We start from the raw sequence: 72,089 nt of genomic DNA, 5'->3' as shown, positions 1-72,089 counted from the left end.
CTGTTAGGAAACGTGACGGAGCTGCCAAGTTTATCGATGTTTATCGTGACTGAAAAAACGCACAGTTCTTTAGCAGAGTAGCAGACGTGAACGGTACAATCGTGACTAAGTAAGAAGAAGGATGTATTCTGGACGAGTTGTGGAAATCGAATGACGACACCTGCGTTTGGCGAGACATAAAGTCAGGTGAAAACTGGTGATTAGTCAGGACTCAAGTGTAATGAATGAGTGACGTAGCATCCTGGTAGAACAGCTACCACTTTTATTGTGTGTTGTGTTCTATATAATTCCTTTTCCCATAATAGTGATTATCATGGATTCATGGTGAACGTGATGAACTCATCCTCATCCTCTCCATGGCGGTCTACATCGTGGCTGCAATCCTCTGGCCACTATGCTCTCCGGAACAACCCTCACTCAGAACAACATGTGGTTGTCAGTGCCGGTGGAGCTTCTATTTTTTTGTCACATTTATGACGTCTTTTTGTTGAAAATCATATTTAATTTATATATCCAAAGAGTAGGCTACATATTTGTAGATCATTAATTAATCTCATGCCTACATTTTGGCCTATTAACAGACCATTTGGTGTATGATTTCACTGATTGCATAAGATAAAGGCAATAAAACACAAATTGCCTTTGTGTTTTGGTATTCTTTTACTTTGTAGTCCTAGGGGCCTACTACTGTTGTATAAAACAATTGAACAATTAAGTCTGAGCGTCATGTATGTTGTCTCTAGTGTGTAATAGTTATTCATATAGTATTGGATGCTAAAAGCGAATAACATGTAAATTAATGTCCATGAATAGTTGCAGGAAAAGGATGACATAATGATATAAGGAAATGTGGATCCTAATATGATTTCCTACACAATTGTGACACTTTGATGTGACTGACATCACGGTTCTCTACGAGGTGTCCCATATACTGCAAAGTAACATGCAGTGGAACTGGGTCCATATTCCAATTTAGTCATTGCTCATTCATAAAGTTCAACACCTTACATCTTAATGGTCCGTGTAACGCTTTGCAGTGCTATGTTCTATTTGCAGAATTCACATGAAAAAATATAAAAATAGGCTTAAAAATCCGTTATCCATTCTTTAGGACGACACAGTAAATGGGTTATTGTTGCATATTTTGATTTTCAATTGAGCACAGTTACGGTTTTCTGTTCAGAAGTTAAAAATTTAAATGATGCGTCAATTTTCTAATTTTCCTTTTTTGAGCTTTTGGTTGGACTGAACCACGAGCACCGGGGGGAGAACACCATCTAGATGGGCCAGGCTAGATGGTGGAAGAGAGCGCCGCCTGAAGTGCGTGATTTTGACTCATTAGCCTACTTTAGAGATTAATAACTAAAACTTCGCCGATTTTTGGGAGATGGCACGTTAAACATAATTTTCAGCCTATGTTGAACATATCTACAGTATATTTGAATACCATGGCCATGCCATACCATAGCAAATAATTCCCCAAAGCAGAATGCTTTGCCATCGACGTCAGTCTAGGCTATACAGGCTACCCCAAGCACTGTTTGACATGGGACATTTTTGCTTATTTTAACACTTTACGCTAGACTATAGGTTTCATTAGGCTAAACGAAGACACAACAGTGAGTATGCTTAATTTATCAGTTTATCCATTTATTAATTTCAACAGCAAATAGCCTACATTGCTATAGGCTACTACGGCTCAAGTCCATTGGATCATGTAGGTCTCCAAAGCCTCCCAGAACATGAACATTCTACACACGTACTTGTGTCAGGATCAGGCTTGGAATTTCACCATTCTGGGGGCAAGGCCACTTGGCTTTCAGTTGGGCATATTTGGTGGGGGGCACAAAGGCCACATGTCAGGGCACCAAGGACAAAGTTAATACAGTAGTAGGCTATAAAAATTATCAAAGTTGTATTCACTGCCGTAGACCTGCATCACTGTATGAAACATTACAAAAACATGAAACATGACATATTACATATAACTGTAAATCATCTGATCATCTAATATCTGCAGATATCTAGGCTATATTTAACATTTATTTCATATTTGGCCTGTTATGAAATCATGTATTGAACAATTTAAGCACAGCTCAGCTTTAAGAAACTCAAATAGCCTAGATGCAAGCTTAGCATTTTGTAATCATAAGGCTACTTTCACAAACTCTTAGTCAGCTGTCCTCTGATTTACCGACATCTAGGCGACATTTGTACTATTTATTTTGTATTTGGCCCGTTATGAAATAATGTGGAACAATTTAAACACAGTGTAAAACTTAAATCCCAAATTATATGTTGAAATTTACTGCAAATTCAAAACGGGATTACTCTTGAACGGCTCACTGTACAGGGGACTGCTTTACACCTTTCTGTTCGGTAAGGTCTGCTGTTTATTCTGATATATGGTTTGTCATATGTTAAACGAAGGGTTCGTGAAGTATTCCATCGAGATGAATGGGTAGGGAGATGGACGCAAAACCTTCAGTAGAATTTATGATTAAATGGATATTATTCACTTTTCTCGCGAACCGTTCACCACAGCAATTAGCGGCTAACATCGTTTAAAAGCTGAGAAAATGCTCTTTCATGTGATACTTGTTATGTCTGTGTGATGAGTAGGCTACTTTGCGAGTAGTTCAACTGAGAAGAATGGGTGAATTTGGACGCACTTTCTTTCTTGCACTGTCACTTTCTCCACTGCGTAATTTGCGCTGTGAATGAGATTGTTTTGACAGGCCATAGGCTAAATATATATCGCTATTAGTAGGACGCAAAGCAGAATATTTAAAGAAGGGGGCACCAAGGCCACCGTGGCCTGTAAACCTCTGATTTTCAAAGGGGCGTCACGGCCAACGCAAGGGGCTACGACGGCCATGGCCATCGTGGCCGCCGTGAAATTCCTACCCTGGTCAGGATGCATCTGAAGTTCTGCTCTCGAGCTGACATTATCAATCGCTTAGCACCTTGATGCAAGCTGAACTGTGTTTGATAGCCCTCCATCTCTACATCCGCTGATAAAATGTGATCACCAACACCACGCGCCAGGTCATCCCCTACGCCTGTGGTCACCCCCCTACGCTTGTGGTTCACCCCAACAAAAACGGTAAAAAATGCAAAAATCCAATATTAACTGAATTTTACTTTTGTTTCCAATCCAGTTTCTGTTTTTTTTCTTTATCTTGCGTGACTAATGACACATTTAGAAAATAACAGCAATTATCTATTTGCTGACCAGTTAAAAAATTTGAAAATTGGATTATTGAACACATTTTTTATTTGGATCAGATGGATAAAGCAAATAGAACAAAGCACTGCAAAGCGTTACACGGACCCTTAATATTCAACACCTTACAAAGATTCCTGACAAATATTAAAAACAGTGTATAATGCTTATGGGGCGCCAAATGTAACATGCCTTATTTCGTGGACAGAATGACTTTCGTGTGACGAAATACATATATTCATTACGAAACCATGTTACATCATAACGCCTTTTGTCCATGGAATGCACAAATTGGTTTGCATTGTGTCCACGAAACACTGAAGAGAGCACATCATTTCGTGGACGAAATTGACTGGTGGCCTTTTCCTTTCGTGGACATAATGCTGAATGCAGTATTCACTGTCGTAGACGAAATGTTTGGTCAAAAGTAATTCTGTCCACGTAAATACGGAATGCACCTACACGCATCATTCTGTGCATCCTATTTCAATTCGTCCACAGAAGTATTGTGTTGTGTTACAGAAGGCATTCCGTCCACGCAATAGTAACTTAACAACTTACGAAATGCATTCAGTGACATATGCTTTCATTCTGTGGACGAAATGCATAATAGAATCACGTACAATACATTTCGTGAGTCAGCAGTTTACGAAATGACTTATGTGTCACGATAATTTCATTACGTGGACGAAATGCATAACAGAATCACGAAATCAGTTTTGTGACCTGATGCAATACATTTCGTGAGTCAGCAGTTTACGGAATGAATTATGTGTCAGGATAATTTCATTACGTGGACGAAATGCATAACAGAATCACGAAATCAGTTTAGTGACCTGCTACAATACATTTCGTGAGTCAGCAGTTTACGAAATGAATTATGTGTCAGGATAATTTCATTACGTGGACGAAATGCATAAAAGAATCACGAAATCAGTTTTGTGACCTGCTACAATACATTTCGTGAGTCAGCAGTTTACGAAATGAATTATGTGTCAGGATAATTTCATTACGTGGACGAAATGCATAACAGAATCACGAAATCAGCTTTGTGACCTGCTACGATTCATTTCGTGAGTCAGCAGTTTACGGAATGAATTATGTGTCACGATAATTTTATTACGTGGACGAAATGCATAAGAGAATCACGAAATCAGTTTTGTAACCTGCTAAAATACATTTCGCGAGTCAGCAGTTTGCGGAATGAATTAGCCAGTGGGTCCCATTTAGAAGTGGCACTCGCGCCTCCCGTTCACAGAGCTGCGTGAAATGTAGGCTATTGCAACTTTTCGCCACATGGTGGCAGCTTAAGTCCGCTGTAGCATTGCCGGTAAACGGGACAGCTGGCTGCATTCAGAGGCTTTGCAACGGCAGTGTGATTGGCAATCCGCGAACCGGTGCCAGGCCAACGTATCCTCATGAAACAGTTCGTAGGATATCGTACTAAAAGTATGACCAAAAAATCCGTACGATATCCACTAAAATCTGGCAGACGAGCGATCAATGCACATGCGCAATATAGCAGTGTAGAACTCACTTCGTTGTTATCAGTGCGCCTGCGTTTAGACATCGGAGAGCTTCAGCCTCCTGAAAGGTAGGTGCAGTAACCTGGGCATTTAAAAATCTGATTAGCATTAAAAGCAGGCAATAATATAAATGCAGATGAAAGCAGCGGTCGTCTAATTTGATAGGTCAATGTAGTTTGCCAAAGTAGTTAACGTGATACAACATAGCCTGAAGACGGTGAGTTAAAGAATTGTTGCTAATTTATGCTAATAATAACTTAGCTAGAGAAGATGTAACTGTGTTTTAAATAGATATCATCCATTTCGTGGAATTACAGCACACCAAAAAAAAAAAAAACGCCAACATCGTTTGTTTCTTCAGGTCAGCAGGTCAGTTTGTTTCACGTAATAAGCTATTTGTTTCTTTGGGTCTGGGTAATTCATGTGACAAATACTGTTATAGGCTACTACCGTTTTTCTGAAAAACAAAGCAGTACAACAACATTTCTATATCCAAAATAGTGCATTTCTGCAGTGTTCTACGTAGTGCAATGCAGCTTTTAATGTCCAAAGTAGCCTATACAGTATTTTCCTGCATAAGAACTACAAATACTCCTCCAAAACTACAGTTTTGACACTTGAAGTGTAATTATATTTTAGTAGCCTGCTATTCTAGTATTTGAATAAATACCCACATCAGTTTTACCCTTGTCTCACCTATATACAATATATGTCTATGAATTGCAGTAGTGATAAAATGAAATAGGAAAGAAAGGTGTCCTGATGTGTTGTTTAGAGATGGTCCTGCAATGTTTTCTCGACATATCTTTATGTCTTTTTTTTCTCCCCTCTACTTATGTTTTCACAGATCCTTGCTTCTGATATCCGGATGTATGGGTTGCATTTGATTATATGACTCCAACAGAACACTCACAGAAAGGAGAGTGGTGTCAAACTACAAGACAGCCAGCATGTAAACAAGGCCTTGTTTGTCCTTGTTTGGCACTCATTTGTTTACTTCCTGAAGAGGCTGAAGCATGCTGGCCTTGACACCTCAGTCCTTGCTTTGTGTTATGAAGCACATCCTCACATCATGATCTACTGCAGCGGTGGATACAGAGTACAATTGGCAGGTATTTTACGTCACTTTTACATTACTTTTACTGCGATGGTAGATATGGTTGTTGCTGTGCTAAATATAGGCCCATCTATCTATAAAGCAAGAAGTGTCTGTGTCTGTGGCACGCATATCTCACTGACCGTTTGTCAGACTGATTTCAAACTTGGCAGGTGTCTTGCTACGGGCATGAGTAAGTGCAGTGCCAAATTTTTCGTTGTTTGAATAAGAAATGCAAAAGATATCGTTAAATATATTGGTAAAAGACGCACATTGGCTTTTGCTGCTAGCCACTCCCCCTCCCACACAGCACTGTACTGTAAGCTACCAGTGAGGATAGAAGCAGGGCTTTGGCAGAACTGGATCAGTGTAGGTTACACGGGTAAAAACTTAAGCGAGTGCAAGATAACTCCACAGATTTTGCAACAACACGCCAACACACACAGGTAGGCTATGCAGTGGCTCTTCAAAATAACGTAAAAAATAATGTGCAATAAGCGGACACTTTGAATAGCCCAGGCTACTTTGGACTGTCTTTAGACTTTAGAATAAGCAAACAACTATTCCAACTGAAAATTGAAACGAGCGATAATGGTCCCGAATTAAAGAACGTCTCAGAATGCCACACATGCAAAGCATAACCAGCAACAAGCAACGAGTGGCAGGCAGAGTGTGATGTCACTTAGGCCTATATGAATAGCCCAGGCTACTTTGGACTGTCTTTAGACTTTGAATAAGCAAACGACAATTCCAACTGCAAGGTCCTAAATTGAAACGAGCGATAATTGTCCCGAATTAAAGAACGTCTCAGAATGCCACACATGCAAAGCATAACCAGCGACAAGCAACGAGTGGCAGAAAGAGTGTGATGTCACTTATAGGCCACCAGAGACTGTTTTTGAGTCACACCATTGCAAATTCCATATGATGCATCATTCCACAAAATGGTTTGTTTTCTCTATCATCAAGTTATTCAATAGGCTAAGCATATAGACTTGACTCAAAACAGCTGTTAGGATTATGTCATTTTGATTTGTAAAAAATGTCACATGCAGCCATGCTTAAATTCTGCTCACTTCACATTTATTATATTATTATATTATCTGTAGGCCTATTCATTATTGAATGCTTACCTGGAATTATTTCCCTATCATCCTATTTTTAAAACAAGCCTACCTGCAGGCATGTAATTGGGCTACAGGAATAGCATGTTTGAATGGGCACTGCACTAGTCTATCTATAAAGCAAGAAGCGTCTGTGTGTGTGTCTGTGGCACGCATATCTCGCTTGCCGTTTGTCAGACTGACCTAAGATTTCATATGTGGCTCGCGCATGGCACAAAGATTTTGAAGATTTTTGAATGCATATTTCAAAACGTTTATCGCTGCACTGCAATGTTTCCAAGGGGGCCAGTTTTAGGGGAGCTCCACCCCATGGATCGTGTACTGACAGCAGCTAGGTCTCACTTTGATGATAGTGAGTCGCAATTTAAAAAACGGATAAGGCTACTCGGAAACCGCTTGTGGTTTAAGATGACAGATTATTATCATGCCTGACCTCACCAATAAAGACTCCCTGTATGCAGTTTGCTTGCATAAAATGATTACGCGGATTTTGCAACAACACGCCAACAAACCCGGAGATGTAGTGACCACTCAAAATAAAAATATGTGCAATAAACTGACGCTTAAAATAGCCCAGGCTACTTTGGACTTGAGACTTTGACTAAACAAACGACAATTCCGACTGCAAGGTCCCAAATTGAAACGAGCGATAGGCTAATGCCACATAGCTAACATTATTCAACAAGTTGCAGACTGAGCGACGTCACTTATCACGCCATCAAAAACGGGTAGGCTATGTAGTGACCACTCAAAATGAAAGTATGTTCAATAAACTGACGCTTCGAATATCATTAGGAAGTTATTCAGTAAGTTATACACACTTAACTCAAAACAGTTGTTAGGCTTATGTCATTCTGATTTGTAGAAATGTCACATGCAGCCATGCCTACATTTATTAGGCTACACATGTATTAGAGGCCACATTAATTATAGGCTAATACATTATAATATTCAGTATTCATTATTGAATGCTTAGCTGGAATGATGTTTCCCTATCATCCTATTTTTAAAGCAGGCATGCCTGTGGGCATGTAATTGAGCTACGGGTTTTCTTCAGGAATGGCATGTTTTATCGGGCACTGCACTAGTATTGTAAATTGTAGATTGTACAACTCATACATGTTGGCCTATACTATTAAGGGACAGCTGAATTGACCACCTAAACCATATATTTTCTAAAAGCCTATAGCCTCTAGATGCCAATTAATATACATTAAGACATGTCCCACCTTCCTGCTGACTTTGACATATCATATGGCGTACATAGGCCCATATTGTAGATTGAGAAACCGACTGTACAACTGGTACATGTTGGCCTATACTATAAAGGGACAGCTGATTTGACCACCTAAACCATATATTTTCTGACAGCCTATAGCCTCTAGATGTCAATTAATATATGTTATGAGATGTCCCACCTTCCTGCTGACTTTGACATATCATATGGCGTACATAGGCCCATATTGTAGATTGAGAAACCGACTGTACAACTGGTACATGTTGGCCTATACTATAAAGGGACAGCTGATTTGACCACCTAAACCATATATTTTCTGACAGCCTATAGCCTCTAGATGTCAATTAATATACATTAAGAGATGTCCCACCTTCCTGCTGACTTTGACATATCATAAGGCGTACATAGGCCCATATTGTAGATCGAGAAACCGACGGTACAACTGGTACATGTTGGCCTATACTATTAAGGGACAGCTGAATTGACCACCTAAACCATATATTTTCTAAAAGCCTATAGCCTCTAGATGCCAAATAATATACATTAAGACACGTCCCACCTTCCTGCTGACTTTGACATATCATATGGCGTACATAGGCCCACATTGTAGATCGAGAAACCGACTGTACAACTGATACATGTTGGCCTATACTATTAAGGGACAGCTGAATTGACCACCTAAACCATATATTTTCTAAAAGCCTATAGCCTCTAGATGCCAATTAATATACATTAAGACACGTCCCACCTTCCTGCTGACTTTGACATATCATATGGCGTACATAGGCCCACATTGTAGATCGAGAAACCGACTGTACAACTGATACATTTTGGCCTATACTATTAAGGGACAGCTGATTTGACCACCTAAACCATATATTTTCTAAAAGCCTATAGCCTCTAGATGCCAATTAATATACATTAAGACACGTCCCACCTCATGTCAAATAACATCAATTAAGACATGTCCCACTTTCCTACTTACTCTGGCATATCATAGGCCCATATTGTAGAGCGAGAAACAAATGGTTCAGCTCATACATTTTGGCCTACACTATTAAGGGACAGCTGATTCAACCACCTAAACCAAACCATTAACATTAATTAGGCCGTCTTTCACCTCCTGAAATACTTTGGCACACTATTTTAAAGGCATAGGCCTGGGTTGTATAGGTGAACTTTAGTCATCAGTCATCATTAACATGTCTTTCTATGTACACTTTTATTTCTAATTTCCAGGTTGTCAGCTGTTGTCAGGCTCATCACCAAAGCAGAAAGACACAGTGAGACCAGACATGCCAGGAAAGAGCAAGGCACAGGCCAGGAAGGAGCCAGGCAAAGCCCGGGAATTTTTTTCCAGCTGTTCCCGCCAGCTATAGAAGGACTGCTCCTGAGAATAGATGGGTGTCTACATCGTTTTGCAAAAAGGGTCTTCTACACATGATGTTTGTCAAGCACTGCTCATTGACTGGCCAGGGGTCCTCTGTATTGTGACCACTGGTCAAAGGCGGCACATGACTGTCTCAGAGTCCTCTACATCATTCCGGTGACAGGACTTTTGGCTTAGCCAGGCCCTGACAGGATGGGTCTTGTGTTACTGTGACCAGACGGCTCAACAATGCATCATTCTCATCCATGCCCTCATCACCTTGAGACTGGACTACTGCAACAGCATTTTCTATATGGTCTTGAAAATTATTGTCTTATTATTATTACAGGTCTCTCTGCACCCGAACCAGCAGGTTCAGAGGAAGTTCCTTTCCTGCGGCTGTCACCCTACTGGACTCTAGCTCTGCATCTCGGTGACAACCAATCAACTAAGCCCCCAGTAAACTAAGCCCCCAATACCCTATCCCACCCATAGTGTTTTTATTTATTTACAAATGCACATACTGTAATTACAGTTATACAAAGGCATATTCTACTGCTCTTTATATCCATCCTGCACATACACTTATTCTTACTACTTTTATAATGTTACTGTTCATACTGAATATCCATATTTATTCTGTTTTTCTCATATGTTCTTAATACACTGCATATCTATATTATTCTTACTACTAAAATATTGTTAATGTTACTACATTGCACATATCCGTACATGTTGTTCACACATTGTTCATATTACATAACCATATTTATTCTGCTCTTATAAGGTAACTGCTAATACACTGCACATATTTATATCTAATTTATATTACTCTAAACCACCTTCTGTAAACCAACTGCATATTATTGTCTACACTGCACTACATTTCCTGTCCTGGCTAATCACCATCTGTCTACTTTGTATATCACATTGCACTTTTGCTTTGTACAGGGTTCCTACGGGTCATGGAATTTCTGGAATATCATGGAATTTTAGAGTTCTATTCCAAGTCTATTCCAGACATGGGAAGTCAGGGAATTTTATCATTTTAGGGGCAAAGTCATAGAATATCAGGGAATTTTGTTGTAGTAGTTTAAAATCTACTAGCCAAAATACATTAATACAAACATATTTCCACACAGAATTAGTGTACAGTATATCTGGTTATTAGCTTTACAGCTTGCTTGAGTATCCCAACTGTTTATTCAATGCTTATTTATTCATCTCCCGCTCTAAAAAAGTAAAAGATTCTCTTGACTGCTATATGGGTGCTCTGAAATCATTTGGTATATTGTACTACTCGGTTATTATATAGTAAGTCATGGAAATTCAGTTTTTTTGTCAGGGAAAAGTCATAGAATTTTACATTTGACTTAGAGTGGGAACCCTGTTTGTACTATACTCTGCACAATGACAATAAAGTTGAATCTAATCTAATTATTATTTAATGCCTGTATTGATGCTTTGTATTTGCATACCTTTGCTGTATGTTTTATGTGTATTGGACAACCTGTTTAAAGCAATCACAAACACACATATTTTGATTGATCTTGATACACAGATGCGTGTTGTGCTGAAATAAACTGAATTTCACTGATTCATCTTTAGAAACTGCTGTTTAGAGAGCATATTTTTGATATATGTTGTTAAACAAAAGTTCTTAAACCATGCACAAACTGTTAAAACATCCATATTTTTATTGATTGTGATACACAGAGGTGTGCTGTGCTGAAATAAACCAAAGTTTACTGACCTTACCTGCCATGGCAAGTTTGATGCACAAGAGATCTTCAGAAATGGCGGTTCAGAGAGCATATTTTTGACAGATGTTGACTAACAAAAGTTCTTAAATCATACACAAACTGTTAAAACATCCATATTTTGATTGATTGTGATACACAGAGGTGTGCTGTGCTGAAATAAACCAAAGTTTACTGACCTTACCTGCCATGGCAAGTTTGATGCACAAGAGATCTTCAGAAATGGCGGTTCAGAGAGCATATTTTTGACAGATGTTGACCAACAAAAGTTCTTAAATCATACACAAACCCTTAAAATATCCATATTTTGATTGATTATGATACACAGAGGTGTGCTGTGCTGAAATAAACCCAATTTTACTGACCTTACCTGCCATGGCAAGTTTGATGCACAAGAAATCTTCAGAAATGGCTGTTCAGAGAGCATATTTTTGACAGATGTTGACCAACAAAAGTTCTTAAATCATACACAAACCCTTAAAATATCCATATTTTGATTGATTATGATACACAGAGGTGTGCTGTGCTGAAATAAACCCAATTTCATTGACCTTACCTGCCATGGTAAGTTTGATGCACAAGAAATCTTCAGAAATGGCTGTTCAGAGAGCATATTTTTGACAGATATGACCAACAAAAGTTCTTAAATCAAACACAAACCATTAAAACATCCATATTTTGATTGATTATGATACACAGAGGTGCGCTGTGCTGAAATAAACCAAATTTCACTGATCGTACCTGCCATGGCAAGTTTGATGCACCGGACATACCCAGAAACTACATTTGAGACACCCATATGGCCAGACAGGCCTAGGTAAGTGTCACACCCATTATTTTATGAAATGTCAACATGTGACACATATTTTGATACAGGGAATGATAACAAACTTGTTTCTCAAATTTGAGACCTCCAACTGCTTGTATGTTGTCAGGAGGCGGAGCCAAAGATTGGAAAATGTAGATTTCTAGGGGGCGCTATAGAGTCTGTGAATGTGTGAGGTGTGATTTTACTTATCTCGTATATTTTATGTCATAGATAGATGTCACATGCCAAATTTAGTCTGTTTATGAGGTATGCAAGTTAGAAATGCTAACCCTAGGTTTAGATGGCCATAATTTGCATAGGTCAGACAGGCCTTGATAGGATTACACCAGTTAATTCAAGATAGTACCAACATGTGGCACATATTTTGATACATGGGATGATAACAAACTAGTTTGTCAAATTTGGGACATCTAATGGCTTGTGTGTGTTGCCAGGAGGCGGAGCCAAATATAGGAAATATTGGATTTCTAGGGGGCGCTATAGAGTCTGTGAATATGTGAGATGCGATTTTACTACACACTTAAATTTTGTGTCATATACGGATGTCAATTGCAAAATGTAATCAGTCTAGGAGGTATGCAAGATACAAATGCTAACCCTAGGTTCAGATGTCCTTGATTTGCATAGTTTAGACAGGCCTTGATAGGGTTACACCAGTTATTACCAACTAATACCAACATGTGGCACATATATTGATAAGGGGGTAAAAACAAAATAGTTTGTGAAATTTGAGACCTCTAGCTGCTTGTGTGTTGCCAGGAGGCGGAGCCAAATATATTAAAAAAAAGGTGCTACAGAGTCTGTGAATGTGTGGGGGTTGATTCCATTTCACACATATATTTTGTGTCATCCAAGGATGTTACATGTCAAATTGAATCAGTCTATAATATATTCTAGTTAAAAATGCAAACCCAATATGTATGTCAATGAATTGCAAATGTCAGATAAGCTTACACCAGTAAATTTCAACTAATAATATGTGGCACAAATTGATAAAGGGGATAGAAATCAATTGGTTTGCCGTATTTGAGACCTGTAGCTGAGTGTGTGTTGCTGTAGCTTCCTGGATGTGTGAGGTCATTTCACTTTGAGGTTTCTGAATGTGTGAGGTAATTTCACTTCAATCCCATATAAGCGTAGGTTAATAGGTCATATGTCAGACAGGCCTTTGTAGGGTCACACCAATTACTTCACAACATTAGCACATATAATGCATGGGATGAAAACAGACTTATCTGAGGTTAATTTAAGTCTTGTCCTTGCTGATTATAATAAAAGTGCAGTCAGTCAGTGGTCAGAACATATAGAACCAGTACAGGTGAAAGACAATTGTATATTTTCAAGTAATTATTAACATGGAAAAAAATCAGTGAGACTCCTTTCCAATCAAAGATGCTTTAATGTACATTGTACATTGATACATGAAGGGGATAATGAAGTACTCAAGTCCCAAAGAAGGATGACAATAAAATAGTATGATAGTCAATTAACATACGGGTACAATTTCAAGCAAGATTTACAGAAATTCACTCTCAAAAACAATTGTAATTAGTAAGCGTTTTTAATGTGATTATGGATTTTTATAGTATAAGAGCAAAAATGGCAGTATTGCTTAAGCATATATGATGCACCAAAGTAAGTCGGAATGTGGGACATGTCTTAATTGATATTAATTGACATCTACAGGCTATAGTTATATTGGTTTCTCGATCTACAATATGGGCCTATGTACACTTTATGATATACCAAAGTAAGTAGGAAGGTGGGACATGTCTTAATTCATATTATTTGACCTACAAGAGGCGATGGTCTTTCAGAAAATATATAGCAACCATTATAACAACTGCTTTGCATAACCTCCACCATATCTACCCTAGCAACACCATGGCAACCTTCTCAGTTACCCTAGTAACAACCTAGCAACCACTACTATAGCAACCGCTATGTTTAGCATAGCTACCACCATATCGACCCTAGTAACCATCTCAATTATCCTAGCAACAACCTAGCAACCATTGTATATTATCAACCAACATCATTACCCTAGCAACCAGTATAGCAACTGCTTAATTTAGCATAATCCCTGTCATATCTACCCAATCAACACCATAGCAAACTTCTAAGTTACCCTAGCAACAACCTAGCAACCACCACCATAGCAACCGCTATGTTTAGCAGCAACCAACATAAGTACCATAGCAACAACCTAGCAACCATCTTAATTACCCTACCAACAACCTCACAACTATCACCATAATGTCAGCCTAGCAACCACCATTGCAACCAACATGATTAACCTTGCAACCAGCATAGCAACTGCTTTCTTTAGCATAACCACCACTATATCTACCCTAGCAACACCATAGCAAACTTCTCAGTTACCGTAGTAACAACCTAGCCACCACTACCATAGCAACCACTATGTTTATAATAGCAACCACCATATCGACCCTAGAAACCATCTCAATTACCCTAGCAATAATCTAGCAACCACTTTGATATTGTCAACCAACATGACTACCTTAGCAACCATATCAATTACCCTAGCAACCAGCATAGTAACCACTTTATTTAGCATAGCAACCACCATATCTACCCTAGCCACACCCTAACAACCTTCTCGGTTACCCTATCAACAACCTAGCAACCACTTTGATAGTCAACCAACATGACTACCCTAGCAACCATCTCAATTACCCTAGCAACCAGCATAGCATCCACTTAAGTTACCACAGCAACCACCATATCTACCCTAGCAACCTTCTCAATTACCCTATCAACAACCTAGCAACCACCACTACAATGCCAACCTAGAAACCACCATAGCAACCAACATGATTACCCTAGAAACCTGCATAGCAACCACCATATATCATGTAACAACACCATAGCAACCTTCTCAATTACCCTAGCAATAACCTAGCAACCACTACCATAGCAACCTCTATGTTTAGCAAAATACCTGTAGAAAGCCTCATATATTCCTACTAATGTAACGGTCATTGATAATTAGTAGATTGCTGCCAATTGTCCTCTGTACCGATATAGCCACCCGCTGCAGTAGACCATAGGATGTGAGAATGCGCTCCACAACACAGCTGTAAATGGAAGCAAGGACTGAGGTGTCCAGGCCAGTATGCTTCAGCCCCTTCAGGAAGTGGACAAACAAGGCCTTGTTTACATAGTGGCTGATCTCCTTTGTGTAGGTGTTCTGTTTGAGTCATATAATGAAAAAATCCATATATATATAATGCAACCCATACATCAGGATATCAGGAGCAAGGATCTGTGAAAACATAAGTAGATGGGAGAAATTTAAGATATGTTTAGAGAACATTGCAAGACCATCCCTAAATAAAATATCAGGACACCTTTACTTTTATCACTACTGCATTTCACAGATATGTATATTGGTGAGACAAGGGTAAAACTGTTCTGGGTAAATATTCAAATACTACAATACTATAAAATATAACTCCACAACTTCAGGTCTCCACACTGTAGTTTTGTAGGAATATCTGTTGTTCATATTCAGGAAAATACTGTACTTTGGACATTAAAAGCTGCATTGCACTACGTACTACTGCATCGCACACTGCAGAAATGCAATATTTTGGACACAGAAATGCGGTTGTATTCCTTGTTATTTCAGAAAAAGGGTAGTAGCCTATAACAGCATGTTTTGTCCCATTAGTTACCCAGACTCAAAGAAACAATAGCTTATAATGTGATTTTGGGCTTTCAGAAAATATATGGCCTTATGATATGTCAAAGTCAGTAGGAAGGTGGGACGTGTTATAGCACAATTTCTAAAACTATTGATTCTTATAGCAAAACCACTCACTGAGTTCGCAAAACTAAAAGCACAAACACTGCTTTGCACTCAGTTTGCAATTTTGTAACACACACTTTGCACAACTGTAGGCACAATTCACTGCACAGCACTCTTTTTGCGAAACTGTAAACACAACTCATGCTTTACACTCAATTTCCAAATGATCAACACACTCCTAGCAAATCTATACACATGTATGGCTATTATTTTCACTATTTTGCCAACTCTCTGGCACACTTTCTCATGTGAAAACTGTTTTAGATAATTAGTTCACTTTGCAATCAGCCTAAGCACTATAAATAAGCCACAGGTAATGTACAATGGGTAGGAGAGGATGACAAGGTCAAGGAGGTGAAGTTAAAGGAAGAGGACAAGGAGGAGCAAGAGGAGGACGAGGAGGGGGAAAAGGAAGGGTAAGAAGAGAAAGAAATAGCTATTTGTGTGTAGAGTTTTGCAAAAAAAAGCCATAGTTACAAAAAATGTGCTTAAGCAATCAGAAAAAACTGTAAGCACATTTTTTGTAACTATGGCTTTTTTTTGCAAAACTCTTCTCTTGCAAAAGCTAACACACCTTGCTTAACTCTTCACACCTTCATAAAAATGGTGTTTTCGTATCAAACAGTAAACACAAGCCATCACAATAATAAGCACACAATGTGCCAACTACACACTGATGGTCTGAATAAAAGGTAGACTACGTCAGTTTGAGGTCATACTTTTGTCATAGTTCTGTAAACATACAGGGATCCAAACTTCAAGTATTGGTGTTTATTTACACACATCAGAACAAACAAAAGTGTGTTTTTCCCAAGTCAAAACACAAAATAGCAATTTCACTGAGACAAAACAAATCAGTCTACATTGGGTCGTCTCTCTCAAAATTCCGTCTACATCACATGCAATGTGATGCACATGCAAAAATATATTCTGGAATGATGTATCCAGGCCTGACATGACAATATCCCCACATGTAGACTGTTGTTTTGTCTGAAAAAGGGCTATTTCTTTCTCTTCTAACTCTTCCTGCTCCCTTCATTGTACCCATTGTACATTACCTTTGGCTTATTTATAGTGCTTAGGCTGATTGCAAAGTGAACTAATTATCTCAAACAGTTTTCACATGAGAAAGTGTGCCAGAGAGTTGGCAAAATAGTGTAAATAATAGCCATACATGTGTATGATTTGCCAGGAGTGTGTTGATCATTTGGAAATTGAGTGTAAAACAGTGAGTTGTGTTTACAGTTCCGCAAAAAGAGTGCTGTGCAGTGAATTGTGCCTACAGTTGTGCAAAATTGCAAACTGAGTGCAAAGCAGTGTTTGTGCTTTTAGTTTTGCGAACTCAGTGAGTGGTTTTGCTATAAGTATTAATAGTTTTAGAAATTGTGCTATAAGAATCACAGTTGTGTTTAAGCATTCAGAAAAAAACTATAACACCTCTGTTTATCTGAAAGACTTCAATGATTCACTTTTATTAATTTTACAAGATAATTGTATAGGCTACATTAGGTACATTATAGGCTACGTTATCTTATATCATCTTATTTATGCTATGATGTGTTCTATGTGTCTATTTCACATAGACAGATCGTTAGATGTGCTATCAATATAGGCCTACCGTAAAAGTACGTAAGTACCTATGTAATAAAAATAGGAAGCTGATGTCAGGAACAATGCATTGCTAGACATAGCAATGTTAACGTTAACACACTGACTGCTTTATGGCCTAATATGACAGTGCTAAAAAGCGTGCTAACTCACAAAATGAGAGAAATAATTCATGCTAACTTCAAACATCAAAACTGCTCAGACAACAGAGATTTCATAAAAAGTATTTACTTATTTATTTAGTTTAAATGCCGGAATGGTTTACTTACTTTTCAATGATGAGGCAAGCGAAAGAAAGAAGTAGGCCTAATGTTGCATTTTCACTCGGAAGCGTAGTCCCGAATTAAACTCATCGGCTCCACCTTCTGACTTTTTGACGAAACATCATCTAGTAAAAAATGATGGGTTTTGCAAATAACAACAATCTTAATAATAACAACCCTACCACTAATAATAGGCCTAGGTTAAATCATTTGAACAGAATAATAGGCCTAGCAATAGGTCTAGCAAATAATCAAACATAAACAACAACAACAACAATAAACACAAACAGTGCAAGGAAGATATAGGCTGCTAACTATAGTTATGAACGAGTGCCCATTTAGACATGCCATTCCTGTAGAAATGCCATGGCCCAATTATACATGCCCGGGGGTATGCTTTAAAAGCAGGATTATCATCATCCCAGCTAAGCAGTAAATAATGAATACTAAATATTACATTGTAATAGGCCAGACAGGGCGAACCGGACCCCGACGCGCCCATACTGCCTATACTGCACATTAATTATGTAAGGGATAATGTAATAGAACGCGGTCCGGTTCGCCGGCCTATTTATTTTTCAACGCTTATAGGGCCTACGGCTACTTGCCAAAACGAGGAAATAAACTCCACGATATATCTCTTTACATTTATATGTTACCGTTGCGTTGTGGCTTTTGCTGAGAAACAAATAGTTCGCAACACACGCAGAACTTGAATCAAACACAGCTGATCAACCGTCTGCCTTCACTTTTGAATGAAAATCGCGCCTATTGCCTAATGCACATTAATTATGTAAGGGATATAGGCCTAATGTATAGAACGCCGGTCATTCCGACAGGCCGAACCACGCCTAATGCACATTAAAAGGGATAATGTATATTATCATTTTATTAACAAATAGTTCGCAACACACGCTGAACTTGAATCAAACACAACCGTTTGCCTTCACTTTTGAATGAAAATCCGTTGCCACTGACAGCGGTCATTAGACGAAAATAATGACCTAGAACTTTGGGAAATCCCATTCAAGTCAGAGCCATATAAAGGTACTTTTATATGGCTCTGATTCAAGTCAATGGAGCGTTCTACTTGCATTGTGAAGAACCGCCTATAATTAACGTGCAGTAGGCCTAGGCTAAGCAGAATTTAGGCATGCATGGCTGCATGTGACATTTTACAGATCAAAGTAGAGCAAAGCAGCCGGGGCTATTCGAAGTGTCAGTTTATTGCACATAATGTTTAGTAATTTTGAATAATTTGAACCACATTTTGAATAACCACTTACCCGTGTTTGTTGGCTTGTTTGTTGCAAATTCCGCGGAAATATTTTATGCAAACTGCATGGAGTCTTTATTGTTGATAATCATCAATGATTATCATGATAATGATAATCCATGATAATCATCCAAACATCCTTGGCCCGTGAGTCTGTGCTGCCAAAACTTCGCTTACCCCAGTGCGTGGCTACAGGAGAAAGCCAACATGTTCTTCCTTTACCAACGATATTTTGCATTACATCCAAACAACGCACTTGCGAGCCTAGATACTACTTTCAAATAATACATTTATTCCAGTCCAAAGACATTTTGCTCCTTTTTTATTTGTATTTATTTTTTAACTCACAGCAGCCTGCAGTGCACATAGTCGTGGTCCTGGCTACATCAGTCACTGTGATCGTGGCCAGGCGTCCTGGCTCATAATTACGTGGAAATCATACGGAATGTAGTGCACTACTTTTAGTAGCTTTTCGTACGAAAGTTTAATGAGAACAGCCTGGCCAGGCCGTGCTGGACCTAGCCTAGGTCCGCGAAAAGCAACTGCATAGGCTTTCTCTGAATTATCTATGGTCTATGATCTTCAAACTATGAGCCTCTTCTACGAGTAGATTGCTGGTCCACTGGACCACGATTTTAGGCTAGATTAGGTATATGCCCGGTGCATTCTGTTAATTTTGCGGCACAACTGCTGGAACCGTGGACCGAAAGAAAAATAAACTAAATGTTTCCCTGATCAATGCATAGGCCTACTTCTTAATTCATTAAATATAGAGGCATAACATTAGCCTAGGTGGTAGTGGTAGGCTGTGAGTGCTCATTCAAAGTCTATGCGTGTCTGTGCAAGTTGTAACAAATCGCCCTTATTCAAAAGAACTGATTGCCACTACGCATTTAAGGTTACGGGCGGATCTAACAAGCAGGAAATCATTCTAGCTCAATGCAGACGAAAACTGGCAAAAGGCCTTGCCTTCCTCTTAATAAGAGTGTATATTAAAGAAAAAACTATCTTACAGAAAGAAACCCAAACATATGAGATTGATTCACTTTGTATTGTAATGAAAGAACTCGCGGCCACTCGGCGCGCAACTGAAGGCCCGACACACAATTAACAACAAAGTTTCACAATGCACGAACAAATACCCCCCAAAGTTCAGTGCCCAATAGTCCCGACATCAAGCAGATGATTCAATAAGTCCAAAACACAAACGTGATCCCCGGAATAAGAAAGAGTCGTTGCGCTTACAGTCTGTTGAGAAGTCGTTCCCTAATACGGTTGCGAAACGCAATCTCACCAAAACACGCACGTTAGGAAAAATGCTCCTTTGCTTGCTGTAATCCAATGACTTTGGGAAAAAATGAGTGATCGCAGATAGCGAGAAAAAGTCACGGTTCAGCATGCAAGGCCTCTAACGCGCGCTACTCCATACACCAGCGTCTTCGCACAGGTATCTCTCGGGGGCGAGCGCTCTCCCCGCGCCTCCATTTAAACAAAGTGCAATGAAAGTCACTCCTACCCAAAACGCGCGTTCAACGGTCAGCTGACATCAAATTTACATACATGGCATATTAAACAGAGAGAAAATACTAATACATTTTCATACAAACAACCATGTAAAAAGGTGATTTTGGCAAACTTTACAAAGTGAAACTCACAAACTCGTGGGTAGGCTAAGCAACGATATTTAAAACAATCAAGAAGTGGATTCCTGTAATGTTCATGAAAACAGTATAGCGATTGGATAGCCTAATAAATCGCGACTTGTTGTAGGCCTAACAGTAGGCCGAGTTTATATCGTCTCGCTGGAGTGCGCGCATAATAGGCCTACTGCCTACTTGCCCGTCCAAATAAAGGGCTTTCCTTTGTTTCACAGAGCTCTGACTAACGGGAGGCGCGATTGAGGTGGCCACTTCTAAATGGTAGCCTAGGCTACCCACTGATTAATGCATTCCGCAAACTCACGAAATGTATTGTAGCAGGTCACAAAACTGATTTCGTGATTCTGTTATGCATTTCGTCCACATAATGGAATTATCATGACACATAATTCATTCTGTAAACTGCTGACTCACGAAATGTATTGCAGCAGGTCACAAAACTGATTTCGTGATTCTGTTATGCATTTCGTCCACATAATGGAATTATCGTGACACATAATTCATTTCGTAAACTGCTGACTCACGAAATGTATTGTAGCAGGTCACAAAACTGATTTCGTGATTCTGTTATGCATTTCGTCCACGTAATGAAATTATCGTGACACATAATTCATTCTGTAAACTGCTGGCTCACGAAATGTATTGCAGCAGGTCACAAAACTGATTTCGTGATTCTGTTATGCATTTCGTCCACGTAATGAAATGACCGTGACACATAATTAATTCCGTAAACTGCTGACTCACGAAATGTATTGCATCAGGTCACAAAACTGATTTCGTGATTCTGTTATGCATTTCGTCCACGTAATGAAATTATCGTGACACATAAGTCATTTCGTAAACTGCTGACTCACGAAATGTATTGTACGTGATTCTATTATGCATTTCGTCCACAGAATGAAAGCATATGTCACTGAATGCATTTCGTAAGTTGTTAAGTTACTATTGCGTGGACGGAATGCCTTCTGTAACACAACACAATACTTCTGTGGACGAATTGAAATAGGATGCACAAAATGATGCGTGTAGGTGCATTCCGTATTTACGTAGACAGAATTACTTTTGACCAAACATTTCGTCTACGACAGTGAATACTGCATTCAGCATTATGTCCACGAAAGGAAAAGGCCACCAGTCAATTTCGTCCACGAAATGATGTGCTCTCTTCAGTGTTTCGTGGACACAATGCAAACCAATTTGTGCATTCCGTGGACAAAAGGCGTTACGATGTAACAAGGTTTCGTAATGAATATATGTATTTCGTCACACGAAATTCATTCTGTCCACAAAATAAGGCATGTTACATTTGGCGCCCCATAAATGCTATGCATTCAGTCTTATTCATAGAAGTAAGTCTGACAGAGTTAATGATTACCACAAGCTGCTTGTGCATCCAGACAGGGCGGGATTAAGGGTTACTCCCTGCATTCAGAGAACTGTTACAAAGAGAGGCGGGCAGTGGTGACCATAGCAGAGGATACCAGGCCACAAAGGATACCTCATCTACATATCATACGCTCACAACAACTCTACTCTACATGACTCTCTCTTCCCAAGCCTCTTCATCATTCTGTGTGTTTGTGAGTGTGACAAAAGACAACAGGAATGGGCTTGAGTTGTGCCTACAAAATACGTGTGGTGGAGATTTTGCTGTGTGCCTTGGCTGTGTTCATCGCCATATTGCAGAAAGGGGAGATCCAGCCGTACAGCGTGTGGTGCGAGTTCGTCTGGGCCTTTGCCTTCATTGTGGCCATGGTGATCCTGGTGCTGGAGGTGCTGAAGCTGGAACTGGTGGTGGCAGTTTTCCTGCAGCACTCCTGGGCCGACCTGGCCACGGGGCTCACGCTGGTCTGCGCCGCCATGCTCCTGACCGCCTCCATCATCTACCCTATGCGCGTCATGCACTGCACCATGTGCTTTCTCGAGGTAGTGTGCACCATCGTCTCCTGCCTGGCCACATTGCTCTTTCTGGTGGATGGGGTGATGACCAAAAAAGAGATGTCCAGTGGATACCTGACCGCTGTGTGCGGGGTTCTGCGCTTCACCGAAGCGCTCCTTGCATCCCTGCTCTTCATTACGTTTGCATCCTATTTCTTGAGTGTGACCACTGGAGTCCCATGGGCTCTGGGGTGGTGCGTTCTTGTGTACATAGTGTGTTTTGTATTATCAGTGCTCATGATGATGTTTAACCTGGTGAAGCTGTTGAATGCACTAGTGTGTGTGGATAAGTTGGAGGTGGTCTTTAATATTGTAGCAGTGGTCCTTTACATCACAGCTATCATACTATGGCCCATTTATGGAAAGCAGGATTACTACAACTACATGAAATGGGACACTGATATGCGCATTGTACTAAACTATGGCTACCACTACATCGACCTTATGCTTGTGTTGGTCTTGACAGCAGTGAATTTGGTGCTGTATATAGTGGATATGATTTTGTCTCTGCTGGCATTCCTTAAATGCATATGATGAGTGTCAACAGTTTAGAGCAAATGTAATGTTACATTACAAAAAGAGTACTGTATTAGAGCATTCTTAAAGATTAAGCATTAAATGTCAACATGGCCAAAAAATGTTGTTAGTTTTCCAGTAGTGTTTAATGTAGTTTTTTGTTTCCTATAGAGTACAGTGAGTGTTCTGCCTAATTACAAATACAAAATATTGTAGCCAGCAAATTAGCAAAAATGTGAGTTGAATGGCAATGCCCTGCATCGTATAAAAAGAGCACAAAATGCATTCGTATCCAGTGAACAAAGAAAAATTCTATAATTTTCCTAACAGAACATGTTCAATAAGATAGTATTCAAATACAGGTAAAGCTACGTTGGCAATTCAGAGAACATTCTATCTGTTTGCCAATGCAAATAATCTATTGTCACTAACCTGGTACCAGAAGCCCTTGTGCTCCACTGTGTGTGTAAGCCACACACACAACGTAAAAAGGAAACAGTCAATGTTTGTCCACCTTCACACACACTCATGACACAATGTCCATCGCAGTACAGTAGCTTTGCTCCAGCAGTGTGGTCTGAGGCCTAGTCCTCCTCAGCCTCTTCCTCCTCTCTCTCCAGCAGCCCCTGGAAGCAGATGTAATGGGCGCTGCAGTAGCCTGGAGGCTTGTTGGGGCAGGCCTGCACCTGCTCTGGCTTCTGGGATTTAAAGGGATTCACCCCAGTGGCCTTGATGTGCATCTCCAACTCCAACAGGACCTGAAGGGTGTACTCCAGCTCAGGTTCACTACAAGGAGGGACAAGGAAACATGCACACACTTAAAAGACTCCACAAAGAACTGAACGATTTGTGTGTGTGTGTGTGTGTGTGTCATTTTTACCCGTAGCTTTGAATGTTGTTGGGTGACATTTAGAAGACTTACTCTGTGGTGGTGAAAAGTGTGGGTATGTTGTAATCTCGCAGGAGCAGCAGAGTTGGCAACCAGCCCTGGTACACTTTGTCCACCTCATCCATGTTCTCCTGACTAGCATCCAAACCTACAGAGAGAAGACTTCTTTTAGTCTGTATTCATACTCTGCAGTGTACCCTTTATTGGCAATGTTAAAGAATGCTCTACCTGTCCAGGTTAAAACTGATCCAAACGCAAATATAACTGCCAGATTCAGTCTAAATCAATTAGACCCTCATTTTGTAATTTAAGCTGACTTAACTGTATTATACTAACAGGTATATGGTACTGTATGTACACTTTTAGATACACTTTAGCAAGGTGTTCAGTCTTTATGTTCTTTTTGTATACCTGGGTGAAATCCCACCACCAGGTCTGGTTTTGCTGCCTCCCCTTTCTCCACCACGTCTTCCCAGAACTGGTGGTAGAGGCCCTTGTATCCGCTGATGTAGGATTTCCCTCTGGGCCCAAAGGCTCTCAGTGGGGGGCGAATGGCCTTCCCCTCCACCACCTCCGGCCCCACCATCACCACCTCCAGGCCCTGGTGTCCAGGGAACATGTGGCTCAGCTCGTCCATGTCAGTGACTCGGGCCCCCAGGGTCTCGCTGTGGGCAGCCCCCACCAAATGAATGGTGAGCGGGCGGGAGTAAGGGTCCAGCTTGAAGTGTTTAATGGCAAAGCCGATGGTCAGGGGCCGTGAGAAGAACTCGCTGCACACACGCCACATCGACTCTCTCAGATCGACCTCCCCTGGACGTGAACGGCCAGCATTGTTCCAAAGCTCGGTCATGTTCTTTCCAGACAGGATGGGATCCACTCGAGTGGTCAGATCCCCCTGCATGGAGAGCCAGTCTTCCCAGCTGTTGATCTCTGCAGCGGGACGCGTCCATGCCTCCGTAGGGAACGGGAGAGCACCTGTAGGGAAGATGAGGTCCATGTTATATTTCCCCTCTTCTCCTTTGGTTCACTTGCAGTCCTGGCAAGTAATGTTTCAGTTAAAGTAAAAAACAAAATGTATCCTAAAAATTCATGGCTATTTTTGTTTGTTTTCAGAACATTTTGTTGTTAGAATGTAAAATATGTTCATGTCAGAGTATCCTATGCAATTCCCATTCATTAAATTTATCAAGACCTTTGTGTAATTTATGTGTGCAATACCTTTACCTGACCCCAAAAATTGTATATCTTTTGACAGAGAAAAATATGAGTTATCCTCCTTCCGCACCTTTGTAGATGAGCCACTCTATCCGCCTGTCAATGGCTGCCCAGCCAAGTGTCTTACACAGCTTCTTATGTTGGGGCCAGTGCTGCCTCTGGCACTCCTTACAGCAGTAATATACATTCAAACACCTGAGAGATGTCATGGGGGAAAGAAGGACAATGGAGACAGGAGTAGGTGAGGAGAGGAAGTGTGCAGTTTGGTTGCACTGTGGATTGGGAGTAATGAGGAATCATGCGACAGATCAACATCTTTCTGGGTGAATGGACGTATCTGTGATGGGCACCAGTCCACTTACTTTCCACAGCGTTTTAGCGCCTTGGGATCTGATAACTGAGATGGTTTGCTATCACAGGCAGCACATATCCTGTAGGTCTCCTCCATCTTCTCAAACATTTGTTTTTGTGAGAGAGAAGCAGGGGTATTGCCTTTACCCTCAGGGTGAACACTGACATGAGACAGACACAGACAGCACATGATAAAACTGATTAAAAGGCAATAAGTGGGTTGATGCCTTTTGATCAGCAGGGGTGACAGTATTAAGGTCTACAGTGTGTGTGTGTGTGTGGTGTATCTGCAATGTTAAACAAACAAATCACAAGAGCAGGGTTACATGGCATAATCAGTATCATCAGAATCATTGGGACAGGTGCTTCTAGTGCATAGTAGTATACATTCAAACACTTACTCAGTCACGCTATGCTTTCACACCAGACTCATACCAATACATATACTAAAAGGACAGGTCACATAAGAGGCAGTATAAAAATAGATATTAGGCAGTATAAAATATAAAAAGAGATCATTTTTTTAAAAAATCACAGTATCCTACTGGGGTCTGGGAAAGTGCAAATGCAGTGCAAACAGGCAAGATAATCATTCAGCATGATGAAGTTCCTATTTCTGTAAGTGAGTGTTTAGAGTTGTGATGGCTCAGGGGGAAAAGCTGTGTCTGAATCTGGATGTGCGGGTTCTGACAGACCTGTAATGCCTTCCTGAGGGGAGTAACTGAAAGTGCTTGTGGCCTGAGTGAGAGGAGTCCTTGATTATGTTTATAACAGAGTACAGTGACTGGTTTATGCCTTCGGTGAAAGGTGAAGTTTACATTGACAGCTTCAACAGCAAAAAGACTAAAGCGTGTGACACTTTTATGTTTCCCCCTGCATGTGTAGCCTCACACCTGCTTTCCTCTTTGAGTGTAATTCCACATGGGCTTCTATTTTCAGTCCGCTATTTTTAGATATGTTAACCATATAGGGAACAACGCTTTAAAGGTATATGATTTCATGTTTTGAGCTACAGATGAACGGAGTAATATTACGAAATAATCCCAGGCTCTGCATTGCGTTTGTCTTGGAGCAATGGTTCCCGGGGCCACGCGTCACTGACGCTTATGCATTGCCAAAGACGCGGAAAGGAATCCCGGTTTTAGATATTTGAAGCTTGAAACGGTCTTGCTGCAAATCACAGACAACAGTGTACACCAGGTACAGTATGCGTTAAAATCAGGGTGTGTTGATGGTTTCGTCCATTTTCAAGAGGCTGTACAGTAGCTTTTAGTCTATTTTTAGCTTCAAAATAAAACTCAAGCACACGCAAAATTCCATACTTTGACGTGACATGCAACGATGCGTTTTATTTACTTACCTCGTTGGTTCAGTCATTTAGTTAGATGTAACTTTCTGATGCAAATTCTTCAACTGAAAACTCCCGAGGTTGTATTGGACGCCTCAAGTACGCTAAGTTAAGTTGGCTCAGGAGGAGACCTTCCATTTATACCCACCAGCTGTTGGCGGTTGTATTCAGGACATTTCTAGAGGCTTCTGTGTTAACGACACCGCGAAGATCAAATCGCAAATTTATATTTCTCATCTCTTTCCATTTTTAAAGTGAGTTTTGTCAGAAAACTCTCACTCCGAGGCCGCATTTCAGACGCATTTCATGTTCGACAAAAATATAAAGGAAACACACAACTCCGTTGAAGTTTATCTTATCTGAATGTTTATTTTGTTGCTGATTGCATTTCAGCTTTATGGCATATTTATGACATATTTTCAACACTCCAAACTAGAAAAAAGGTCAAGAAGGTAATGAAATCCAGATTTCGTTGGTGTTGGTATAGGTAAAAAAACACAAATTTTTGAAAGTAGCCTAATATAAAACACTGCTCTAGTTCATACATCCACAATGCATACACACATACACACACACACACACACACACACACACACACACACATATATATGCTAACAGAGAGATAGATAAAGGAAATAGAAAGGGTAGAAGTGTGTGTGTGTGTGTGTGTGTGTGAGAGAGAGAGAGAGAGAAAATAGTCCACGTCTGAGCCTTTAGGCTTGTTCTGCCTCAGCCTCTTCCTCCTCTCTCTCCAGCAGCCCCTGGAAGCAGATGTAGTGGGCACTGCAGTAGCCTGGAGGCTTGTTGGGGCAGGCCTGCACCTGCTCTGGCTTCTGGGATTTAAAGGGATTCACCCCAGCGGCCTTGATGTGCATCTCCAACTCCAACAGGATCTGAAGGGACAGGTCATATTCTGTCTCGCTACACATACACACACACACACACACACAAACACACACACAGAGGAGGACAGACGGAGAGAAAGAGAGAGAGAAGGAAAGAGAGAGAAAGACAGACAGAGAGAGAGAGAGAGATTATGTTAGCCATTATGCAGTTGACAAGTTTATTCTTCCACTTCCAGTTCTCTGCACTAGGAGGCGATAGGTGACCAGTAATGCTTTCCTCAGTAATATTTTCATTTAGAATTCTCTGAGGGACACTTTGCTAAACAGTACAGACATTCTTGCATAAGGTTAATTCAACTTCTTCTTGTTGCTGCTTGGTGTATCTTCTTTTAGTTCTGTTTATTTGAGCTGAAAATGAACTGTGTGAGAAATGAGAATAGTGAATCAGTTAGAGAGAGGTGAAACCTGGTGATATTGGATAGATATAACCAGTGATTAAAGTGGGATTTGGCAGTTGGGGGAACCCTAAAATCCAGTGTCAATGCAACGGGGGAAAATGACTCACCGTTGGACAACATATTGTGTATCGTGGTGTAGCAATACTTTTTGGACAAGAATTGCTAGCTTCATTGTCACCTCTGTACACCCGAAAAATTAACTCACCATTTATTTTAACAATATCATCGCGCTATATTGTTGGTATGAAAGAATATATTATTAATTTATCTGAGGTGGCAGAACTGCATTCCTCCCCCCCCCCCCCACACACACTTTAACCCCTGGATAACCTCAGGGGATGTCTCCAGGAAGTGTTTTCTTTCAGACAGCTTTAGTTCTCAACACATTTCTCATCCAAATAATTATCAGCCACGTGAACAGAATAAGAGGTTTTAAGAGAAATGATTGAGTTGGTCATAAAATAACCTGAATAATCACACTGTTTCTTAATTTCACATAAGGCTTTTAGTATACATGCACATGCACATGCACAGCCAAAACATCATTACTTAACAAGAAAGTACCTCACAGTTTTGTTTGGTCAGGTTAAAGTGTGATTAATCTGGAACTATGGAGGTTAATGTATTGTTCTTCAACTTTAGAGACGTGTTTACTTACTTAAATGTGGTAAACATTGATGCAATGTTGTAGTCTCTGAGCAGCAGTAATGTTGGCAGCCACCCCTCCCCTAAACTCTGCGTTGCATGGAATCCTGGGAAAAGCAGGCAGAATAAAGCACTGAGTGATATTATCTGTATCTGTCAGTGACAGTTCCTATTTCATCATTTTCTTATACACAGAAGACACATCACCCTCTGCATAATATGTTGTGCTGATGTGCTAAATGTGTCCTATCTACAGTGCTGCTATAGAGAGGAATAGCAGCACAACGTTTCTGTGTGTGCTCATAACAGAGAACCTCTCCTGGACAGCTCAGGAGAGCCAGTGTCCCAGTACCCATCATGTGGTCCTTCTGCTGAGGCACCAGTGTTTTGAATGGTCATGCCAATAAGGCTCAGTGAATTAAACTGAATTGAATTGAGAGCATCCTGGTCAGCTGCATCACTGGATGGTTTGGAAGTTGTACCACCTCCAACAGGAGTACCCTGCAGCCCCTAGTGAATGCAGCAGGAGAGACCACTGGTGCCTCACTCTCCTCCGTCCCGGACATCTACAACATACGGTTAGCTCGAAAAGTATTGCGGGCGACCCCTCCCACCTCTCCCACAGCTTTGTGAGTGTCCTGCTCACCCGAGAGAAGATTCCGGGGCCTCCAGGCCCACACACCTCAAGACTGAAGGACAGCTTCATTCACCAGGCTGTCAGGATGTTGAACTATCTGCCCTCCCTCTCCCCTCTGCCCTCTGCCACCATGAAGACTGGACATTAAACACTGACCACCCAACATGTGCACATACACGTTCACACAAAACACCACCCACATGTGCACATACACGTTCACACAAAACACCACCCACATGTGCACATACACATTCACACAAAACACCACCCAACATGTGCACATACACATTCACACAAAAAGCACCAGATTTTGACAATCTTTTTGCACCATTTGCAGTACATGGTATATTCAAACATCTCATGTGCCTTGCTGCCCTTCTTTGTGAATACTTGTAGTTTGTCATACTTTTTATCTCTTCCATTGTCGCCGTATTGTTGTTGTTATTGTTGTTGTTTTGCCCTATCGTGGGCCTGAGAGAAACACAATTTCAATCCTCTGTATGTCCTGTACATATAGCAGAATGGACAATGAAGTTGACTTTGACTTTGTCAGGGGGCATCCTGTACATGCTATATGAGGGGCCATTCTTGTGTAAGACCTGGCTTGAATAAACGATTCCCTAGCTCGCTCTCTGTAATGCGTGTGTGTGTGGTGCCATTTGCCCTACACTGGCCTGCTCTGGCTAATGTGTTGTATATTTAGCCCTATGACAGCATCCTGTGAGTGTGTCCCAGGGAACACAGGCTTGGAGGGATGAGGATGTCTTTCCTGCTACTTAGTGGATTGAAGGGACCTTTCAAAATATTTGTTCCACTACTTACTTTACTGAGGATCTGACCTGTAAACAGCTGTCATCGCTCATTGCCACCTCTATGGACAGTCAGCCTACAGGTACGTGTGTGCGCGTGCGTGTGTGAGTGTATGTGAGTGTATGTGTGTGTGTGTGTGTGTGTTTCTGTTTCTGTTGATCTGTCCGTCTGTCTGTCTGTCTGTCAGTGAGTCAGTCTTTGAGTATGAATGCATTTAAAGGAACTCTGTATAGGTCTCTATGGGAGATATCAGTTGCAACTTGTGTGTGTGTGTGTGTGTGTGCGCAAACACGCTGTGGGAAGCTGCTGAATCCAAACATCTATAACGCCAACATTGCCCACCTGTCCTAATAAATCAGAGCAATAAATGTCAGGCTGAGACACTCATAGACACACCCCATCTAACACACACACACACACACACACACACACACACACACACCAGCTCACATCAATACACACGGCAGCTCCTCATCTTACATTGCATTCCCCTGATGAAGGCCTCTGGCCTCTTGGCTGCATCTTGATACACAAACTGCTTAATGACATCTAAAAGAGCTGATATACCCGATTTTCTAGATGCTAATTGTATTGTACAGTGCAGAGGTCTCAGCCACTTGATCTTCACAGCTTTGCAGGAGACCCCTGCTGATTGCTACTGTGTGTAGAAAGGTATCCGTTTGTGTTTCTGTTTTGTTATGTTTGTTTGGTCTGTGTAGGGCTGTAGTGGTAAAATAATAATAGGTGTGATCTGTCTATGAATTCTGTGATCACGGTAAGGTGGACTGTGCCATGCAGTATCGGATTTTTTAAAAAGGCATTCAGAACATGTTTGATTATGGTGAAGGTTATTGTCCAATGTTTATAACAATACCAATGGTATTAAATGGTTCCTAGAGTGTTGATGAGTGTACATATTGTGAATGTGGATGAGACAGTGTGACTTTTGAATGTTAAAAGTTGCAATTGGAGAAAAAACTCTTTTGAGAGGTGGATAAACTGAAATTTCAGTGGTCCAGAGGATAAATTGCGTTTAGCCTCCACTACAGCCCTAGGTCTGTGTATGCATAAATAAATCATATGACTACTGTACATTCATACCTGGGTGAAATCCCACCACCAGGTCTGGTTTTGCTGCCTCCCCTTTCTCCACCACGTCTTCCCAGAACTGGTGGTAGAGGCCCTTGTATCCGCTGATGTAGGATTTCCCTCTGGGCCCAAAGGCTCTCAGTGGGGGGCGAATGGCCTTCCCCTCCACCACCTCTGGCCCCACCATCACCACCTCCAGGCCCTGGTGTCCAGGGAACATGTGGCTCAGCTCGTCCATGTCAGTGACTCGGGCCTCCAGAGTCTCCTGGAGGGCAGCCCCCACCAAATGAATGGTGAGCGGGCGGGAGTAAGGGTCGAGGTTGAAGAGCCTGATGCCCAAACCGATGGTCAGTGGCCGAGACAAGAACTCAGTGCTCACACGCCACATCGACTCTCTCAGATCGGCCTCTTCTGGGCGTGGTCTGCTGACGCTCTTCCAAAGCTCCGTCATGAACTTTCCAGACAGGATGGGGTCCATTCTAGCGGTCAGATCCCCCTGCATGGAGAGCCAGTCTTCCCAGCTGTTGATCTCTGCAGCGGGACGCGTCCATGCCTCCGTAGGGAACGGGAGAGCACCTGGAGCAAGTAGAGTGAGGTTATTAAATAACCAGTTTCCTGACAATACTATCCACACAGAGAAGCTTTATGATACGGCTAGAACAAACACACAGGATCCATTTGGCTGAGCCTTCAATTCCTCATATCTATGAATTCAAGTTTGGATTTTTGTTTAATATACCGGTATATATATATATATATATATATATATATATATATATATATATATATATATATATATTTATTTATTTATTTATTTATTTATATTGAATGCATTATGTTTTAGGTTAAATGCAAAAGTGGGGACAATGTCTTACCAAAATTATTTTAAAAATTTGGGTTATAATAGGTCAGTTAATGCATTGTCAAATTATTTATTTTTAGAAGATAATTTTTGAACAGATGTACACATTTACCTGCTGAAACTAACCATTCTACCAGCCTGTCAATTGCCACTAGACGTAACTTCTTGCAGAACTTCTTATGAGTAGGCCAGTCCTTCCTCTGACATTCTTTACAGCAGTAATACAGATTTAGGCACCTAACAAAGCAAGAGAGAGAGAGAGAAAGAGGGAAAGAGAGAGAGAGAGAGAGAGGTGGTATAAACACTAACATAATAGATTTCTAAACTTGGACCTAAAGAGATGAGCTACCACATTCAGTCATGCACAACACAATGTCTGTTCTGGCGTGGGGCAATGGCAATGAGGATATACAGGTGGTATATTCACTCATGATCACAGCAGCGCTCCTCATAAACTCTGACCTTTGCTTGTCTGCTGCAAAACTCAGCATGCGCTGTCAAGACGGCTACCATGGGCATGCCAAGAGCGGCACAGCAAGGGAGTGCTGGAGCCAGGTGGGAATTTACAGGCTGATTGCATGGCAACTAGAGAGCATGACTCGCCCGTTTAGCCGCTGAGATCATGCAGGCGTCCTGTCCTGTCTGACTCCCAAAGCTGCAAAGCCCTGGCCATACATGGCAGTCACCCTCAGGGGACCAATCGTAGTGCCCCATACATAGAGCACCAACTCCAAATAGATAAAAAAATTAAATGAAAGAAATATAAAAATTTAAAACACAAATCCTTGAAAAAAATGCTGATTCTCTATGAATAAATTGATTTGGTTTCAACATCAACATGTGTCTGTCCAGTGGTATTTCATGGTGCCATTCTAAACGAATAAAATACTAAGTGGCGGCATGGATGATAATCGGCTGGCTACTGCTGGTTGTTATTTAGAGCTGTGATTTGGCACAAGTTGTGTTTGTTGGTGAGATACTGAGGGTTGTTATCACTTGGTGTCCTGGAGTGGTACTAATCAAAGCCAAGGCCACAATCCCTTCTCACTTTCACAGCCTTCCTTTATGGGAGGCCACACGGGTCTGGCTACTTACAGCTCTCCCCCTCTCTGCTGACCCGCAACAGCTCATTTTCTCTCTTTCACTGGAATGTGCTGCAGTCCATTTCATTCCAGCCATTTCCCAGTTCTTAATCACTCCCACTTTAGACACTCCACAAATCCGTCCTCCCTCTATCTGTCTCTCGTACCCCTGAATGTTGTAGAACTGAAACCTTTGAATACTTGAATTACATAATATCAGATAGTTATCTGACTATTGTGAATTTATATGTTTCACTAGAAATTGTATACACACACACACACACACATACACCACACACACACACACACACACACACACACACACACACTCACACACACACACACACACACACACTACCGGTCAAAAGTTTGGGGTCACTTAGAAATTTCCATTCCACTCCATTGTAGACAGAATACCAGCTGAGATCAGTTGCATTGTTTTTTTAATCAGGGCAGCAGTTTTCAGATTACATTACATAATCTGATATAATTTTAAAAGGTTAACTGAGAAAACATTGAAGAACCATTTGCAAGCTGGTATTCTGTCTATAATGGAGTAGAATGGAAATTTCTAAGTGACCCCAAACTTTTGACCGGCAGTATATATAATAAGTGCAAATGTGTGTGTTTGTTTAAATGTATGCATGTACTGTATCTCTCTCTCCCTTCCTCTCTCTTTCTCTTTGACTCTCTCGCTCCCTCTCTCTTTCTTTCTCTCGCTCCCTCTCTCTGTGCGTGAGTGATGGCACTCTAAGTAAGCACATAGCTTACAAAATCACGAGGGTGCTGAGTGGTGAGTGGTAAGCTAATCCTTGGAAAACGGTAAACACACACACACACACACACACACACACACACACACACACACATATAACTGTCACTGTCTGAGATACAACACGCATCAATCAGGAAAAGTGTCTGGAAACAATGTATGTTGTGGTGTGTGTGTGTGTGTGTGTGTGTGTGTTTGTGTTCTTGTGACCTCACTTACTTTATGCAACGCTTAAGAGCCTTTGGGTCTGGCAGGTGAGCAGGGAGTTTCTGACAGGCTGCACAGAATTTAAAGGTGTCCTCCAACTTGTCAAACATCTCCTTATTAGTGTGAAAGGTTGCGCCCCTTATCTTCCCCTCCATGGCATTCCTGAAGAGAGGAGAGAGATCCAGATAGCAGATCTTTTTTACATTTAAAAGATAAAAGGGAGGAGTCCAAAGGATACAATAAGGTGGGTTCAATAATGTTGGTGGTACATAATACAATTACACAGGTCTTAACTGGCGATGTTCAATATCTGTCTTTACCTGGTGGCACATACAAAAAAAAATTGTCTCCCTGTGTGTGTGAGTGTGTGGGTGTGTGTTAGTGTGGAGACTGAACCTTACCTGTATTCTCCATAGTCCTTCATGTGGAGCTTGTCCAAGATGACTTTGGAGAGGCCAGGGACATTGGAGTCCAGTGAGTAGAAACCCAGCTGGTCAGAGAAGACACTGTCCAGCCCGGGAGCATAGGACTGGGGCAGTGCTGGCACAGGGTCAGCCATATTGGTACTAAAGCAGCAGAGGAAAGGTACGGTAAAAAGGACTAAGAGACGGCATGATGCTTGATTTGTGCGAAGTTAACTTCGCTCTCTCTGGAAACAGTAGTTACTCAAAAACTATAACCGAGGCACATTTGTGTAGTAGACAGGTATTACAAAGATGGAGAGAGAACAAAAAGTGGCACATACTCTATGTAGGATACAGCTGATATTTTAGAGGTAGTATTTATTGTGATAAGCATTATTATCAGCAGGGCTTAAAATTCATTTTTCAAAATGGGGGGGAATTGCCCCCTTAGGTTATTTATGTAGGGGGGATTCTATTTGGGGGGGGGGAGTCGATTCTGATACCAAGTCAAGAATTGCCATTTCGATACTTCTTCGATACTTTTTAAAAAAAGTGTTTGATTTTGGGGCCCCCACCACCCTGACGTCATCAGTAATATATACTGTAGTGGGATCATTCACAACAGTGGACATCCTAGATTCTGCTTGACTCTCTCCACACACACACAAACACACACTTAAAATAATGATGGCTTATGTGATATGTTTCTATTTCATATATTTTTTAATTCATAGAGTGTATTTAGCTAATAATGTATTTTTTAATGTATAGCATTTTACTAGTAATTACTAGTAGCTAAACATATTTAGTAATTTGAATGCCTCATATTGACGTTTAACCTATAACACTTATCTTTAATGTGGTGTGTAGGTCTAATTGAGTTCACATTGGTGATGAGTAGGTGTAATTGAGTGCCTGTCACTTTAAGAAAATACGTGAGAGTAATCCTCCCTTCAGCCTGACGGTTTTAATTTAGGCTAGTCGCTAGTGAATAAAAGTTGTGCATAAGGATATGTGGATGCAAATCATTATGTTTTCTATGTCATTAGATGCAATAAATGTTCAAAAAACTAACAAGTCGAAGACAATCTTTCTGGGATCAAGTGTTGACGTGACCTGAGCTAGCAGGATAGTTACCAAGGAGCTCTTTCCAGATGTAAAAGTTTGCCATGGTTGGGTAGCCTATTTGCGTAAGCGCAAAGTGGTTCTCTCTCTCTCTCTCTCTCCGTGTGTGTGTGTGTCTGCGTCTGCATGAGGCTGATGATGATGTTCAATTCAACTCGGTAGTTGATCCGTCCGGTCAGCACCGCATTCACGCCACTTCATGATTATATTAACGTCATCAGACAGGCTGTAAAAGTGTATGCGGGAATTTCTCGCATTATGATGGCTAGAGTTGCAGGACTTGAACAAATTATGCGCAATACCCGCAATGAAATTTAAGCCCTGATCAGTCCTAGCACCTGTTGAGACACTGTCATATTTTGATTTACAAGTGCTTTGTTGTTGAATCTTTAGACAAACACACACACACACACACACACACACACACACACACACACACACACACACACACACACACACACACACACACACACACACACACACACACACACACACACACACACACACACACACACACACACACACACACACACACACACACACACACACACACACACACACTGCGGTACATACATTCAGAAAATTCCTCCATTCCTTGCAGACTGCAGAAAAAGACCAAACTGTCTGTGTGCATTTGAGTGTAGGACAGAAGAATGTGTGGAGTGCGTCTACTGGTAATGCGTAAGGCTCACTGACAGACATCCTGCACTTTGGGGGCCGCATGGGGGAGTGGGGCACAGGGTTCCATTAGCATACTGGAAATGATCCAGGCAGTTTACCACCCTCCACACACGCAAATGCACACACACCCGCACGCACACACACACTTTTAAATTCTAAAAATATTATATTTGCCCATTCTAATTCAAACATGCATTAATAAATTATGAAGAAGTACAGTAAACACCCAAGGAGACACATGTCTACATTCACCAGCCTTGGCATATAGAAACAGTATCTTCCCCTGGAGGCTGTATATCAATGCACACTCATGCACACCGAAAAATAACTTTACAGACAAACAATAATCTATCTTGAATGTGTAGAAATGCTTACATCTAAAGTATAACTCTCTATAATCTCAAACCAATTGAAAGGTCCATAAAAATATTTAGATCATGGTAAATATGAAGTTATACACAATTAAATTAACTTCACCCTATTATTATTCATACTTAATTTCTTCTCTCTATATACAGTATATATGTATATATATACACACATTAATATATATATATATATATATATATATATATATATATATTTTATATATATAAAAATCTATAATCTAATCAAAAACCCAAAGAGTTTTGAAATCAATACAGTGACGGTCAGAGTAACCACACAGAAATTCTCAAGGAAAGACAGAGCAAGAAAGCAAGCGAGCTAAAGCCTTTACTCTACCTGCTGCTGGCTGGAGAAAGAGGAGTGTCTAAAGGGAGCTGATCTTCCACATTCAAGGGGTCCCCCACCCCGCCCCTCCTGTCCTCTTTCTGCCTTTTTATGTATCCCTTTTTTGAAGTCATGTGGTCACATCTCTCTCTCTCTCTCTCTCTCTCACGAACACACACACAAACACACACCACACACGCATACAAACTCACACACATAAACACACACAAGCACACACCACACACACATACAAACTCACACACACAAACACACACACACACACACACACACACACACACACACACACACACACACACACACACACACACACACACACACACACACACACACACACACACACACACACACACACACACACACACACACACACACACAGACGCACAAACACAAACACAAACACACACACACACACACACACACACACACACACACACACACACACACACACACAGACGCACAAACACAAACACACACACACACACACACACACACACACACACACACAGAGTAGACACTTGGCCAGTAGGGGGTAGTCTGTCAAAAAAGACTAGGAGTGAGTTATGGTCATCAGAACAGCCACTCCGTGCCATCTGTCACACGATGAGGGGCTGAGAGGGTGGCAGGGAGAAAAGAGGGCAGAGAGAGGACAAGAAATGACAGACATGTGTGAGTGAATGGAGGAGGAACCTTGACATGCAGACAGTTATGGAGAGAGATGAAGAGAAGGCACATTTACAAGTGAATCATATTACTTTAAAATGTGTACACACATAGCAAGTCAATGGTAATACTAAAACTGATTTCATACAACAGAGTAGGACTATATGAGGATCTTCTGAGTTTTTAAGATTATGAGGTTGGACCCGCTTTTATTTTAAAACACTGACTTTTTTTTTGCTGTGGACCAAATTCTCACTTAGTGCTTACAACTTGTGATTTTTCCCCACTTATGTAATATACTGTTGTGGCATTCATTTAGTGGCATATGAATATTGTATTCCTAACTAATGTTTTATGTTTAAAACATCTCAGAAACTAGAAGGGTGTTATTGGTATAAAGAGTTACTGTATAGTGACCGAGTAAAGTCAAGAATCTTAGTCACCGGGTAACCTCTAGAGGTCACTGTAGTGCCTGAGGCATGTTGCATATTGTAACCTGTGCCAAAGTCCTTTCAGGCAACTCCTTCCACTCGGCAGCATTTTGCAACGCTTTTTGGGCACTTATCGGGCATCTATTTCGGGAAGAACTGCGCGTGTGCAATGCTTCACGTATCACAACACACCAACCTCGCTCCAGCTGCGAGATCACAACACATGATTGGCACACAACACATGATTGGCACATGTCAACTTTTGGCAGCAGAAGGGGTGGACAAGGACTACTGCCATATTGGCGTTACAAACTAACCCCATGCATTTCTATGGAGGATTTTTTTGAATGCTGTGTCTCCTCATTAGAAAGTCTCTCAGAAGACCTCACACTGAATACTGGGTAGAACCACAAATGATAGCTCCTCAACCTGATCTGCAGTATTTCTTTGATAAATGATTATGTATGTATTATGCCATTTTTGTCATGCATTTACAATGTCTCCTATTTTTGTCATGCATTTACAATGTCTCCCACATTCAGATATCCCCTATAAACGCTAGGTCAAATTCAAACTCTTTTCCTCAGTAGTTCCTTGTTGGTGGAATGAGTTGCCCAGTGCTCTCCGTTCCTGTGATAGTTCTGGGTCTTTCAAGAGGGGTCTAAAGGCATATCTGTTCAACATGCAGTTTATTAAGCTTTTCTTATGCTTTATGGTTTGTATATTATAGTATTTATTCATTTTCATTAGGCTATTGATTGAATTGACATTGTTGTTTATTATTGCCGTTTTCCTTGGTGTAGTCTTGCCAACTTTTTAAATTGTTTACTGTTAAATTTAACTATTGTATTGTTGTTATTTGCATGTTGCTTTGGACAAAAGCCTCTGCTAAATAATATAACCATAATTAGGCCGGGGAAGCCCCATACGAACTTTCAGTAAATTTGGGATTTTTCTCTGCAGGTCTGTCTAGCCAAGAGGTCATTGAAGCCCATTTTCAATGTCTGTAAAACATGGGCACACAAATACAATCGCTCATCAGGCATGGACATGTATTTCTTTGGAATTAATTAAACAACTGCATTTAAAACCTTTGTTTACAAGATTGCTACACTTCTGAAACGATTCGGTAAGAGTTTAATTCACCAATTTGTGAGTTTGTACTACAGTGGGCAGTGTTTCGACTTGGCCAGCTTCCCTCGCGGTCCGCGTGCAGGATCACGCGGCATCACGCGACTTTAATTTGTATTTTTCCAGTGACGCTGCAACGACGCTGCAACAGCCAGCAGAGGTCTCAAGTGAGCAGGGTGTCTCGTAAAAAGAAATGGAGCTGGAAAACCCTACACAGACTTCACTACAGACTTTATCAGACTGGTTTAGAAATAATTTAATAACCAGAAATATGCCTGCCCTGCCCTAATAAAGAAATATTTGGTTAACGGCGAGTGAATCCTGTTTGCAGCCGTAGAAGAAATGCAGGACAAATTAAACATTCTGGTTTTCTCCGAGTGCAACGATGATAGACAGACATCATTTGGACAACATATAGAGCATATTAACGATTTTTGATGGTCACAAGTTTACTTCATTAGCGTTTTTTTTTTTGATTATTAAAGAGTGTTTTTCATTTAAAGGCATGACTTCGTGCTTATTCAGAAGAGCATTTAGTGCTCTCCCCAATCCCAGACGTTCACATTGCATGTTTGTTTGTAATGGATGCAACCGCGAGATGCGCTTGTCATAGGCGCTGTGACAAAGGGTCTGACATGTGTGCCAGATTGACATTTAGTAATAATAGAATCAGCCAATCAGAGAGCGCCTCCTCCCGTGCACGCATGTGAATGAAGCGTGTACAGTAATATTCCAGAAAGTTTGGGGAGAGGTCGCCATGTTTCACTGTTTAATCCACATGCTTAGTTTGTAGTTATTTCATGCATCTTGTGTCTTGTGTGCGTCCAGAACTGTAAGTACGATTCCTTATTGTTGTTTATATGTTTCATGGTGTACATTTAGGCAGGATTTATGTCTCAACTTTGCTTGATTTCAATCGTGGAGGTAAACTTTTACCGCGAATTATTTTGCGCGACGTTACCCGTGAGGTTACAGTGCTTTATATTTATCTGCCGTCTTCTTATCTTGTATAATCATGCTTATGGTGTTGAGATATCTGTAAAATGGATGTTTGTAATCGTCATTTGGTATATTATGAGGGGAAACAGTACTGTTTTGACAAGCTATCTTCATAACTATTAATGGAGCATTTTGTGTTGGCTTATTGTAGGCCAGGCTATTTCATATTTGTATGTTGGCTAGGCTATGGATGCTAATTTCTTATAGCACTGTATTTAGGAGTAATTATTCTCCTTTGTCATTTCTGTTTCCCTTTCAGAAACCACACACACACACACACACACACACACACACACACACACACACACACACACACACACACACACCAATAGATACAATTATAATGTAATTACTGATTTATTATTTAATAAATACCCAAGATCTCCCTTGAACATCTTCAAGAGTGCATTCTTACCGATGCCCTTCAGTGGCCACAAAATTCCTTAAAGAACTTATCATTCATCATAACAAATTGGAGGCTCCAGTGAGGATAGTGTGGTCACCGAGGATTATTGAAGATGTTTCCAGTCCAGAGAAGGAGCCCGCCGCCTGCAGATGTGCGTCCCCGCCGTACAGTAAGGCAGCCAGCCTGGATGGAGGATTATGCTGTCTCCCTTCCAGCCCTACAGCGGTCCAACTACCCCCCTCATGATGCAGCTTACTTACCAGGGCAACAGCGCTATCATAGCATGGAGGGAGCTTCAGAGAGATTCGCCAGGATGACGCCTCTCACACCTCCAGCTCTGGATGAAGAGTGTGGCGCAGCACAGGCATCAAGAATACAGCACTCTGTCTACTTACCTGAACCAGCTGCCCCCCTTTACCAGAGCACACCTGCGGCGCCACAAAGTCAGCCCATCATTGAAGCTGTTCCTGACGTCATGACTTTCTTGCATAGAATAGTGGAGGATAACCAGCGAATGCAGCAACAGATGTTGGACCTGCACCGGCGCCTCGACGCCAGCGCTGCACTGCCGCACTTACCGCCTCAATGGCCATCTGCTCCTCCTCCTTCTCTTCAGTGGTCTGCCCCACATCCAACACTACGTCCTATTAGGCAGGAAAATGATTGGTCCCAGTCCTTTGGACCGCCACCGCCACCGCCTGCTCAACCCAGTGCATATGTGTTGCCTCCAGGAGATGACTGTGACTGGCCCCTGCCTCCACCTCCGATAACAGAGGAAGCGGAGCAGCTAGCCCCTCCCGCAAAGGACTTAATTGAAGAGCTTACGACGCGCCTGAGGGAAATGCACCCCGTTCAGTCGCGTCCAATGCTGCCTCAACCTCCACCGCCAGTACCCAGGGTACCAACCCCAGGGTATTGTCAACCGTACACGCCATCAGAGTCAGAGTTTGGTGAGCCAATATCTGCCCCCCAGAGGGAGACTCTGTACCGTGGGCCAAAGGCAAAAATCCCTCCATTCACTAAAGGTGACCCAAGGGAGTTCGCGAGGCTGAAGGATGCACTGGAGAATCTGCTGCCAAAGGACGCAACGGAGCGTTTTAAGTTCCAGATACTGGTCGATCACTTAAAGCATGAAGACGCTCTGCTCAACGCCTATTCATACACCAACTCCCCTCAGCCTTACACGGATACCATGGCCAGCCTAACAGAGCACTACGGACAGCCACAGCAGCTGGCTCTCAGGCACATCGCGGACCTGATGGATGCCCAGAGCGTTGCACATGGCGACACCAAAGGCTTCAAGAGGTTCGCACTTCAAGTAAGATCACTGGTGGGCCTGTTGAATCAGCTTGGGACGAGTGGACAGACCGAACTCTGCTGTGGCTCACACGTATCCAGGCTTCTGTCTAAGTTACCTCACGACATGAGGGCGGAGTTCAAGAGGTTCCTGTACCCGCAGCGCATCACAATACCAACCCTCCTGCACTTCTCTGACTGGCTCAATTACGAGTTGAAGATGCAGCAGTCAATGTGTGAGCCTCGGGAGCATGAGGAGAAGGGCAAGGCAAAGTCCAGGACTGACCGTCGCCAAGACAGCAAGGGTGCCAAAGTCACTAGCATCTTGCACACCACAGATCAGCCTGAGAATGCCCCAGCAGCAGCCACGCCAACCTCCAATGCCAAGCAGGCCGAGAAAACCGCCTATTGCCCCTACTGCAACAACAACCAGCACTTCCTTGACCATTGTGCTAACTTCAAGTTGCTCACGGTGGAGCAGAAGACGGCATGGATCAAGACGAACAAAAGATGCTGGTGTTGCGGCAGACTGCACCAGGCCGCCCAGTGTCGTCTGAAGAGCAGAGTGTTGCTGCGGAATGGCCCTCATGCCCTAGAGACGTATGCCATCCTAGATGATGGTTCGGAGAGGACCATTCTACTCCCAGCAGCTGCCCACAGCCTCAAGCTCAAAGGCCTGCCCGAGGACCTGGCCCTGCGGACAGTCCGTCAAGATCTCAGAGTCCTACATGGCACTACTGTGTCGTTCTCCATCTCGCCAGTGGACCAGCCGAAGAAGTCCTTCAAGATACTGCGGGCTTTTACAGCCGAGCAGTTGAGTCTGGCCGAACACTCATACCCAGTGAAGGAGCTTCAAAGGAAGCACAAACACCTGAGAGGGATCCCGCTCAAGGCTCTAGATGGCGTGCGCCCTCTGCTCTTGATTGGGTCTGACCACCCTCACCTCGTCACACCAGTGGAACCAGTGCGCCTGGGACCCCCCGGGACACCAGCAGCGGTGAAGACGAAGTTAGGCTGGCTGGACACTACAAGGGCCAGTTGTGCAGAGGAAGCCACAGACCACTGAACAGAGTTGCATGCACCTGTCAACCTTCTCCCCGACTGCTGAGCTCCTGCAGAGTGTGGAGAGATTGTGGCAGCTGGATGTTCTCCCCTATAGGAGTGAGAAGCTGGTCACTCGTTCCAGGCAGGATCAGGATGCTATCCACCTGTTGGAAGAGAAGACCACACGCATCGACGTAGATGGTATCCAGCGATACGCTACTCCACTCCTACGGGTGAAGAATATGCCACAGCTGAATGCACCCAAAGAGGCTGTGTTGGCTAACCTCCGCAGCACAGAGAGACGCCTCTCCAAAGATCCAGAGCGCACAGTAGCGTACTGTGCAGAGATCAACAAGCTGGAGAAGGCCGGCTATGCAGTCAAGGTGCCAGAAGAGGAGCTCAAGAGTGCAGCAGAATCCTGGTACATCCCACACCACATGGTGTCCCACAATGGCAAGAACAGGATTGTCTTTAACTGCTCATTCGTGTACAAAGGAGACAACCTGAACGAGCTGTTGCTGCCAGGCCCTACTCTGAGTTCCAGCCTCATCGGTGTCCTACTGCGCTTCAGAGAACATGCCGTTGCAGTAAGCAGCGATATCAAGGGCATGTTCCATCAGGTGAGGCTACTCCCCGAAGACAGGCCCTTGCTTCGCTTTCTGTGGCGCAACATGGAGACAGAGAAACCACCAAATACCTACGTCTGGCAGGTCTTGCCATTCGGCACAACATGTAGCCCCTGCTGTGCTACCTTTGCGCTACAGAAACACGTTGTTGACCACAGCCAGCAAGATGAGGATGTACGGGTGGCCATAGAGAGGTCGTTCTATGTCGATAACTGCCTCCAGAGTCTCTCCTCTGTGGACGAAGCTCGTGGACAAGATCACCTTACTCCTGGCATCTGGAGGATTCGAGCTGCGTCAATGGGCCAGCAACATCCCTGACTCAATCAGCCATTTGCAAAAGGAAGCCAGGTCAGAGAGCAGCGAGCTATGGCTCAACGAGTCCAGTGCTGACCCACAGGAGCTAGCTCTAGGGCTCCATTGGCTCTGCAACTCGGACACCTTGAGGTACAAGTACCGGATGCCAGACCATCCTATACCCACCATGAGGAACATTTACAGAGTCCTGGCCCACTTGTACGATCCCTTGGGATTCATTGTCCCTTTCACGACCCGAGCCAAAGTCCTAGTGCAGCACTTGTGGGACAAGCGGAGAGAGTGGGATGATCCCTCACTTCCTGAGGATGTGCTGCAACCCTGGCTGGAATGGGAAGAGGAGCTGCAGCATCTCTCAGAGATCTCCCTACCCCGGTGCTACGTGAGCCATGAGCTGGACATCTCAAGCTGCAAGAGAGACCTGCACGTCTTTGCAGATGCGTCCGAAAAGGCTTACGGTTCTGTAGCCTACCTCAGAACTAAAGAGTCCCGACAGCCGGGTAGAGGTGTCCTTCTTATCTGCAAGAGTGCACTGACGACTGTAGCAGCCCAAGGTAACCAGTTGTTGTAGATGAGAGCCTGAGGCAACCCCTTGTTTCAGATAGCCTGGACAACATGTTACCTGGGTGTTGCCTACGTTATTAAGTAATGGTAGCCTACAATAGTTAATTGATTCGCGTAACATATTAGTTGGCTCAAAGAGTAGGGAATCAGGATGGAGAGAGTCACGCGTGTGTTGCTTTTGCGGGACCGAATCCAGTTTAATGCTAGTTTTCAAAACATATATTTTTTTACATGTCCTTAAAAAGATTGGGTGATGGGCCACTGGCTATCTGACTATCAATCTGACGTATTTGATCAGTCAAGCGGTTTATTGTCTGTGTGCGCTGCTTTTTTTCATATGATGACCCCTCATGAAGGCTTTAAAAGCTTCCCAGACTGTACTATGGGACACATCTGAAGTAGAGTTTGTTTGTATGTAGACTGCAATGTTAGTGGCAATGACATGAACCATATCTTCATCTAAAAGCATACTTGTATCAAATCTCCAGCGTGGATGAGTTACAGGTATATCGTCGAATTTCAATTTAAGGGAGAATGGTGAGTTATCTGAAATAACAATTGCTTCATATGTGCAAGCTCTGACTGATGAGAGAAGCTTCTTGTCTAAAAGAAAATAATCTATACGGGAGAAGGTTTGGTGAACATTAGAAAAGAAAGAATAAGCCCTGGTAGTTGGGTTAAGAGAACGCCACACATCTGTCACTGCATAATCATTGAGAAAACTGTTTATCGTCTTTGCCGATCTGGATATAGTTATTTGTCTGTTGGATGATCTATCCAACATTGGATCTAAGCATGTGTTGAAGTCGCCTCCAATTTCCTATGATGATGAGAGTCAAGGTTTGGGATGGATGACAGAAATCCAGACATCCCAAGTCTCCCGGAAGTTCCGGGAGTCTCCCGCATATTGATAGCGGCTCCCTGACGCCCGCAAATTAAATAAAATCTCCCGGAATCTAGAGCGAGCGATCAAGAGCGCGCACGCGAGAGGGAGACCTAAAATCGCGTGTGTATCTGAGTGTAGCGCGCACACGACAGGGGAGAGAGAGAGGGGTGGTGGTGCATGTGTGTCTGAGCGCATCCAAGACAGAGAGCATCCTGATCCTGATCCTAATAAGTTCAGTGTATCTAGGAACAGGAGAGTCACGACAGAGTCAGTCCCCCCCCAAAAAGGAAAATGTAAGACCCATTTCAAAGTGTACCCTTGTTTATAAGAGTAGAAAATAATGATAGGCCTAGTCTTGCATGCTGCACTGTTTGTAACAGTGTTAGCATTGCCCATGGTGGGTTAAATGATTGCAAAAACATGTTGAAGTGAGTTTAACTAGTGTCAATTCATGTGCATATTATTCAGGCCTATATTAGATGGCTTAATTGCCAAGGCTACATGAAGACCAAACTGCAAGATCTACATATTATATTTTCACAATTAGGCTACTATCTATAGGCCTTCCTTATTTGGTGTATTGTTATTATGGTTTTTAGTATTGTTATTTTTTTTTTTTTTTTTTTTTTTTTTTTTTTTTTGGGGGTGGGGGGCTTCGTGATACCTCCCTGAAATGACTTTTTGCAGGTTGGGATGTCTGGAAATCTAACAAAAAAGCCCTCATCATCATAATTAGGTGCATACACATTGGCCAGCACTACAGGAGTATTGAATAAAGTTCCAGTCACAATAACACATCTCCCATTTCTATCAGCAATGACATCTGAAGCAGTAAATGTAACAGTTCTGTGTATTATGATAGCAGCCCCCCTAGCCCTACTATTGAAAAGAGAGTGAAAACTCTGGGAAACCCACCTTCTTCTCAATTTCACATGATCAGAGGGAGACAGATGTGTTTCTTGAAGAAATGCAATCTGTATATGCATGCTTTCTAAATGAGCCAATACCTTATTGAGTTTACTGGGCCGACCTAGTCCTTTAACATTCCAGCTAGCAAAATTAATGCAAGCCATGTTATCAGAAAAAGACATACTGTTAGACTCTGTTCCACAGCAAAGGTAAAGCAATATAGATACTGTGGCCATAACACATTAAGTGGGTTAAAACAACATATACAGTACAAACACAAAAACAAATCACTACATTAAGCCCACTAATCCCACCCAACCAAGCACCCCCCCAACATGGGCGCAAACTCACTCCATACCCCAACATGAAGCTTTAACCCTAGCTTTAAAGCTGTGTAACCACAGCTGTACTCAAACCGTGCGAGGAAGGCGGCGAAACATTACCTTCAGGTGTCATGAAGTAATGATAGCAAGACCAAAAAAAAACAAAACAAAAAAAAAAGCTAGATCCATGATTAAACACCAAATAAACTCTAAATGCGCAGGATACAGGCCTATAGCCTACCTAATCACCAACACGCAACGTGTGTGAATAATCTTATCAAAAAAACATTTGTTAGGCATTCACAATGTGCCAACCATTAGAGAGAAAGAAGAGAAGAGTTATTAAGCATTAACCTTTTCATTCAGAAGACATAGTCCGTCGCAGTAGCCGTTAGTGACCATCAATCCGAACTTGGGGACTTAGACGAGGCAGACTTGACATAGTCCATAGCCTTCTCTGGATCTGTGAAGCGACGCTCTTCTCCGCCAGGCATGGTGATTCTGAACGTTGCCGGGTGTCTGAAGCCAAACCGGGCGCCCGCGATGTTTTGTAGAATCTTCTTTACGTTGTTGAAAGCCGCCCTTCTCTTCGCCTCTCCAGCGGTCAGATCTCCAAAGATGTGTATGGCCTTTCCGTTGTATGTGAGGTCTCCCTTCTCTCGGGCTCGGCGGAGAATCTGTTCCTTAATATGGAAGAAGTGCACCCTGAGAATGAAGGGTCTGGGTGGTTGCCCCGTCTTCTGCTTAGCTTGTGATAATCGATGAGCTCGGTCGATAAGAGGTTGATCTTCGAAATCAAACAAGTCTTTTAGGAGGTTGGAAATAAATGTTGTTGAGTTCTGCCCTCTTCCCCTTCCGCAATACCGACTATCCTTAGGTTGTTTCTCCTCGACCTGTTCTCTAAATCTTCACATTTGCTTTGAAGTGCGCGAATCTCACCTTTGAGTGCACTCATTGTTACTTCAATTTCGGCTAAGCCATCGCTAGGTTTTGTTGCAGAGTCCTCTACCGCAGCTAGCCTCTCCTCTTGTAGATTGATGGACTGTTGCAGGGCCCCTGTTGTCTTACTCAGCTCAGACTTAACAGCGGCAATATCAGTTTGAAGTCCCTTTACTGCCGCCTCAATTGAGTTACAAATGTCCGCTTTCATAGACTGAAGCATATCTCTGAGCATAGTTGCCGTTACCTCCTCTTCCTCGTTAGCGTTAGCGTTTTGGTTAGCAGAAGCTCCACGCAACAGTTTTGGCTTAAGTTTGCCTGTGCCCGACATTCTTGGGACTGAAAACTTTAAATTGTTGTTTCGAGATATGTTATAAAAGTCCCTCAGCTATTTCCAAAGTAAAACATTGGCTAAATGGTCATTTTTGATCGAATGAAATTCCACCTGTTGGGAGCTGCTGAAAATCACGTCTGCATCTCACCAGCACAGCAGCGCTTACATGGAGAAGAGGATCTCGATTTTCCCCGATTTCACCCCAACGGTGGCCAAAAAGCGTGCTGAATTCACACTGGTGAAAAAGGTTCTGCACTCCTACCCCGAGGTGAAGTTTGGGCTCCGTTACCCAGCAACTCTTCGTATATATCTCTACCGGGCGGAGATACTCACTCCTTCGCAGATGCGACTCGTGCAGTGGAATTTGTCGAGAAACACATTAAAAGGGGTGGCCACAGCAACTCCACCGAATGAACGCTATGCTGCCGAACCACATAAGTGGATGGCCATTCCGGAGGACTGACTCATTGGTTGGATAATCTTTTTTTATTTATTTTTTCTAAATCCCAAGGTATCTTGTTTTGTCTCACGTTTACCTATGGTTCACTAAAATTAACCCTATAGGGCCTACAGTTTACTTAAGCATCTTTATGTTCAATTCCATTGCAGTTTGCTTTGCTTCTTGTCACATCTCCATCGCCAAGGTGTTTTTTTATCTTTCTCTCTTCTATTGCTTTAGCAGTTGGTGGCGGTGGTGTATAAGGCGTTGTAGTGCCTTCTAGTAAGTCACTTCGGATGCCTCAGGGGTTTCAATAGTTTGTTCGTTCGTTTATTCCAGTATTTCGTTTTGTTCGCCTCGATAAATAAACTAAATAAACTGACAAGTAACAAATACAATTGAAAACCATATGCCTGCTGGCGTTCCAACATGGAGTTCCAAAACTAACTACCCAAGGATTCCTCCTTTCTCTACCTATATGCCACTAATTGACACAGGTGTGCAATTTAACTCCTTATGTGCCAAGGCCTTCCAAGGCCACAAGGTCATGTCACCAGCAGGGGTCATTAAATCAACTTAAAACATAAAAATGTCATTAATGGCTCCTACACACCGGCCCTCTTATTGCTACCGGCTAAATAGGTACAATAACAAAACTAAACTAAACACGTGGAGCCATACATCACAATTCATTCAAGACAATAAATTAAATTTAAGTCCATCAATGCAATAGCCCTCCTTTTTTTTTTTTAAATAGTCCTTCTTGTTCAGTGCATAACTTAAAAGGTCCATTATGCCAAGAGAGGCATTGTGCATTCAAAAGTCCATTTCAGTGTGTATGTGTGTATTTGTATGAATATGCGCATGTGTGCACGTTGCAAGACATTTCTTGCTCGGATAGTCCATAGTCCATGGTGCGCGTGTAAAAATCAGTATGCATGTTAGTTCCTACAAGGTAAAGTAAACATTACATATACATTGGACATTCATATCTACATGTCATTTTCCAACAATAAGCAAACCTTTGTGATCGGTCTGTCTATAACACTTGTCTTTGTTTTTAAAGTCAAACTACGAACAATTCCCTTTGAATCTTTCTTTGTGTCAATAACTCTCCCCAACATCCAAGATCTAGGGTCTGCAATTAACACAATGTCACCATTTGCGTAGTTTCTTTTCTTTTTAAACCATTTTTGTCTTTCTTGTAGGTTTGGAAGATCTACCTAGAACTCTCTAACCCATCTTTTCCAAAATATATCAGCTAAGTATTGTATTTGCTTCCATTTGCGTCTACTATACACATCTGATTTCTGAAATAAGCCAGGCGGTAATGTGGGTTGCCCTTTGAGAAGTAAAAGGTGGTTGGGCGTTAGAGGTTCGAGGTCATTTGGACTATCTGAATTTGTGGTAAGTGGGCGACTATTCATTATGGCTTCTACCTCACAGATGAAAGTGTGAAGGGATTCATCATCTAATATCTGATCTTTTGTCAGTGATAAAAGTGTTTGTTTGACCTGTTTTATTAACCTCTCCCATACTCCTCCAAAGTGTGAAGCGGCAGGTGGGTTGTAAGTTTTATGCCTTTTTTGTTGCAGAGCAACTTGGAGTTTGTTGCTTTGGTTCCACTCCTTTATGGCATTCTTTAACTCACGGTCAGCTGAAGTCAGATTGGTGCCATTGTCAGATCTTATTTGCCGCACTTGCCCTCGTCTGCTTATGAATCTGCGGATTGCGTTGATACATGAATCAGTGTCAAGTGAATTGGCCATTTCCAAATGTATCGCTCGAAACATGTAAAAATGACACCATATCTTTTCACTTCACTGCGTCCTCTTTTTACTGTAATTGGACCAAAGAAGTCTGCTCCAACAAAGGTAAATGGTGGTAAATCTGGTGTTATTCTTTCTTTTGGCAAGTCTGCCATCTTTTGTTCTCCTAAGTTTGAATGTAGGCGTCTGCAGAACACACACTCAGACCGTATCTTTCTAGCAAGGGAATTTGCTGCTGGAATCCAGTACTGCTGTCGCAGTTTGGCCAACATATGGTTCCTTCCACAGTGGCCTAGTTGTTCATGGATGTGTTTTAACACAAGTTTGGACACATGATGGTGTTTTGGAAGAACCACAGGATGTTTTCGGTCCTCTGGCATAGCCATTCTGCTTAATCTCCCTCCTGTACGAAGTAATCCATCTTGCAGAATAGGATCAAGCTTACGAATGTGGCTCTGACGACTGACATGAGCGTTTTCCTTTTGCGAGGTTTTGATTTCTTCTGGAAATGCCTCCATTTGAGTAAAGCGTACAATTGCATTGTCTGCTCTTTTGACATCTTCTAAAGTAATATGCTGTACATTCATGCATTTTTTAACTGTTTGCATTTTTCTTTCCATCAGACATTGATTCTCTGCATTTGAGTTCTTAATACTCATGTTGGTAAGTATTTCCTTTCTTTTCTGACTTAGTTGCAAGAGTATGTCTTTTAGCTTAAGTAGCCATGCTACTGCTCTGGTTAGATTGTTCCAATTTGAGTGATGGTGCATGAATGTGTGAGTAGGATTTTGTTCTTCCTTTACAATTAAGTTCATGCTAAGAACATCCTTCTTCACTTCCACATCATCATCATCATCTTCTTCTTCTTCATGTGTTTGTATGGTAATGTCGGAATTTGTCCATTCAGATTCCTGACGTTTGAGAAATTCTGGACCATTCAGCCAACCTTTCGAATTCAGAAGAGCACTGGCCTTGAGACCACGAGACGCACAATCAGCTGGATTTTGTTTAGTGTTTATGTATCTCCATTGTTTTACCTTGGTCATTTCTCTGATTGCGTTCACTCTATTGGCCACAAATGTTTTAAATCTTTTGTTCTCATTCTGAATGTACTTCAAGGTTGACGTACTATCTGTCCAGAAAATGGAGTTCTCAAGAGCAAGTTGTAATTCTGCTTTGATCAGTCTAACCATTCGTACTGCAAGCACTGCTGCAGTGAGTTCCATTCTTGGCATTGTAGTTTGTTTCAATGGTGCAACTCGTGATTTCCCCATTAGAAATGAGGTGTGCACTTCATGTCCTGAATTTGAGAGACGAAGGTACGTGACGCAGCCATAACCACTTTCAGACGCATCACTAAAGTGGTGTAGTTGTGCAGATGTTATCGGACCAAAGCTCTTTGGCTTGAAACATCTGTTGACACTGAGCTCTCCAATGCAACTTAGACCTGCCATCCATTCATGCCACAGCTGCGTGTAGTGGTCTGGTAGGTCTTTGTCCCAGGCATAATTCTGCTTGCAAAGATCTTGCAGAATGTTCTTAGCAGTAAGGACGAATGGAGAGATGAAGCCAAGAGGATCGTATACCGAGGATATGATGGACAGTATTCCCCTTCGAGTACATGGCTGCTGTTTCAGGCTCACTGCAAAAGTGAGTTTGTCTCTTTCTATGTGCCACTGTATGCCAAGAGTTCTTTCTGTAGGAAGATCGCTGGATTCCAAGTCAAGGTCTTTGACCTCCTTTGCTCTGGCTGCTTGTGGGATGGACATTAGGACAGTTCTGCTGTTACTTATCCATTTGTGCAAACGAAAGCCTCCCATTGAGCAAGCTCTTTCAAGCTCTTTGCACAACGTCACAGCATCAGCTTCAGTGGCCACTGATTTCAAGCAATCGTCCACATAAAAATCTTGCTTAATTGTTTCCACTGTTTCAGGCAAAAAGAGATCTTTGAAATCTTCGGCAGTTTGTCTGAGGGCAAAACTTGCACAACTTGGCGAAGATGTTGCCCCGAATAAGTGCACTGTCATTCTGTGTTCTTTCAATGGTTGACCTGCGTCACCATTTGGCCACCATAGAAAACGCAAAAAGTCCACATGGTTCTCCAAAACTCTCACCTGGTGAAACATGCTTTCCACGTCTGCCATAAGGGCGATTGGCTCCTGGCGGAAGCGCAACAGGACGCCTATCAGGTTACTGGTGAGATTTGGACCTTGTATCAATTTGCTGTTCAAGGATGTTCCCTGGAAGGATGCGGAGCAATCGAATACAACCCTCAGGGAGCCCTTCTTTGGATGGTGCACTCCGTGATGTGGAATGTACCACACCTTTCCACTTTGTGTTTTCAGTTCATTAAATGGCACCACTTCTGTGTGGCCCTTTTCAAGCATTCCTTCTAGAAATGTGGTATATTCTTTATGATATTGTCCATTCTTTTCAAATTTTCTTTTCAGAGACATAACACGCTGCTGTGCCTGTTGGTAGTTGTTTGGCATCATTACATCATTTTCTTTAAAAGGTAACGGTAAGTAATAATGACCATTTCTTTGTTCCTTTGAACTTTCCATCACAGACATGAACTGTTTGTCTTCAACTGACATCTCTGATTTCTCCTCAGCTGCCAGTTCTGGAAAATCCTGATGATACTGTTTAATCAACAAGTCATTCAAATCTGCTACAGATATGCGATTAACTACGGTACATGAGTGACTTCCTTGCATTTGACATGTTGTTTCTTGCATGAGCCCATTGATGACCCATCCTAAGGGTGTTCGAACAGCATATGGCCCATTACCTCTACTGTTTATCACCTTCCAAGGCTCCATAAGTTTTGCAGCATTTGTGCCTATTAACAACTCAATGTCAGCGTCCAATTGTGGAATTTTCACCTCACGTAAGTATTTCCATTTGTCTATTGATTCTTGTGTTGGTATGTGTCGTTTTGAAACTGGTAATTTCGTTTGAGTGTAGACCTCTGGGAGTTCATGGTACAGCAGGCCTTCCATATTGCTGACTTCAAGACCAGAGACTATACTGCTGTGGACATTTTTCTCCTGTCCCATTGTGCACAAGAGTATTGTGGTGTTTTTACCAGAGATATTTAACTTTCTTTTCAATGAGTTTAATTCCATCTTTTTCTTTGCCAGTGTGAATGTGAAGGATGGTTGGGTGAGACAGAGAACATGTTTCACATTTCATTCTGTTTTTGCAGGTTTTGCTAACATGTCCCTTTGTTAGACAACCAAAGCACATCCCATTTACTTTCAGGAATTCTATTTTCTCACTGTTTGGTTTGGACTTAAACTTTTCACAATATCCAAATGTGTGATTTCTTTCACAGAATAAGCAAGGCTTTTCAAGAGCACACTTATTTGTATTCAGTTTGTGTCCATATTGTGACTCGTTCCTTCTTATTTCAGGTGCCTGAGCAACTGTAGTGGCAAAGCTGGTCCTCCCACTAGGTTTGGTGAATATTTTTTGTGGTTTAGATCTTGACACTACTTTGCTCTCCATTGGGTTGTTGAGGTCACCAAATATTGGATCTAGCATTGCTCTGGACTGTCTTTCAATAAAGTCTATCAAGTCCTTATATGTTGCTCTGTGTTTGTTATCTTGCATGCTACACACATTTGCTCGCCATCCATCTCGCAGCCTAAATGGAAGTTTAGACACAATGAGTCTTAAGTTGGTGGAACTTTCAAGCTCTTTTAATCCATCAATGTCTTGCATTGTATTGTAGCAGCTATGTAAAAAGAGAGCATAAGATCACAGCCCATTGCCATCTTCTGGTTTGATGGTTGGCCAGTTCAAGGCTTTATTCATGTAAGCAGATGCTATTTTATAGCTGTTCCCAAAACTGTATTCTAGCTGCTTTTTAGCTTCCTTATACGCAACGGTAGGATCCATATGCATAAAGCTACTGACAAGGCTTGTGGGTTGGTCCCTTGTATACTGTTGTAAGTAGTATAGCCTGTCATCCATATTTGTAGTTTTATTCTCAACACAATGCTCAAATGCTTTGATGAACGTCCTATATTGAAGAGCATCACCATCGAATATGGGAATTTCTCTATCTGGCAGAAGAGAGAGTGTTTGTTGTTTCACTAACATCTCAGTGATTTGAGTTTGTCTTTTTAATATGTCAGTGACGCTTGTATCGTTGCCATTTGGGTGAATCTGGCTTCCTATTGGCACCGAGACGCTCAAATTTGCATTTTGTTGGGCACCTACAGTTTGAGGAGCTGATCCTTCTCTCTGCGATCTCACTGGTCTTTGTACTGTTGCAGGGGTCATGGGCGCCTGCAGGAATTAATGCTATGGTACGCACACCCATCACCCCCCGGCAAAAACAAATCACTCGTGAACAATATTTGTCCGTTTTAGGTCCGTGCATTGGTCAGCAAAAAAGTAGCCTACATAGCATAACAACATCCACATGCAATAATACAAAGACAATGTCTACAATGACCTATTCATTTGGACAACTTGATACAGCCCTATACAGGCTAAAGTTACCTTTAGTTTCGTTCTAGCGTAACGTGACGTCTGGCTTTAGCGCAGTCTAACGTTCTGACAAGCACACCAATTGCCTACCTTGCCCATCTGGAATAACTCCTAGCTTTGCTGCCTCCATCCTTTCTGTTTTCGTTGTTTAAACGTGTGATATCCATGATGAGTATTGAGTTAGTGAATTAGCTCAACATTGTGTGCTGATAACCATATAGCCGAGTAAAAGAAAACAACAAGTAGCCTATTGCGTGTCTGCGTGCGTATTCTCTCTCCTGCTCAAACAAAATGCGTACATGGTAATTTTGATAACGTGTTCACTAACTTTACGTAATAGATGGTAAATAGCCCAATGGCATGCAGCTAAAGGGATACTGTGCATATTTGGGAAGGTATGGTAGACCAATTTGGTGTGAATACACACACACAAGGGAAATGTTCTGTTGTTGAGTAGCTTGATGGTACGCACAGTGCCAACATGCGTTATATTCCGTTGGTGTACTGTATTTGTATACGCCCGACACTGAACGATGTTCTTCAGCTTCTCTGAGTATTCTAACCTTTGCCTCTGCAGCAGCAAGTTCGGAATCGACCATTTTTTCTCTTCGTGCTTTTAATTTTGTGAGGATATTTGCTTCTTCGATATCAAGGTCAATTTTGTCATCCAAAGCCTGCGCCTTTGCTCTAATAGCCGCACATTCTGCTTCGGCTTTTAGATGAGCGAAAGATTCTCGTGACGCGCAACTGAGAGCGCTTGTTGCTTTGCAGCTATGCGTGACACTGTGCGCTATTTGAGATGCGCTATCTTGAGGCTTAACAATATCGTCCTGATCCTCTTCTTTGTCATCATCTTGATCAACCTCGAGCCATTTTATGACACCTTCTAAGAAGCTTTTGAACAGGTTATATTTGGGTTGGTACCAGTCTAAGTTATCGGCCTCCTTTTCGTATGCATCTTTAGTTAATTGTTGTACAGTTGCTTGTAAACTAATAAACTCAGCGAAAAATCCATCAAACAAGTTAATTTGTTTCCTAACAGTTTCTTTGTCCTGTCCAGCTTCAATAAGACTATTGATTTCATTTCGTTTGCGTGTTAAAACACCAAGCTTCCCCCTATGTGTTGCAATTAACTTAAACAGTTCTTTTTCATCGGACAAATCCTGCTCTACAGGCTCTTCGTCGGCAGACATTTTTCAAAGATTAACTCAAAAGTTTAACACACAAAAGATCGACAATATTTCAAAGTCAACACATCAACGAGAAGACAAACGCAAGTGAAAAGGCCCATTCAGTTTGTGGTGTAAGCACGGCGGCTCACGTTAAGTCATTGTATGAGCTCAGCGGCCCACTCAATTCAGCGTTTTACTCACAAACGTCCAAAGATAAAGGTTAAATCCTCAAATCCTTCCAGCGGGAAACGTGTATAATCCACAAACTTTAGGGAATGCAGCTCACAATCTTCCAAGTATCCTATAAGAGTAAATCCGTAAATCAAACTTCCCAAACGCAGGTAACTTCCAAATATTCCGATGCAGTTTCAACTTTCCAATAGCAGAAGGTTTTCAACGCTGTAGTGCCTTCCAGTAAGTCACTTCGGACGCCTCAGGGGTTTCAATAGTTTGTTCGTTCGTTTATTCCAGTATTTCGTTTTGTTCGCCTCGATAAATAAACTAAATAAACTGACAAGTAACAAATACAATTGAAAACCATATGCCTGCTGGCGTTCCAACATGGAGTTCCAAAACCAACTACCCAAGGATTCCTCCTTTCTCTACCTATATTCCACTAATTGACACAGGTGTGCAATTTAACTCCTTATGTGCCAAGGCCTTCCAAGGCCACAAGGTCATGTCACCAGCAGGGGTCATTAAATCAACTTAAAACATAAAAATGTCATTAATGGCTCCTACAGGCGTGATAGTTAGTTTGCTTAAGAGGGATTATGTGGCGCGCATCCGGTTTGGGGGGATGCTTCTGCCTTCGTGGGTGGATGGGGGTGGGGGGGTCAGGGTTTAGTTGTATGTATGTGTTTGTTTTTTGTTCCTACACTTCAGGCTAACTTCTGCATTGTGTCATCCCACAGACATGTATTGTTGAATTTATGTTTACTTTCATTTTCTAGATATGTCTCTACCTAACACCACAACTAATGGGTGTGAAATTAGATTCACCAGTCTCAACTGTAAGGGTCTCAATAATCCTATCAAGCGAAGTAAGATATTTCATCATCTTAAACACTTGGGTGCCCACATAATTTTCTTACAAGCAGGGGCGTAGCCAGGATTATTTTATAGGGGGGGCCAGCTGGGTCCAGACTTTTTATTGGGGTGGCACTTGGGAATCAAAACTATTTGAAAACTACTCAAACTCAGGGATTCTCTGGGGCTGAGCAAATGTGAAAAATATGTGGTGTGTGCCTTACGGAAATAAATGCCATTTTTTTTATTTAGCCCTATGAGCCCTACTCTATTTTTGGCCATTCTCACTACCTTTAGTTATAAGCATTTATCCTGGTCATTGTAAGTGCCATTTACACATGCTATATTTTTTCAGAACAGTCTAGACAACCCAGATCTGCCACCAATTCATATTAATACTTGCATTGATTTGGTTTTTATTTCTAAATAATACAAAGACAAAAAGCGTATTATACCATTCTTATCTCTGTAGCTGGACATGACTTTCATGTATGTGTTGGGCAGACTGTCCTGAAACTGGCAATATAAGAACCATGGTGGAGGGGGACTTTGGGGCTGACAATTTACAGGTGTGCGCCTTACAGAAATAAATGCCTTTTTTTTTAATTTAGTAATGAAAAATGACCTTTTGAGTTTGCTTGTTCTGTGTGTACACTCATGATGATTCTAAAACAACTTTTTACTGCATTGTCATGAACAAAGTGAAGGCAAAAAGGTGTTTCTTTGTCGAATAAATTGGGATGCAATGTGAGTCTCGAATTAGATGCCATGCAGAAATTTGCTGGGATCTCATAACCGGATTATGAACATACTTTGCCATAGAGAAACACATGATAACGTTGGATTATGAACATGCTTACAAAAACGTACAAAAACGTGGGGCAAGTCGAGCTATATTAAGTTATTATTTTGATGTCATTTCGTCTGTTTTTTAACCCAGAATTATGTACTTGGTATCAAATGATAGCTCTGTGTCTTCTCTTTCATCTGACATGCGTGGCATAGGCCTATCTATCCGATCGGATCACGGGTTCGTGAGTAGGGCCTTATTCAAACGAGAGTAATGTGTGCAGCGTTGGTTTTTGTACATGATGTTATTTTGCAGTCACGTTGTCTGTTTTTATAGCCAGGAAGCATCGATACTTGGTACCAATAGATAGCCCTCTTTCTTCTGATATGCGATCACGGGTTCGCGAGTAATTCAAACGCGAGTAATGGGTGCGCAGGTGAACTGTAAATATGAATCAATTTGATTTAATTATTTATTTATTTTTCATACTTGATCGCACAGGCAAGTGTTTAGTCTCGTTGGAAAGCCCCACTTCTGCTCTGTCACGCAATTAAGGTTTCATCTCGCTGCGATGAACAGTTCTGGAGCAATGTAACAAAGAACTCAGGCAAAGCAGCAGCCTGCCTCTGCCTGACCAACTATGGCAAGAACCACGCAGTCAGCAAATTATGTTTTTTAAAAAAGTAGCCTAGGCTAGGCCCTATTAGCCTACTGTTATTGGAGCCATCCGGAGATATGTGCCTAATATGCTTGCATTTCACCCAAATTTTATTGAAATATTTTTGTAACAGCGTTACCGCGGGCATCCGATCTGATCAGCCCCACAAGTCAATGTCAGAGCCTACCTAACAAGGACAGCCCAACACAGCTCACTTGGCTATGATTCGTGACACATTCTAACATCTTATTAGCATTAATGTTCCAACTCATCATCAACTCACCTGTTGTTACTGAGGTTAAGTAGTAGTCTACTGTCAAGTGTTTTTTAACAGATGACTTGAATTGTCCCGCTACTGGTGCTGCTGCACTAGGCTACTCACGATTTGATCGCAACCGTGGGCTACACTTCCTGACTGGGCCAATGGTCGTAGATAGAGTGCAGTAATTGGTTCAGTCCCTGCTTTGCAAATGTTGGCAAAGTGCCGTCGAAAAGGGCTTTTTTTTTTTTTTTTTTTTACTTTTCACTGAAAAGCTCAGATCACCTAAAACTGAAAAAAGGATGGATAGGACAGATATATCATTCTTCTTTTTCAGGTGGTGCAAAGGGTGCTGCTATCTTGTTTCATAAATCTATCCCCTTCATTCATTCAAGTACCATCTCTGATCCTAATGGTAGGTTTATTGTAGTCTCTGGTCAGATCTATAATACACCAGTTGTCCTGGCGAATGTGTACGCCCCCAACTATGATGATGATGGCTTTTTTAGACAACTATTTTTTCTCAACTTTACCTGACCTGTCAGTGCACTGTTTAATACTGGGAGGTGATTTTAATTGCTGGCTGGACCCTTATCTGGACAGGTCATCGCCAAAGGTCCGTCCGTTGTCTAAGGCTGCTAAGGTGATTCAATCCTTCATGGCAGAGTTTTCAGTTCTGGATATCTGGTGTTTTTTTAACCCTTCTAAAAGAGTTTACTCATTCTTTTCCCCTGTTCATCACACTTTTACTCGTATTGATTATTTTCTACTTGATAGCAGGATGCTTTCATCTGTATCTTCTTGTCAGTATGATGCTATAGCCATCTCTGATCACGCTCCCATCTCTATGAATATTCAATTTAAAATTCCCACCCCTAAACATGTGCCTTGGCGGCTTAACGCACGGCTGCTTCTAAATGAAGGATTTGTGAATTTTGTGTCTGAACAAATTGACCTTTTTGTGAGCATTAACAGAACCCCAGATGTGTCTGCTCCAGTACTGTGGGAGGCCCTGAAGGCATATATTAGGGGACAGATAATTTCCTATGCAGGGTTTGAGAGGAAACTTAAAAAAGAAAAACTGACTAACTTAACTAAACGAATATCTGAACTTGACGGCTTGTATGCCACATCAAAATCACCAGAGGTTTATAAAGAACGCCTTTCTTTGCAGGCCGAATTTGATTTGATTATGACTGATCGCACAGTTGAACTCTTGCTTCAGTCTAGGTCTCAATTTTATGAGCATGGAGATAAGGCCAGCAAATTGTTAGCACACCAACTACGTCAGACATCAGCATCCCATTGCATTCCACAAATTAAAACAGACCATGGTATCTCTACTGATCCAGTGGAGATAAACAATGCCTTTAAGAACTTTTACATGTCTCTTTATTCATATGATCAGAGTGCCTTACCTGACTTTGACACGTTTTTTACCAACCTGGAGATTCCCTTGGTTGATGAGACATCTGCGGAATCTTTAGAAAAACCCATTACTCTTGCTGAACTCAATGTAGCTATGATCTCAATGCAAAATGGTAAATGTCCAGGGCCAGATGGCTATCCAATTGAATTTTTCAAAAAGTTTTGGATTAAACTGGCCCCGTTGTTACTGGACATGTTCAACGAATCATTTAAGTCTGGCGACCTCCCACAAACACTCTCTCAAGCATTTATCTCTCTTATTTAAAAAAAAGGCAAAGATCCCTTACTTTGTTATTCCTATCGCCCAATTAGTCTATTGAATGTTGACTTCAAACTGTTGTCTAAACTGCTGGCTCTACGTCTAGAATCCATTCTACCTTCTATCATCTCCTCAGACCAAACTGGATTTATTAAAAACAGACACTCATTTTCTAATCTCCGACGTCTTTTCAACACCCTCTACAATGCACCTACTTCGAATACTCAAGAAGTGGTCATATCCTTGGACGCTCATAAGGCGTTTGACACGGTGTCCTGGGACTACCTTTTCTATACATTAAGGAGATTTGGTTTTGGGGATAATTTCATGGATCAGGCTGTTATATTCTTCAAGCCTCAGTAAGGACGAATAACATTCAGTCAGAGTATTTTCGCCTCTGTCGCTCTACCAGACAAGGCTGTCCTTTAAGCCCTTTGTTATTTGCAGTTGCCATTGAACCTCTTGCAATAGCTCTCAGGTCTAACTCGCTCATTACAGGAATATTACGAAATGGTTTTCAGTCAAAGGTCTCTCTATATGCCGATGATCTTTTGTTATATGTTTCTGATCTTCTGGTGTCTGTCCCTGCTGCTCTTGACACACTTAAAAACTTTGGCCAGATATCTGGATACACACTGAACCTGGATAAGAGTGAGATATTTCCCATAAATACTGCTGCCAAAACATATCCCCTACACAGTTTGCCCTTCAAAGTTTCTCATAATAGTTTTTCATACCTTGGAGTTCAAGTCACACGTAAATTTGAAGATCTATATAAGGCTAACTTTGTCCCTTTATTGACTCGTATTCAGCAAGATTTTGAGCGTTGGTCACTGCTTAGTTTATCTGTAATGGGCCGTGTCAACTCTGTCAAAATGAATATACTCCCGAGATTTGTTTATCTCTTTCAGTGCATACCTCTTTTTTTTCCACAGTCTTTCTTTCACAAGCTAGATAGTCTGATTTTAGAATTTGTTTAGTATAAAAAGAAAATGCGTAAACAATACTTACACAGACCTAAACCTCTTGGAGGGCTAGCGTTACCAAACCTTAGATTTTACTACTGGGCTTCGAATATTAGGATTCTTAAATATTGGCTTCAACTGAGAACTTTTGACCCCTGCCCTCTGTGGTTGGCTATGGAGGCAAACTCTACTTATCCAGCTTCTCTGGATGCCTTAGTGCACACTCCCATTCAGTCCTCCACGTCTCCCTACACTAAAAATGTTATTGTAAGAATTTCCCTGAAAATTTGGATCCAGTTTAAACGCTACTTTGGCCTACAGACCTTATCTACTCATGCACCACTTGCAGCCAACCACGCTTTCCCTCCCTCCTTAGTTGATAGTGCCTTTACAAATTGGGCAAGTCTTGGTATTAACAATTTTAGGGACTTGTACATTGATGGGGTGTTTGCTTCATTTCAGGAGCTTGTAGAAAGATATTCACTTCCTCAGCAGCACTTCTTTAGATATTTGCAGGTCCGTTGTTTTGTTCAGTCTACTTTTCCTGGGTTTCCCACCCTACCAGAGGACACAGCCCTTGATGTGTTCTTTAGACCACTACAAACTCTTAAAGGTTCCATATCTTATATTTATGATCACATTAATCTTCTCAATCCTGAACACCTGTACTCTATAAAAGGGAGGTGGGAGGAGGACTTGGGGATGGCATTTTCACAAGAAAATTGGACAGAGATATTGCAGCGAATACATAAATCCTCTATCTGTGCTAGACACGCTCTCATCCAATGTAAAGTGGTACATCGTGTCTATTACACTAAAGTTAGATTGGCCAGAATGTATGATGGAGTAACTGCAACTTGTAATAGATGCCAGCAGTCTACGGCGAACCTTGTACATATGTTTTGGAACTGCCCCTCTTTATACAGTTACTGGTCAGACATTTTTGCCACTTTGTCAGAAGTACTGGGTGAAAATCTTGAACCCAATGCACTTACTGCGCTATTTGGCATCCCCCCCCTTCCTTGAAGACACATATTCTTTGGCTTCTTTTGCTAAATCTAAGAAAGATGTTCTTGCTTTTGCCACCCTACTGGCGAGACGACTGATTGTTTTGAACTGGAAATCATCTATACCACCTTCACACACCCGTTGGATTAGGGACATCCTTTACTTTCTCAAACTAGAAAAAATCTGAATGTCAATTACAGGTAGAAGTGATATGTTTATTAATCTGTGGGGACCATTCCTTGAGTATGTCAACAAGTCTGATGTCTCACTTATTCCAGACTCCAACACCTGAAGGGGACATACTGAGCGTGTTTAATATGCTATATTTGTCTGTGGCTATGTATATGAAGTTGTTTAGCTATTAGTTATGTCTTGTATTTAGCATTTTCTGTCTGACGTGTAGGTTTTTGTTTGTCTATGTATGTTTGTTCTTTTGTATGTTTGGGGGTTGATTGTTCTTCAAAAAAAAAGAAAACTGTACATGAATGTGAAACATTGTTTGAGATCACTTTGCTTAATAAACAAAGTTTGAAAAAAAAAAAAAATCAATGCATTTTATTTCTAGCCTATCAGTATTTTTTTTATAGAATATTTTAGTAGCCTGTGCGAGTCCCGGGAACATGCAACAATGAACCTCTTTAGTATCCCTATAATATATGGTCAACAAGGTCTGTTAAGAGTAGAGAACATAATATTGGCCTCTATTATAGCCTATTGTTTATACATAAATGTAATTGGGTGTGATCGCGGCACAAACATCATAGGCCTATAACTTGCAATCAGAAGTGTCCGCGCAATAAAATCAGTTCATTTTGCCATAGAGACGGGTGTTACAACTGTTATTTAATTGCATTTGCTATGACTAGGCTATATAAATGGCACTCATGTTAACTTGAAACAGGGACTGAAGATATGAATGACATGTGATTGAAGTCCACACACGTTCAAATTTCACGAAGCAAACTTAAACAAACAGTTGCAAAAAATAAATAAAAAATTGTGATGCTTGAATTTTGCACCTTTTTCTTAATATCCCTGGTCGTATTTAAGTAGACCATTCATATTTGGATGGCTGTAAGATTCTACATATAATTAGCCTACAGTACATGTGTCTATTTACGTTTCCGTAGCTACACCATATCTTGAGAATAAAACACTGTTACATTTGTACCGCTGTGACAATTAGTTCCACCAGCCTAACAGTCTAACCTCCGTGTTTTTTTCTCTTGAAGCTGAGGAAATGCTTTTATAGATTTAAGCATTCTTCCTAGAGATTATGTTGAGAAATATAGGAAACAAGGTAGGCCCTATGGACATTGTCAGCGTGAGAAGACGTTCTGAAGGTGGGCTGAGCTCAACGTTGCGCTCCGCCCCACATTGAGCCAAGCCGCGATCTGCAAGCTGCAGCCAGGGGCTTCTCCCCTCGCACGCACCAGAAGGCTCCTCCCACTCGCTGCAGCCTAGAGGAGGATCAAAGCTGAGGGGTGGAATGGGCAGGTGAACCATCGATGTTAAGAGTGAGACTGTGAGGTTTGGAGAGCATGCTTTTAGGGACAAACAGCAGAATTTCGGTTTTATCTGTGTTGAGTTTGAGAAAATTGTTTTGCATCTATGATTTTAAGTCAGAAAGGCAGTCAGTGAGGGAACGCTGTGAGGGTCAGAAGGAGAGGGAGTGGTAAGATAGAGTTGAATGTCATCTGCTTAGCAGTGGAAATTACAGTAAGACCGTGGCTGCAAATAATCTGGCCAAGAGGGAGGATGTATATGAGACAGATGCTATTCTTTCATACAAATTTACACCACAGACCACTTGGAGATGCAAACAATAGCCTATCAGAGTTTTGGTTGATTTGACCATCAGTTAAAGCAATGGTTCGGAGTGAATTTCACCCTAGGGTCATTTGCATTATGACCGCGAGCCAAACACACCCCCAGAAGTTTTTTTCCCTTGGTCGAACATTGGTCGAGTTAGCGCTATCAGTCTATGTATCAGCCCAATGGCTTAGCGTTGGAACCAAAAGTGTATCTCGTAAATTACCCGACTAATAATGTCCGGAATATTACCAAACTTCCAAGGTAGTAAAAAAGGGGTCTGTACTCATAAAACGAGGCATTGGAAAGTTTGTAAGTAGCCTACACCAGGAGTTTATTTAACACTTGCCTGATAGCTATACTCTCTGCTGCTACCGCTACCGATAACTTGATGATATTTGAGTGTGATACAAATATCTTGATGATATTTGAGTTGACCTGAAAATACAAGCATTTATAAAACTTATGCATCGCTTTCTGCCAGGACTTTTACAGGCTTTCCCCAAATCACGGAATCACATTCTACCACTGACTTATTTTTGAACATTATTTTTCTGTCCATGTTAGTTTATTTTTTTTATTCTGACCACACCACGTTTATTTAAAAAATTTCTCCCTAGTAGCCTACCACACTAGAAAGCAAACTACACTAGCTGCTTTCAGACATAAGTGTAAGTCCGCATGTTCTGCGGACATAATGTAAATGAGCTCATGTCTGAACGAAGCGAAGAACATAATCTGTTCATGTTCGTGTTCAACCACGCGGAGATTCGGTTCATGTGTCGTTCACACATGATGTCCGCATGTTAGCATCATATCTGAATTACCCGAAGGGTCGGACCTCCATTTCACAAAGATCCGCTTGTGGAGGACATGTAAGCAGCTGCTGTGAAAGCATTTTCATGGTTATGGTTACCATTGTTGCAAAGATCCACAGAAATTGGCGTTTAAAAAAAAATCAATGTAGAAGCCACACAAAATATATCAATTTGAGTCAGCTAAAACACGGTTTACATGTGGACATGTTTTAAAAAATATCCAGGTGTGTCTATATATAGTACACGGTCCACAGGTGAGGGCCAAACAGCTGGTTCTGTTTTTGTTCTCTGCTTCCCATTGCTAAACAGTCATTGTTTCACGAAGGAAAGAGGATATAGGCTACAGGGCTCTAGAGTGCGACCAAAATGTTCAAAGGTGTGACTAAAATTTTTATATAGGAATTTATATGGAGAGCGATAACAAGCCTGACCTTGAAATTGTGGCGTTAAAGGCGACACGATGAAAACTTTGGGTACACCTTAATTTTGTGCTGGGGCACCTAAATAAAAAAGTTAGGCGCACCAGTGCAACCAGTGCAAGGGTTAGCCTGGAGCCCTGATATAAGACTTACAGTTCACAAGGAGTTGCAAGAGAATGGGATTGGAGTATTAGCTGGCATACTTTAAATAGTAGGTGACAATAGTCATATTAAGCATGCCCAAACCATGCCCAAATCTTTCCTCACGATCCGCTAGCTGCCCGCCCCATAAGCAGGCCATCAAAAAAAGGCGTCTCTGTAGGCAGCCTAGGCTCCGAGATCTGTACACAAAAACAATAGACCGCAACAGTGCTGCCAACTACTCAAAACCAAAATAAATAGTGTTCCAACCAATCTCATGCACATTTAGGAGAGTTTCAATTGCACAGGCAGGAGGGAGGGGGAGGGAGTAGCGAGCAAGCTCTCTGTTTTGTTTGAACGTCAACAGAAGTGACATTAACCCGCCGTCGCTGATACAATCTTTAACAGGCTACAGACACAGGTGCAGAAAAAGAGGAAGGGCAAAAAGGGAGGGGAGATAAGAGGGGCAATCCCACACGCAGTCATAAAATCACTTACTGGTCAACTGGATCTATTTTCCTCTCCGCTCCGCTCCCTGCTCCTCTGCTTCTGCCAAGATGGAGAATGTGAAGTGCTCCTGCCTCTTATTCTTGGGCAACCGTGGAATACTGCACATTCTTGAGTTTGTAACTTGCGTTCTTACCATAATAGTGGCTGCATTCTCTACTAAGGCATTAGAAATCCACTGGATATACTGCATTATCATCTGGGCAATTTGTGCCATCTTCACCGCGGTCGTCATCATCATCGAGATGTTCCTCATTGAGAAGCTTGTCCTGACGTTATGCATAGACTGGGATGACTTCACCACAGGTGTAGCTTTCATGGGCGTCATCACCACCTGTCCTTGTACCATCTGCTACGGTGCGTTTTACCTCTGTAAAACATGTCTGTGGGACTGGCTTGTGGTGATTGTAGCAATTATGTGTTCCGTGTTCTACTTAGTGGAGTTTGTGATGGACAAGTGTGACTCCAAGCGCTCCGTGAGATACCTGGCCGCCTGGCCTGGAATCTTCAAGATCCTGGAGGCGTTTGTGAGCTGCATCATCTTCGTCTTGGTGAAGGACTATGTGAGGGAGCCAGTGGTGATCTACTGTGTCGTTGCCTACATCCTCCCCTTTCCTATCATACCTGTTGTCATTGTGTTGAATGTGATGAAGAAAGCGCGAGACTGCCTGCCTTTCAGCCTGGTCCGTTTCGAGATGCTCATCCTCCTCATATCCGTGTTGTTCTACATCACCACGGCGATCATGTGGCCGGTTTATACTCTCAAAGACAACCCTCGGCCCACTCCGTGCCCACCAGACAGCTGTACGTGGAACATCGATTTTGTGATTGCATTCATGACGTTTGTCAACCTTATCCTTTTCGTTCTGGAATTGGTGTTCACATTCATGGAGTGTTGTGACTTTAAACGTTCCTAAGGCACACATATGGATAAACAAAAGATCTTTCTCTCTCTGCTGCTTTGGCTCTCTCTCTCTCTCTCTCTCTCCCTTGCACTGACACACACACAGCCAGAAACACACAATTAAGCAACTTAAACAGCTCTCGTCTTTGGCAATGACCTGTTACAGTCTCTATCTTTTTGTTCAATATTAATTAAATAATTAATTAAATTTAATGTATAGTATGCTATGTCTGAAACCTACTTGCTTCTTTTAAGACAGGTATTGAAAACATTGATGGCTCTCCATGAAACTCTTAATTAATAGTAATGAAATATTGAAGAATATTAAAGATGCTCTTTTTACATTAGAGGAGTATATGTTATTGTGTGTGTACTTTATTTTTTGTCAGTTTGACTGTAGATCCTACTTGCTGGTTGCTTGTTAAGAAAATAGCCATTGTCCATTGACTTTTACTATATGTTTGACAGATTACAGTAATATGTAGGCAAAGCATATAAGCTTCCAGACTATTTGTAAACATGGTTCAAATATACAATGACTGTACACTGGATGATGTTTAGAGATCTAACTTGGGAGACTTTTTGGATTGTCCTCTTTAGCGTATTCAGATGCTGATTTACACAGTTGTGACCATATAATCTAATTTGTTGGAAAGCATGCTGTTGTTTCCCATATTTGACCTTTTCCCCTGGTAATCAATAAATTATTCTGCTTATTTCCCTAAAATATCATTTGTTTATTTCATGACAATTGTTGACATTGTAAGTTTTCAATATTTCATTTTGTGTCTTGTTATTGCCTACTCATGTTATATGAAAGCAATTCACCACTGAAGATCAGGGGTCATGTAATGTATGTTGTCTTCAATGATTATTCACATCCTACCTGAACATGTAAAATAAATATTCATGAACCAGGTTACAGAAAAGTTTTGAGGATGTCAAATGCCTTAAAGGAACCATATGTAAGATTGTGGCCAAAACTGGTACTGCAATCACTTTCAAATTACTGTAGAGCGGTGTATCCCCTCTCCCTCCCCCCTGGCTCGAGGTTGCCAACCCAGATGCCGAAACACTACTGACTTTGTGATTAGTACATAGGTGGAGGGTGGCGCATCAGGCCAAAACACAACATGACATGACAAAACACAACATCAACATCAATTGAGGGCTGCAACTTCACTTTTTAAAATGACAATATCCTGGCCGGACTGCTGTTGTCAGTGATATATTTGAAATGAACATGATTTCTTAATGTCTAGTGACATACCAGGGCGATTTTATGATTAATTGAAGTACATTTCTTACATACGGTTCCTTTAAACGCTGTTTGTCTTATAAAGTTATTGTGCTGTCAGTATAATAGACATGATAGCGGAATCTAAACATCGGCAGCAATGCCACTCAGCTGCAACACACACACACACACTATAAAATCCAACAGAGACAATATTTTTTCTTGAAACATAGCCAACTTATACATCCAAATAATTCAGAATGCATAACTTACATGGATTTCAATTCAACATTGATGTATGAATTTGACCACTGTCTTGTATTTCTTAATTTCATCTCTTAAGAAATGGGCTTTTAAATGAGTTTCAGTAGACTCAGGTCAGAATTACTGTAAGTAAGATCTTATTTTACTGTGTCAAGGCCAGATGGGGAGGTGGAAGGGTAGTGGTTAAGGAGCTGGGCTAGCAGGCAGTAGCCAGAAAAGATGTAGGTTCAATTCCAGGCTTCCACCGCTGTGCACCGTGGACAATGGCCCTTGTAATATTGAGATATGTAAGCTGCTTTGGATAAAAGCGTCTGCTAAATGAATACATGTAATGTGAAGGGAAGGGGAATAGTGACAAGTCAGGTTTTGATAGCACACATAATATAAACATTATCTGCCTAACTTTACTCTTAGTCAAATTGAGTTTGGTAGTTTTAGAGCTAACATTTACATTTGCAAATACATTTAGTCATTTACCTAAATATCAAGGTACAATAAAGATACAGTGTCACTAGGATAGTGATAGTGCAGCTAAGTACTACTCAGAATAGCAGATCAAGTCAAGGGAGGGAGAAGAGGGATGGTCAGGATAGGGAGGAAGGTAGTGGGAAGTGCTAGATTACAGTAAGCATGTCTGGCTGCAAGTAATGCTAAGAGAGAAGGTACTCTCAGAAGAGTTGGGCCTTCAGAATGTTTTTGCAGCCAATCAAGGACAAAAGTAATTTTGCACTATTGTTTCACACTAGTAAGTGTAAAGTTTTCAAGCAATACAACTCATAGTCCCTAAATCTTTGCCAGTTTTCAGTGTTTCATATCCTTTTGTGTCTCAAACAGCGTGTAACCCTGCCCTACAACAGTCATTGATTTCACATCCAACATATGTGTTTGAGTTAGCATGGGTAAAGGAAATCACCCGCCTGCCCAACATGCCAGACAAAGGAGAGTCACATACTCTAAAGTGTTTATCTTAAAATGACAAGAGAGAATCGTGGTCACGCAAAGACATGGAAGAACAGGAACTCACATGGGAACTTAAAATGAGTACAACACCCACTGGAGTTGCATTACTTAAACAAATACAAAACTTGCAACTATTATAACCCTGAATGGCCCTACTGTACATAAACACAGACGCAGGGAGTAACAAGAAACCAGCAATTTGAAGTAGAGGTGTCAAAGACTGGCTTGTGTGGTTTTGTAAAAACCTAAGCGAGCCCATTGACAGAGACTTGAGTTTGCAGGTGCGGGATACTCCCAAACTGTGCAGTCTCCCCTAGTGACAGAGAGAGCTGATGTGCATTTTAAGCATCATTAATTGTCCAAAAGACCATACGTGAAACTGAGAAGAACACACATAGAATTCTGCTCCACACACCCAAAAGACTAGTTTTTTATTAACTTATTTGCTACTTCACATGTCAAGTTGCTTATTTTCTGTTTTTATTTACAAAAAAATAAACAGTTTGGTTGTTAATAATGCATACATTAGTAATGAATCTAAGGCTTTGATATGTGTTGTTTTTCAGAATTGTTCTAGAATGTCTGCCTATCACACAGCACTTGCCAAATATTCAACACGTCAGTCCCATTGCTAGAGTACTGAATCTGACACAGTTCTGATGCAACTCATTTATGTCCAACAGCCGACTTAATAGCACTGTCTTTGACTATACTGTAAGAGAGACAACCATAATTGAGGTATCAGTCTGTGTCTTTTTTTCTGAGTTAATTCCTTGTACATGTGTTCTTTATGGACCGAGACAAACAGCAGCGCTTGCTGTTTAATTCATTACTGAAAGCCATCAAGCAAGGGTCAGTGGTTATCACCACCATATACATTATACATGCATACACACGAGCACACACGTACCATTCATGCAGATGGTAACACATAGACAACAACAACAACAACAATGCTCTTTACAGTGAAGGGGGAAACTCACTTACTAACCACCACCAATACGTACAGTAGTATCCACCTGGGTGATGCACGGCAGCCATGTGCCAGAACAAGCTTGAGGTGGAGAGTGAGGGAATGAATTAATTAATTATACTGGAGGATGATTATGGGCCAGAGTGAATAAGCCAAGGTTGGGTATTTAGCCAGAAAGTTGGGGAAACCTCTTTGAAATACATGCCATGGAATCTTTAATGACCACAGTGAGTCAGGACCTCGGTTCAACGTTTAATCCGAAGGATGGCATCTCCTACAGCACGACGTCCACATTACTGCACTGGAGCATTAGGATCGTCCAAAGGGAATGGTGCCACCTACTGGCCACCCACCAACACCACTCACAGCAGCAACTTATTTTTTTCAGGGAAGTCCCTCATCCAAGTGCTAACCAAGACAACACCTGCTTAGCCTCAGTTATTCAGCAGAGAATTACTCACTATACCTGTTAGAAGAGACAGAACAGACAGGGCAACTCATAGACTGTATATATACTGTATACAGTCTATGGGGCAACTACTTCAGAATCCCCCTTTGCCCAACTAAGGGCAGCAATAGTAGACAATAGTACTCACCCGAAGAGTGCTCTGTGAACTGAGTAATGAGGACATGTTACAAATGTTGCCTTTTACAGAGACAGAGAGAGAGAGAGAAACACAGAGATAAAATGTTAAGGAAGGCAGGTGTGTCTGACTTTCCTGTTTATTATGACTGGACGATGGAAGGCCACTACGTCACCCACTGTCAAGAGCAGCCAGGCCAGTGGGTGTTGTATGATGACCATGATGTCTCCATAAATACCTGTCAGACATGCTTCAGCAGTACACACCTTCTCGTCCTCTCAGGTCCCAGGTGAAAAACCTGTTAGTAAAACCTACTGTTAGAACTAAACATGGTGAAGCAGCTTTTAGCTGCTATGCGGCTCAGCTCTGGAACCAACTTTCGGATGACATTTAAAACGCCCCAACTGTAGCCAGCTTTAGATCTAGACTTAAGACCAAACTGTTCTCAGATGCTTTCTGCTAACTGCGCCGAGTTACAAATTCTGAATCTGCCTTGATAATTATTCTACCTTGTCTTTTATTACTTTTTTACTACTTTTGCCTTTGTTTTTGCTTACTAATTATTCTTTATCTTTAAATGATTTTACCTTGTGTTTTATGTTTTCTTTTTATTATGATCTTTACCTTTTAACTATTCTTTGACTATATTGCCCTTCTATGCTTTTATTTGTTATTATTGTTTGGTTTTGTTTATGTAAAGCACATTGAATGACCTCTGTATGAAATGCGCTGTATAAATAAACTTGACTTGACTTGATAACATGAGAGCAGCCAGGCCAGTGGGTGTTGTATAATGACCATGATGTCTCCATAACATGAGATGAGGCCATCCTCAAAGATAGGGAGAGGACAGCCTCCATTCTTTGTTTTTACATTAAAAAGGTCATTTACACCGTCAACCACAGCTGAATTCTCTGAATCATA

The 72,089-nt window shown here is 41.6% G+C and overlaps 3 protein-coding genes and 1 long non-coding RNA gene across 4 annotated transcripts; 1 reads left to right on the top strand and 3 right to left on the bottom strand.

Annotated features, from left to right (window-relative positions):
- Positions 1 to 13,546: 13,546 nt before the first annotated feature.
- On the bottom strand, positions 13,547 to 19,639 carry LOC143138593 (uncharacterized). Its single transcript, XR_012990258.1, has 3 exons — positions 19,157 to 19,639; positions 17,877 to 17,995; positions 13,547 to 15,453 (listed from the first exon to the last, which is right to left on the bottom strand). It is a non-coding gene; the product is annotated as an uncharacterized LOC143138593 (long non-coding RNA).
- A 2,629-nt stretch (positions 19,640 to 22,268) lies between these two features.
- Positions 22,269 to 23,380, top strand: LOC143138592 (myeloid-associated differentiation marker-like protein 2). Its single transcript, XM_076299030.1, has one exon. The coding sequence runs from the start codon at positions 22,410 to 22,412 to the stop codon at positions 23,274 to 23,276; it is 867 nt and encodes a 288-aa protein (XP_076155145.1). The 5' UTR covers positions 22,269 to 22,409; the 3' UTR covers positions 23,277 to 23,380.
- A 4-nt stretch (positions 23,381 to 23,384) lies between these two features.
- LOC143138591 (putative protein MSS51 homolog, mitochondrial) lies at positions 23,385 to 25,833 on the bottom strand. The gene is made up of 5 exons (XM_076299029.1): positions 25,725 to 25,833; positions 25,433 to 25,557; positions 24,559 to 25,122; positions 24,181 to 24,295; positions 23,385 to 24,044 (listed from the first exon to the last, which is right to left on the bottom strand). Exons 1-5 carry the CDS (start codon positions 25,820 to 25,822, stop codon positions 23,843 to 23,845), a joined length of 1,104 nt encoding a protein of 367 aa, XP_076155144.1. The 5' UTR covers positions 25,823 to 25,833; the 3' UTR covers positions 23,385 to 23,842.
- A 1,677-nt stretch (positions 25,834 to 27,510) lies between these two features.
- LOC143138590 (putative protein MSS51 homolog, mitochondrial) lies at positions 27,511 to 37,544 on the bottom strand. The gene is made up of 7 exons (XM_076299028.1): positions 37,402 to 37,544; positions 34,870 to 35,034; positions 34,481 to 34,630; positions 32,520 to 32,644; positions 31,558 to 32,121; positions 29,023 to 29,116; positions 27,511 to 27,982 (listed from the first exon to the last, which is right to left on the bottom strand). Exons 1-7 carry the CDS (start codon positions 37,521 to 37,523, stop codon positions 27,775 to 27,777), a joined length of 1,428 nt encoding a protein of 475 aa, XP_076155143.1. The 5' UTR covers positions 37,524 to 37,544; the 3' UTR covers positions 27,511 to 27,774.
- Positions 37,545 to 72,089: the final 34,545 nt, after the last annotated feature.

Source organism: Alosa pseudoharengus, unplaced genomic scaffold, assembly GCF_046254945.1.
Source record: "Alosa pseudoharengus isolate Yale_2024_CS ecotype anadromous, Long Island Sound unplaced genomic scaffold, YU_APseudo_1.1 YU_APseudo_1.1_scf_21, whole genome shotgun sequence".
Lineage (NCBI taxonomy): Eukaryota > Metazoa > Chordata > Actinopteri > Clupeiformes > Clupeidae > Alosa > Alosa pseudoharengus.
Note: the sequence above shows the minus strand (reverse complement) of the source record. Positions and strands in the feature narration are given on the sequence as shown.

Bases quoted from the DNA above. Each gene is read 5' to 3' on its own strand.
- LOC143138592 (XM_076299030.1), top strand. From the start codon at position 22,410: ATGGGCTTGAGTTGTGCCTACAAAATACGTGTGGTGGAGATTTTGCTG.
- LOC143138591 (XM_076299029.1), bottom strand. From the start codon at position 25,822: ATGTTTGAGAAGATGGAGGAGACCTACAGGATATGTGCTGCCTGTGAT. The intron at 25,558-25,724 runs GTAAGTGGACTG...GACATCTCTCAG, and splicing joins GCGCTAAAACGCTGTGGAAA to GTGTTTGAATGTATATTACT. The intron at 24,045-24,180 runs GTAAGTCTTCTA...CCCTCCTTGTAG, and splicing joins ACACTTTTCACCACCACAGA to TGAACCTGAGCTGGAGTACA.
- LOC143138590 (XM_076299028.1), bottom strand. From the start codon at position 37,523: ATGACTTCAAAAAAGGGATACATAAAAAGGCAGAAAGAGGACAGGAGG. The intron at 32,122-32,519 runs GTAAATGTGTAC...TACTTGCTCCAG, and splicing joins AGAATGGTTAGTTTCAGCAG to GTGCTCTCCCGTTCCCTACG. The intron at 29,117-31,557 runs GTATGAATGTAC...TGCTTTTCCCAG, and splicing joins GGTGGTGGGATTTCACCCAG to GATTCCATGCAACGCAGAGT.